This window comes from Lemur catta, chromosome 7, assembly GCF_020740605.2.
Source record: "Lemur catta isolate mLemCat1 chromosome 7, mLemCat1.pri, whole genome shotgun sequence".
NCBI classification, from domain to species: Eukaryota; Metazoa; Chordata; class Mammalia; order Primates; family Lemuridae; genus Lemur; species Lemur catta.
The window spans coordinates 96,436,621-96,498,554 of NC_059134.1; the positions used below are offsets into that span (position 1 = coordinate 96,436,621).

General features: G+C 49.3%; 2 protein-coding genes and 2 long non-coding RNA genes across 4 annotated transcripts; 2 read left to right on the forward strand and 2 right to left on the reverse strand.

Annotated features, from left to right (window-relative positions):
* The first annotated feature begins 10,447 nt into the window (after positions 1 to 10,447).
* On the forward strand, positions 10,448 to 14,761 carry LRRC55 (leucine rich repeat containing 55). Its single transcript, XM_045556799.1, has 2 exons — positions 10,448 to 11,231; positions 14,526 to 14,761. Exons 1-2 carry the CDS (start codon positions 10,532 to 10,534, stop codon positions 14,759 to 14,761), a joined length of 936 nt encoding a protein of 311 aa, XP_045412755.1. The 5' UTR covers positions 10,448 to 10,531.
* A 35,112-nt stretch (positions 14,762 to 49,873) lies between these two features.
* On the reverse strand, positions 49,874 to 53,007 carry LOC123641869. The gene is made up of 3 exons (XR_006736357.1): positions 52,728 to 53,007; positions 52,583 to 52,634; positions 49,874 to 51,280 (listed from the first exon to the last, which is right to left on the reverse strand). It is a non-coding gene; the product is annotated as an uncharacterized LOC123641869 (long non-coding RNA).
* Positions 53,008 to 53,295: 288 nt separating this feature from the next.
* Positions 53,296 to 54,025, forward strand: LOC123641871. Its single transcript, XR_006736358.1, has 2 exons — positions 53,296 to 53,610; positions 53,742 to 54,025. It is a non-coding gene; the product is annotated as an uncharacterized LOC123641871 (long non-coding RNA).
* Positions 54,026 to 54,409: 384 nt separating this feature from the next.
* On the reverse strand, positions 54,410 to 58,136 carry APLNR (apelin receptor). The gene has a single exon (XM_045558073.1). The coding sequence runs from the start codon at positions 57,698 to 57,700 to the stop codon at positions 56,558 to 56,560; it is 1,143 nt and encodes a 380-aa protein (XP_045414029.1). The 5' UTR covers positions 57,701 to 58,136; the 3' UTR covers positions 54,410 to 56,557.
* Positions 58,137 to 61,934: the final 3,798 nt, after the last annotated feature.

The window sequence follows — 61,934 nt, forward strand, 5'->3', positions numbered from 1 at the left end:
GGTCTTACTTCCCAAGTGCCTGGGAAGAAAGCTTGCAGCTTTTCCCAGTTCCTGCCTCTCATCTCTTCCTCTTTGAACACTGCAGCTCTCCTTTTCCAGAAAATCCCAGAGCAGGAGCTGGGCTCCCTCCCACCGTCCTCTTCCCAGAATCCTCAGGATGCCTGGGAGAAGACATCTGCCCTGAATGAATGGCTCAGAGGCATGATTCAGTGTCGGTGGCCGGTAATAGGAACAGCTCAGTGATCTGGCTGGGGAGTCGAGAGCCTGCTAAGCACATCTGGACGGCATCGGAATCACAAACGGGAGAGAGCAGGGGAAGAGCACAGCCCCAGCAGACACCCACGAAGGAAGGAATACGTAGGGAGCCAGACAGGAAGGGGTGATGCTCTTCGGAGTCAAAGAGCTTGCAAAGAACCCCACCTCACAGGGTGAAAGAGGGAGCACAGAACAGACGCACTCAGCTCGTGCACGGCTCTCTCGGGGAGGTCTTCCCGCACCACCCCTCGTGAGGACAGCCCTGCTTTTAGTTTTTGATTTTTATTTAGTTGTTTTTTTAATCATCAAATAAAAATTGTATATATTTACAGCACACAACATGATGCTTTGATATATGTATATGTCATGAAATGATTAAATTTAAATCAATCTAGTCAGCATAGCTATCATGTCACATACTTATTTTCATGGTGAGAACATTTAAGATCTCTCTGTGTCGGCAATTTTGAAGTACATATCATTGTTAACTATTGTCACTATGCTGTGTACTAGATCACCAGGATTATTCATCCTAACTGAAACGTTATACCCTTTCACCAACATCTCCCTACCTCCCCTACCACCTGCCCCCCTCTCCCCACCAGGCCCGGGTAAACACTCCACTCTCTGCTTCTCTGTGAGTTTGAATTTTTTAGATTCCACATATAAGTGAGATTATGCAGTATTTATCTTTCTGTTCCTGGCTTATTTCACTTAGCATAATGTCCTCCTGGCTCATCCATGTTGTCAAAAATGACAAGATTTCCTTTTTTTTTTTTTTTTTTTAGGCTGAATAATATTCTGTTGCATGTATTCATATACCACATTTTCTTTGTCTCTTCATCCACCAGTGGACACTTAGGTTGATTCTACATCTTGCTTATCGTGAATAGTGCTGCTATAAACGTGGGCGTACAGGTAAGTCTTCCACAAACTGATTTCCTTGCCTTTAGGATAACTGCTTTTTACCTCCCGGTAGCATCCTGTATTCTCCCTTTGAAGCACTTTGTATCCTTCCGATGATTTAAGATTTGTCTTCTCTGCCTCACTCCTCTCTGAGCAGGGACCTTGTCTCCAGGGTTAGCACCGTGCCTGACCCGTAGTAGGGGCTTAATAAATATTTGATGATGGACTTAGAAGAAGATCTCTCTTTCCAACTCCGCTTTAGGCTGCGTGAACAGAGTCGGCCTTCAAATTCATCTGGTCCCGCCTCTTGTTGGCTGGGAAATCTCAGGAAAATTATTTAGCCTCTACCCCTATACCCTGATTTGGTTTTCTTCACAGCATTTATCATCACCTGTTAAATATTCGTTTGTGTGTTTATCATCTATCTCCTCCAACCAAAAACCAAGCACCACGAGAGTAGGGACTTTTTGTTCACTGCTAAACAGAAGGGATAGTCAAAATATTTAGCCACCAGGCATCATGGACACTGACCAATCCGAATGGCTATTGGCCCCATCTGCTGTGCAGGTGTACGTGCTGGACAGGTATAGCAAACCTGGCTGTGCTCCAGTACCTAGGAAAGGGTCTGGTATGTAGCAGGTATTCAAAAATGTGTGCTATCCTTCTCTACAACAGTTGTGTGAAAAAAATGTGTTAAATAAGTGGATGAATTCGGTCACCCTCCCTGTACCCTCTGTACATTACAGCTACTCAGCATGTATCGGTTCCTTTCTGTCCCCGGGGTAGTCTTCTCTGCAGCTAAGGAAGAGTCCTTATCTCTCTCCCACTACAGTAAATCTTACCTCACTCAACAGAACCTCAAAGCGACAGCATCTTCTGCTTCTGTCTACTTCCTATCATGCTAGAAATTGAGTACAAGTTCTGGTCTTTTAGTTCATCCCTGTACAGCCACTTCTCTTTCTTCTGGCAGCCTCCAGAATCATCTCTTACCATTACCACTAGCGGTCAACAGTAGTGTCCCTGGACAGACACTTAACCAGCACAAGCCTGCCTCCGCCAGAGAGGTTCTGTAGGCTTCCGGCAAAGAGAACCCATCAGCAGGCACAGCTGGCCTGATGCTGGAGGGTGAATTCCCTCATTCACAGCTCCCGCAGCAAACGCTTGTGAAGTTATCATGTTCTAGACGCTGGGAAAAAAGGCACAAACACAGCACAGTGCCTGCCCACAGGCTGCTCACCATCTAGCAATGGAGACAGACAGGTAAACAAACGACTCCTGATAGAGGAAGAGGGGCAGAGAGTTGCAGGGATCAAGTGTAGCAACGGGAGTCCCACATGCCCCCCTCCACCCTCAGAGCCAGCAACAGAAAATATCCCTTCAGTCAATGACCCTTTCAGGAAGGGCCAGGCCCCGTTAAGGACTCACCTGCTAAGGCACGGTCCACCCGGGTAGTCCCCCTTTTGAGTAACATGAAGTCAACTGATTGGTAACCTAATCACGGGAGTGGTATCCCATCATATTCACAGATTCTACCCAAACTCAGGCAGGAAGTGGTAATCTCAAGGGCTATATCCGTGTCCTATTGCTGCCATCACAAATTACCACGAATTCAGTGGCCTAAAACAACAGACGTCCACTATCTCTCAGTTCTAGAGATGAGAAACCTCCTATGGGTCACCTGGGCTGAGTTCCTTCTGGAGGCTCTAGTAGAGTCTGTTTCCTGGTTTTCCCAGCTTCTAGAAGCCTCCTGCATTCCTTGACTCAGGTCCCTTCCTCCATCTTCAAATGAGCACCGTAACACCTTCAACCTCTGCTTCCACCGTTTCCCTGCCTTCTCTGACTCTCCTGCCTCCCTCTTCCACTTCTAGGGATCCTTATGATAACACTGCACCCACTGGATAATTCAGGATAACCTTCCCATCTCGGAATCCTTAACCCGATCACATCTACAAAGTCCTTTATACCATGTAAGGCAGGTTCCAGGGATTAGAATATGGACATCTTTGGGAACCACTATTCCATCCACCGCAAGGACCATTTTAGAATCTTACCTACCACAATGTTATATTTTCTGTATTCACATCAGAGCAATTTATGCGTTATATCAATTTGTAAGAATGTGTAGCATTTCTTAATGTATTTTGCACTTATTATTTCAAATCATTTATGTCTAAAATCTACTTTCCGTTGACTTTTTTTCCTTTCTCTCTGACTGTATCATTGTTTGCTTAGTAAAACCTTGTTGCCTTTTAATGTTATGTGTTTGACAAGAGCCATCTTGCCACTAATCACATTGGCCATTTCCTCAACACACAGAAAAATACCTGTTCTCCACAGCTAGGATAAACGCGCTATTCTGTTCTCTTCCTGATTTGTAGTTTGTCATTGTTTATTTCTTTCGTTGGACCATTTTTTTGCAATATAGAAAAATGAAGCATGCAGCTAATGTCTCAATAACACTTCTTATTCTGAGATTACTTTCAATATTGTTGTTTTGTTTCCCATGTTTCATATTCCATATTCTAATAGTGAGAATCACTTTCCAGAAGGTACAGTCTATCCTATGGTCATTTTTCAAAGCGCAAATACTGAGTATTGCCATGGAGTGATTTTCAGTTTGCAAATTTTTTTTTAATCTTTTAGCTAGTAAGTCCATCATCGTTACTTTTAAGCATTTCCAGTCATCATTGTCGTCGTCATCATCATCGGCGTCATCATCATCTTACTGACACGATCTGTGTGTGTTTGCCAGTTTTCCCCCCAGATGGCTTTCGCTACCAGTTCGCCAGATTTTGTTAACTACTTCATTGAGTTATGATAATAAAGAAAGCAAATTCATCTTTCTTATTTTTAAACTTTTCCAGCAACTGCAGAGATTAGCTTTCCATTTCTTCCTCTGTCTTCATTCTATTAAGGTTTCATAATTTTCCTTGAATAAATTTCTTATGTGGTAGATTAAATTAATTCTCATGTATTTAATGATTTTTCATCATGGTTACAACTAATTTAGCATGTGTTCAGGAAATCATAATAATGAAAATGATTTTTCAACTCGCTTCAGTTTCTACCACTTTTTGATTGATTTCTGTGTATTTTCCCAGTAGAGCAAAACCTTGACATTCATGGATCGAAACAATCACAGTTTCAGTAACTTGCAAGAGACCCCAAAATGTCATGGTATGTACATTTATCATTTTGCTGAGGTTTGAAATTGAATCACTCCCACTGCAAGAATGCTGAGCAGGAGAAAGTCATTTTGCAAAGGGGAATAGCCAACCACCCGGCACAGGTGTCTCGACATGGATTTATTATTATCTATATATGGAATACTTTCATAAAGTGATACAAGTTCTATTTCTTTTTGTAAAAAAAAAGTAAAATAAACTCTACAGAAGCCAACTGCTAATACTCGAGTGAAGACACTTAAGCAAGGGATAATCTATCATAAATTTTAGTTTAGTATTTCCCCAACCATGTTCTACTGAAAACTGTTCCCAATATTAACAGTTCTGACACAAAGGAGGAAGAGGAGGAAGAGGAGGAAGGGGAGGGGGAGGAGCAGAAGATAGTAAGATGGAGATCACAAATAAGTTCAGGAATTGCTGGCTATTATATATCCCTCACTCCCCAGTGCTGCCACTTGCAGACTGACCATGATCACTTGCATATTAAAGCCTCTGGGAAATCTGGCAATTAATAAATTCATTTTATTTTGTTTAACTCAGTGTTTCTCAAACTTATTCCAGAACTGTTTTCTCATGGCACATAGTGTTCCATGAGACACTAGTTTGGCAGTCACAGAATGATTAAAGGTAAAAAGTCATTTAAAATATTTCTGCCCCATTGAACTTCATTTTTACAGAAGATATTATATGCAATGATAATATTCTTGAATTGGGATTTTCCAATGATTTTACAACTTATTTTGCATAACAATGCATTCAAATCGTCTGCAAATGTAATATTTTCCTTTCTTCACTTTTCCTTTTCGTGTAATTCGTTTGTCTTTCTTTCTGCATAATATTTTCAGCAAGTTTGTACTCTGCTGCTTGTTTATTTTGTTTTACTTTATGTGCTCATTTAACAAACCCATTTTTAGTGTTTGGTGTATACTGTTCTGTTTATTAAGAAAGACTCATAGGCCGGGCACAGTGGCTCACGCCTATAATCCTAGCACTCTGGGAGGCCGAGGCGGGTGGATCGCTCCAGGTCAGGAGTTCGAGATCAGCCTGAGCAAGAGTGAGACCCCGTCTCTACTAAAAATAGAAAGAAGTTATCTGGCCAACTAAAAATATATATAGAAAAAATTAGCTGGGCATGGTGGCACATGCCTGTAGTCCCAGCTACTTGGGAGGCTGAGGCAGTGGGATCGCGTAAGCCCAGGAGTTTGAGGTTGCTGTGAGCTAGGCTGACGCCACGGCACTCACTCTAGCCAGGGCAACAGAGCGAGACTCTGTCTCAAAAAAAAAAAAAAAGAAAGAAAGAAGAAAGACTCATGGATCTGAAAAAATCCCCATGAGTTAGGTTCCTTACCCTTATTTTACAGGTCAGAAAACTGACATTTCAAATGATGATGAGACATTCTTCTTGCCTAGATCCTTTTTGTTAATGAAACTGCCACTAATATTTTCCTTTAATCATATTATTGAGTCTAATTGTAAATACAAACTTCATATAATGTAAAGAAAAAGAATCTCCGTTCTTTTTTATTTGTTTTTCAAGGTACCTTTAGTCAGTATTAAATTTTGAATTATGCTGAATACCTTCCTTAGCCTCTATTAAGATGATTACATTTTCTATCACTTTTCAGTTAATGTTATTATAATAAAGTATGATGTTAGCTTTGCTTTCCTGAGGCCAATAGTCGTCAGTTATAATGGATTACTTTTTTGTGTTGTTGTGTTTTCTGGGTTAAGATTAATATTTTATTTCTAAACTCATAAATGAGATTGGACAAACATTCCCTTCTTTAAGCCATGGGGTGAAAATTATATTTGCCTCAGTCAATTCAATACATAAAAATTTATGAAGTGGCTACCATGTTAGTCTGCACTAGACATTGTAGAACATGAAAGATTCAAAATAAGCATAATATAAGACAACATAGAAGGAGAGAAGACTTTCTATAACCATATAGGAAAAAGAATCACATTAGAGAAGACATTGTCAATGATTTTGAGAACTTTTTAAATGCCCACAATCTGTTTAACTTCACACTTTTTGTTTTCTACCATTCCATTTTGGTTCCTCCAAAGACCTAAGATGCTATTTAAATGCAAGAGATCCACTAAGTGAAAACACAGGGCCAACATCAACTCCATGAGGGAAGAGCCTACATCTATCTTCCTGGAGGCTGTAAGCCCACCATCTGGCCAAGTACCCCACACACGGTGAATGCTCGATAAATATTTATTAAAACAAAGAAATAATCCAGCTCTTTGACCAAATCATCTGATCAAGCCAGTTTTAAAAATGCAGGGCAGCTAGAGACTTGTTCAATAGGCCAACAAGAAAAAGAGGTGTTGCAAAAATTTCACCCTTATCTGAAGTCATTCTAAGAGTATGGAGGGAACAGGAGGGTTGAACAGATGGGGACAGGACAACAGACAGAGTCCCGAGATCCTGGAGAAAGAAGAAAGGAACACAGGCTTCCACTCCCCTAGATCCAGACCCAAGTGTCTGGAGAGCCCCAGGCACCCCCACCTGGCAAGGCAGTTGGCCCTTTGGATCCCAAAGGCTCTCAGATTCGAAGCCAAGGGGAAATTGATCCACTCCAGCCAAGCTTCCTAGCCCCGAGAGCTCATGTGGTGAGGACTTACGGGCAATCAAGGAACAGAAAAAAGGAGATACCTCCTATAATTGTCCCTAACAAGCCCTGAGCCAGTCACCTGGTACCTGGAGCACAAAATACATTCAGACCCAGGGAAACAGATGTCATACAGCAGTTGAATGGATTTATCACATCAAATGAGCAAACTTGGATATGGAATCAACCTAAGTGCCCATCAGTTGATGAGAAGAAAATGTACTCAGCAGACAGACAGACAGACAGACACACACACACACACACACACACACACACACACCATGGAGTACTACTCAGCCATGAAAAGGAATGAAATAATGTTATTTGTAGCAACTTGGATGGAACTGGAGAATACTATCCTAAGTGAAGTATCACAGGAATGGAGAAACAAACACCACATGTTCTCACTAATGAGTAGGAGCTAAACACTGGGTAAACACAGCCATATAGTGGTATAAAGGATGCTGGGGGCCAGGCAGTGGCTCACGCCTGTAATCCTAGCACTCTGGGAGGCCAAGGCAGGAGGATCACTCAAGGTCAGAAGTTCAAGACCAGCCTGAGCAAGAGTGAGACCCCGTCTCTACTAAAAATAGAAACAAATTAGCTGGACTACTAAAAATATACAGAAAAAATTAGCTGGGCATGGTGGGCACTCTAGCCCAGGCAACAGAGCGAGACTCTGTCTCCAAAAAAAAAAGAAAAAGGTGCTGGAGACTAAGAAGGGGAGAGGGGAAAGGAGGGGAAAGATAAAAACTTACCTATCTGGTATAATGTACACTATTCTGGTGATGGGCACACTAAAAGCCCTGGCTGCAGCATTATACAATTCATCCTTTTAACAAGAATACTTGTACCCCCTAAATTATTTTTTTAAAAATAATAAAAATAAAGTGTCTCTAATAAAAAAAAAGTGAGCAAACTTGTCACATGTACTCCTTTTTTTCTTTCCATCCTTATTCATGCCTTCAATGCCCCCCATTTTGCCCCCAGACCTCCGCCCCGCAACTAAGTCCCCTTCCCATTCCAAGCCCTCTCATTTTCCCCTTCTGGCTCTGATGCCCTTAACATCTCCCTCCTCCACCTACAATTCCAGATCCAAACCTCGACCCTACGCCAAGCTCCCTGCTGGGCCCTTTTTCTCTCTCTGCCTCTCTGCTCCTCTGCCCCTGGCTCTGTCCAGGCTGGCCTACCCTCCTCTCCCCCTCCTCCCTCTGCCCTATCCCCAGGATCCTGCTGGTGGCCATGAATTCTGCCGAGTGCATCCTTCCCTCTGCTCCCGTGGTGGTGGGGTCCATAGCCAGTTCTCCTGTTGCTCAGAGATGTGGAGGCAGTTGCTAAGAGACAGTGAAACGTCAGTACCTGGCCCTCGAGGAAAAAAAGGGGAGCGAAAAAGGCAGAGAGGAGGGAGAGGGATGAAGGGAGGGGGAGAGAGGGAGGGAAAGGGGAGGGAGGGGAAGACCTGGCTCTGGCGGAAGCCACATATCCCTGCAGCTTCAGCACCAGCTGAGTTTCAGAAAGAAGCATTCAATCGGATTCTGTGAACTTTCTTCCAAGCATCCTCTCTCTCTGATTCCCCTTTTGGGTAAAAGAAAGGGCGCAGGGACCACAGGACGGGAAAGCACAGAAGATGCTGGCCTGGGATCCAGGAGACATGGAGGAGAGGCCGGGGGAGGGGAAGAGCAGGGGAGGCAATCTGTTCTGAAGCCAGCAAGGAGCCAGCAGGGATTCCAGGACGAGGGAGGGAGACCCGCGTCTGCTGCAGATTGATGGCTGTGTCCTTGGAACCGAGTGAGTAGGCTCATGAGGGCCTGTGGGAGTGCAGGGGGCACCTGGGGGCTCAGGAAAATGAGTCTGAATGAAGGGGAGCTGGGGTGATTTCCCAGTGGGCGGGATTGAGGCTGGAAGTGGTGGGAAGAGAGGCAGTGGCAGACTGAAGGGTGAGGGGAGGACAAGTGAGGACAGCAGGTGGGCAGGAGACAGGAGAGGGACCACGGAGTGTGAGGGTGCACGGTGGGGAGGAGGCTCTGGGCGTGGCATTGCTCCTGTTCCTCTGCCTGACCAAGTCTGGGCGTGGGCTCAAGCTGGGGCAGCACAGGAGAGTGCAGTGTTTGTGGAAAGGGATGATGGGATTAGGGTGTGTGCTGGGGGTGAGAGAGGGTGGCACAGCCTGGGGAGGGGGCTCTGCAGGAGCGCGTGTGCAGAGGGAGCTGCAGAGAGAGCTGGGGAGGTAGCCAGGGCAGGACAAAATATGGGGGAGTCACAGAAGAATTGGGCTGTGTGTGTGTGTGAGAGAGAGAGAGAGAGAGAGAGACAGACAGGCAGACAGACATGAGTGCTGAGAGTGTTTGAAAGGGGTGTGCAAACGGCCAGAGTGTGGATGCAGGTTTTTCTTGGGGAGTTGTTCAAGGGGGTTCAGCTTTTTGGTGCTGATGGCGGGGCGGGGCTTTGTGGAGAAGAAGAAAATGCATCTAGCTCAGGACAGAAACCCGGAAGGAGGATGGCTGTAGCCTAGACAGGGGAGGATTAGTGGGTGACAATATTGTGAGGCTGAGTTCTGAGCCCAACCTGGCTGGCCGGCACCTGAGAGACAGCAAGCAGAGTGCTTTGTGGTTGGGGGCAAAGAAGGGAGAAGGGAGGGAGAGAGAGAGAGAGGTTGGATGGGGACCTGGGTGAGGGGGACCAGGGTATAGCACCCGATTCCTCTGCCTGAGTGTTTTCCTTGTTGACAGAGTGAGCAGCCTCCACCTGCTGAATGCAGAGCTGTGCTGAAGGAGGTGCTGGCTGGGAGAAGTAGCCAAAGCTCCTCCAGCTGCCCCCAGCCTGCACCTCAGGACTCATGGCTGTTTCCAGCCTCGGAGGCCCAGACGGCAGGTGTCACTTGGGATCTTCCTCTCCCTGGAGAACCAAGAGTCCCCCTGGAGATTCCAGCAGCCACTGAAGCTAACGACTCACGGGCTTTTGGGGGGCCCATGGAGAATCATTTCCTCCCGGGCTGCCCTCCCAAAACACCCATTCCTGGACCCCCTTGGACTCAAGCCCACTGGGCCACCACGAGAAATGGCCTCTGAGACCTTGAACGCTGGAGACCCAGGTGCAGCCCTGGCTTCCTAATCGGTCGCAGACTTGGGGCAGGGCTTGTGTTTGCTTAGAAGAAGTGCCAGGACCTTTAAAGGGCAACTTTCATCTCCTTCAGCACCTCCCTCCCACTCTAGACACAGCACCAGGAGGAAGCACCCAGCAGGCATGGACGAGAGGGACACAAAAGATCTGCAGGAACTCTTCCAGGGCCTGCCGGCAGTTGGTCCAGCCCCATCCTTGTCCCCTTCCTTTCCCAAGTTTTGATCATCATTTCACACCCTGGGGGACCTCAACTGGGTTTCTAGCCCCCTGGGCTGCAGAGGGGGACTTCCTGTGGATCTCAGGAAGCCCTTTGGTGCTTAGAGATTCCGGGCAAGGCTTGAGCCATGACACCACGTGCTCGGAAGCCCCACCCTCAAGAGCTCTGGCCCCTGATGTAGCTGCCTTCCTGTGTCACTGGCTCTTGATTCCATAAACACAGGCCCCATGGGCTCCCTTCAGCACTGCTGCTGCCAGCTGCCTAAGATGGGTGACACCTGGGCACAGCTTCCCTGGCCCGGGCCTCCCCACCCAGCCGTGCTGCTGATCTCCCTCCTCTTGGCGGCCGGGGTGATGCCGTTGGATGCTGGCACCAGCTGCCCCGTCCTCTGCACGTGCCGTAACCAGGTGGTGGACTGCAGCAGCCAGCGGCTGTTCTCTGTGCCCCCAGACCTGCCGATGGACACCCGTAACCTCAGCCTGGCCCACAACCGCATCGCGGCCGTGCCACCCGGCTACCTCACATGCTACATGGAGCTCCGGGTGCTGGATTTGCGCAACAACTCCTTGATGGAGCTGCCCCCGGGCCTCTTCCTCCATGCCAAGCGCTTGGCACACCTGGATCTGAGCTACAACAACCTCAGCCACGTGCCGGCCGACATGTTCCAGGAGGCCCACGGGCTCGTGCACATCGACCTGAGCCACAACCCGTGGCTGCGGAGGGTGCACCCCCAGGCCTTCCAGGGCCTCGTGCAGCTCCGAGACCTGGACCTCAGCTTCGGGGGCCTGGCCTTCCTCAGCCTCGAGGCCCTTGAGGGCCTGCCAGGGCTGGTGACCCTGCAGATCGGGGGCAACCCCTGGGTATGCGGCTGCACCATGGAGCCTCTGCTGAAGTGGCTGCGGAACCGGATCCAGCGCTGCACAGCGGGTAAGGGAGGGGCAGGAGGGGGCAGCCGGCAGTCAGGGGCAGGGGGAGCTAGCCTTGCCGAAAGCAAGGTCTCCAAAGAACTTGGGGGGACTTAGCAGCTTGCCTCTTTGTACACTAGCTTTTTCAGTCAACAAGTATTTGTCAAATCCTTACGATGCTTACTGGGCCCTGGGGGCCCCTTGGTTCATGAAACAGAAGTCCCTTGCCTCTGCGGTGCCTATAACTGAATGACGCAGACAGATAGTTAACAAGAATACGAATCGTACATGGAGTTCATGGCACTTTCACCATGACCTAAGAACTTGCCACACATTATTTAAGATCCCCTGTTTTTATTATCCCCATTTTGCAGGTGAGGAAACTGAGATTTAGAGCAATGCAAAGACTTGCCCAGAGTCACTCAGAAAGTGGCAGGGTCATGGATAAAACTCAGATTTATTTGCCTTCTAAGCCCTGTGCTACTCTGCCAGATGGCTTTGTAAGTGTTCTAAGTGTTGGGAAACTCTCGTATACATAGTAATAGCTAACACTACGTTAGTACTTACGCTATGCCAGGCACTGTTCTACATTCCATATTTTATCTTATCCTCACGAGAATCCTAATGAGGTCTCCACTCTACAGAAGGGGAAACTGAGGCACAAAGAGGTTCAGTAGCTTGCCCAAAGTCACACAGCTGCTAAGTGATAAAGTCAGGGCTCGAGCCCCGGCAGTCTGCCCATCCTCCGGCTGTGTCCTGGACAGTCAGCTACTAGCTGAGTTCCGGGCCGGCCAAAGGGGTTCAGCAGAGTCCTGCAAAGTTCGGGTACATGGTGAGGAGCTGAGAGGCGGATGGAGATGCAGCAACTTGACTGGCCAATCCCAACTGGAGGGTGGGTCAGGGCCTGAGGAGCCCACAGCACACAGGTCTGGGGGGCTCTGGCCCCGCCCAGTGGGGGTCCCAGTCTGGCTCAGAGGCAGGCGATGCTCAGCTGTGGCCCCTGTTCCTGGGTCTCGTGGGTGACAGCTCTGGACCTGGGCACCAGTGCCCAGCAGCACACAGCCAGGGGCTGCCGCCCAAGGGCTTTCCCAGAGCCCGGGCTCAGTGAATGCTGAGAAGGAGCAGTGCTGAGTGAGGCAGGAGGGAGTGGAGGGCTGAGTGCGGAGCCCAAGACCAGAATAGTTTGGGGGGAGCCGTGGGTCACGATTCCAGTGTTTCCACAGAGCTGTGGGAGGAAGCTCTCTGGGACCGAAATAGCTGGGGACTGAGATGGGGCGCTGGGGGAGCCTGAGGGGGAGGCTGCCTGGAGCGATCTCTCTGCCTGCCCAACCTCTGCGGGCCGCACCTTCCCTGTCTCCCGTGCACTCATGACGGAAAGGGCACTCCGGGTGCTGAGCTGCCGTCGCACCGGGACCTTTGAGGTCCCTGCTGCCTTGCAGGAGCCCAGACTCCCCGCGAGCAGGACAGGGGTCCAAGATCCTGTGAGTGCAACCTCACACATCGGTACAGGTGGGACACCTGTCCAAAGAGGGACAGTGGCTGTCCACAGGCCCACAGTGAGAGAGCAGGCAGGCCACAGCTGGAATCCGGGTCCCCTGCTCCTCCACAGACACACCTGACACCATGCACTCTCGCCAGGGTGTTTCCTGCTGCAGAGGAACCTGGCCAGAGCAGGCAGGACTAGGTCACGCTCTTCCCTTTGGGCCTTTTTCCTCCGCTTCCTCCCTTTTCCTTAGTGGGATTCTCACTATTACCCTTGCTTTTTGGAAAAATTCAAACAAAAAGGGACCTAAACAAGCCCTTGGGATGCAATATGGCTTCAAGACTGGTGCCGGGACTTCCCAGAAAGTTTTGTCAGCTCCAGTTCCACACTGGATCCCGTGCAGCCCCACCCATTGCCCCCTGGGGCTGCTCTGGGGGGGTCTGTGTGAGTGTCCCCACATCCCCAGTCCCCCATTTCTCTGCCACACCACTACCCCTTTCACATGCACAATAGACTTTGGAGCTCAGCGTCTTCCAGTTCCCGGACAGACGGGAGCTCACGAGGGTTGGCCCCAGACCCCATCCTGGCCTGAGCAGGGTCTGGGCTCCTGTGCTCACAGCCTGCAGGGACCTCTCAGCCTGGCACTGGGGGAAGGTTACACCCTCCCTCCCACACCGACTCCCATTCCTAAGGATAATGTTGCTCAGTCATTTCTCAAAAGGGTCAATCCAAACCCATCATTGGATTCTTTGCCCTCGAAAACCACAGAATGAATGCATGACATTTAAACACCCCATAATTTAGAAAACTTCTTCACATTGACTCTCTTAGACAATTGGATTATCCCCTTCTTATAGAGGCAGAACATGAAAGCCAGAAAGGCAGGAAAAAAAAAAAAAAAGACTTGCCCAACGTAAGGGCTTCATTAATATTTATCCACTGAGTGAAGCAAACACTCGGTGCTCAAAAGCCAGTGCCCAGCCCTGCATGGCAGAACTGCCACCTGCTGCTCTTCCTTCCAAGGCAGAGTGAGATAAGACCATTGGCAACCACCATGCATTTATGAAAGTGCCCCTGGAGAGATACTGGGGAGAGCAGGAACCCCAGGAGGGGGTCAGCCCCCTCCTACAGAAGCCTGAGTGCAGAACTGACCCCCAATGACCTGTCTAGAGAAGCCCAGGAACAATAATAATGAAAGCTCACACTTGCAGACTGCTTAATACGTACCAGGAACATCTAATTTACATATGTTAACTCACTGAATTCTCACTACAACCCTATGAGGTCGATACTATTACCATCCTCATTTGACAGATGAAGAAACCAAGACACAGAGGGGTTAAATAACGTATCCATAATCACACAACTAGTGACAGGTGAAGAGGGGTTGTGAGCGTAGGCCGATAGCTCCAGAACCCATGCTCTTAGCCCTATATTCTGTGATGCGAAGTGACAGGACTTGAGGTTTGAAAGAATCGCTCGGCTGACTGTGTTGAAATGGTTTAAGGCAGAAGCCAGAGACCAGTAGGGAGACGACTGTAAGGGCTCTCAGTGGGGTCCCAGGAAAGCCCCAGATCTACCACTGGTAGTAGCTGTAGGACTTCTGGCAAATTGCTAAACTCTTTAAGCAGTGATTTTCACATCTGTAAAAACAAGTATAAAAATCCTTGCCTTCAGGGCTGTTAAGAGAACTAAAGAAGGTAAGTAAAATTTTTGGCGCATGTAAGAAGCTCGGAGAATGTCTTTCTTCCTTTTCCCGGGGAGGGGTAGGGAGCTCCCTGACCCCTCCCCTCTCCCCCGGGCGCCTCACCCTCCCTGGCTTCTGTGTTGCAGACTCTCAGCTGGCTGAGTGCCGGGGTCCCCCCGAAGTCGAGGGTGCCCCGCTCTTCTCACTCACCGAGGAGAGCTTCAAGGCCTGCCACCTGACCCTGAGCCTGGACGATTACCTCTTCATCGCGTTCGTGGGCTTCGTGGTCTCCATCGCCTCCGTGGCCACCAACTTCCTCCTGGGCATCACAGCCAACTGCTGCCACCGTTGGAGCAAGGCCAGCGAAGAGGAAGAGATCTGACGCGGCTGCCTCCCGTCCCTCCGTGCCACCCACCGCCGGACCCCTCCCTGACCGCCCGCTCTGGCTGCACGGTGCCCTGGCTGCCTCGGTCATGGCCCCAGCAAGGTCCGGAAACTAACTTGGCGTGAACGTCTACTTTGAGCCAGGCACCGTGCATGTCAGACAGTGCTGGGAGTGCCAGAGGAGTCGACCTGTCCCGGCCCTCAAGGCACTCACCCCTGGCAGAGGAGAGAGATCCGAAAACTGTTCCCTTTAAGACTGTATGTCAGGACTCCGAGCACATAGCTGTGTGAGCCCGCAGCGGTGTCTAGAAAAGTCCAAGAGAACCGCAAGAGAGGAGAGATTTGTGAGCTGGGTCATCAAAAAATGTCTACTTTGACAAGTAGACAAAGAAGGGTGTCCACAAATAACAGAGGCAGAATATGCATTGTGTGTCAAGACCAGCGAACTGAAGTACACAGAGGGAGTGTGGCACGAACCAAAACTTGCCCTCTGACACCCAAACTGTCATCCGTCAACGCTGCCAGCCACTGCCTCCAGGGAGTAAGGACGCCTCCACGCCAGCCCCCGGGGCTCCTTCCACCAGCAGCTACTGGGTGAGACCACCTCCCCGTGGCTGCCCTCCCCCCCATACAGCATCACCAGCTGTGGCCTGCTGGTGAGGTCCCAGACAGCAGGCTGAGGACGGACACCTTCAGTGCCCAGTCTCCTGTCTTTCACCCAAGGCTTGGCTTTGGCAGAGAGAGCAGGACCTAGCAACTGGCACACCAAGAGTCCCGCCACCCTGGGACCCCCACCATGTGACTGTTCCTGCCACGGTGCTCACGCCAAAGGATCTCACCAGGAAAGTACACTGTGAGCCCCAGACCCACAGCCTGGCAGTGCCCAGGGCTGCAGGAGGACAAAGCCACCCCAGTCATGACTGTAGGAGGGTTTGCATTTTCTTCTAAGCAACTCCCCTGTTTAAGCATAAGAATGAGAGAGCTGTTCATTACTGAGCACTCGCCGGCGTCAGGCACTGTGAGAAGCTCTCTCCACAGACAATTCCCTTTAACACACGCAACAATCTTTCTAGGCGAACATTGTTCCCATTTTACAGATAAGGCCATTAAGGCTCGGAGAGGTTGAAGTCATGTGCCACTTAATGAACAAGATAAAGTCTGTGCTCTTTCTACTGCCTCACGCAAGTTGGGGAGCATCACGGTTCCCTCTCAAGTTCCATAAATTCCGATTCGAGTAGTGCTGTAGAAGTTCCTAGCAAGGGCCAGCACTCCTCTGGGCACTTTTATATCTATTGACTCATTTATTTCAATTCTCACAGCAACACTGCCTGGTGGTTTCTATTGTGCCCATTTTACAGATGAAGTAACTGTAGAGAGCTGAGTGACGTACCCAAGGTTGTCTGGATAAACCCCAGAAGGAAGGGGATAGGTGGCTCCATTCAGGGAAACTGTGTCTGATCAGTCAGTCAAAACTCAAGTGACTTTATGTGCAAAGCACAATTACCACCATCGTTGTCATCATCTTCATCTTCATCGTTGGTGTCATTGGCATCACAGTTATCTTCCCTATATTTGTTCCACATTGAATAGTTTGTGAAGCTCTTTTGCATCATTCAGCTTGACTTTTTACAACCCTGTGTGGGAGGCAAACCCAACATCAGTAATCCCGTCTTGCGGATGGGAAAACAGAAGCTCAAGATTGGGCGCTACCTGCCTGTGTGGCAAGGTCGGGACTCAACTCCAACGTGGTTTTCTTTCCAGTGCTTTCCCAGGTGCCTGGGGAAGAAAAAGCCTTGGAGGGCTGGGTAGCAGGGCACTAGAATTCAGCAGCCATGAACGTGCTGGGAGACCGGCTAAATATAGGGCAGTCAAACCTGGCCGCTGTACGGATTTAGCTATGCTCATGGCAGGTAGGGCAAACCATGGCCTCTGAAGCAGAGGCCACACAAGTAACATCTGAACAGGAGACACCTGCTTTACAGTGTGTAGATAAAGCATTACAACTGGTGGTCATCAGGCAGTCATGCAAAAAAAAAAAAAAAAGATTTGGGGGGAAGTAGTAGAGGAAGCAGTGTTGACTACTCCTACTCAGTCCCTGCTGTGTTGTGTTGCAAGAGATACCAAGGGAGCAAGAAAGCTATAGGTGAGAACCCCTGCAGCCTAGGGGAGAACATCAAGGTGCAGTCCAACACACTGGCAAGGCTGGCCAGGAGGAGGACTAAAGCAGGGGCTTTCTGCCATGCCCCAGCGCCAGCAGTGTTCTGGCAGGCCTGAAAAGCATGGAGGAGGATAACACGTCTGTCAGCTTCCAGGAAATCCCCCCTCGCTCCTGCTTCCCTGAGCTAGTCAACCAAAAAGTCTTCAGAAGCATGGCTAGAGCTGAGGTCTAGACTTGAACCTTGTGTCCTCTGAATCTTGCTTACAACATCTGGGCCAGAGCCCTGCCCCGTGACACCCAAAGCAGAACCGCGCCCTGCTCTCTTCTGCCACAGCCCGGGATGGTGGACTCAAGCCGTTCTCCACCAGCCAAGCTGACAGCTGAGCTACTTGGAGAGGAACTTTTAGAATTAATAGTCATGACAAAATAGGAAATAGGAACGCTTCCCATAGAGGAACACCATAGTCATCTATAATAATCTCCTAGGGACTATTGTTTACTGAAATATAGTTAATATATTTTAAGATACATACTTTTTATTGCATAGGACTAGAACCAGATGAGACACCAAATGCCCCTTGAGATCAAATGTCCTTTCTAGTGGGACAGTTGGGTCTCCATCAATGGCAAATCTTTCTGAGCAGGATACATGGCTTTTAATGGACGGATGTTTCTCCAGCTGCTAGAAGGTCCTGGGTTAACTAGAGCACAATGAGGAAAATATTCAACCTCCCCACTGCCAAGGAGTTCCCTGCTTTCCCACCACCTCCATCGCCTTGTTCAGGCTATCAGAAACAAACATCTAGAAGTAGTCTAGCAATCCTGGTTGGAATTGCTCCCTCATCCCTGGTGACCGCAAAGCCATTAGGGTGTTCTCACAGGCTGCATTTGGTTTGTGTTAGACTGGTTAACACATATGTGGTGCGGTATCTCTGCATCTATATGTCCATGTGTGAGGGTCCTTTTATGTCGGTTATCTGCCAACATGGGGAAGATCTCTCTGGAATGAGGGTTCAGTGCTCTGACACAGTGCACTCAGCCATTTGGCCATTATATCGTTTGATAGACTAAGCTGGGAACGCACCTTAGTTTGGGGTAGGGTTGGCCTCTCGGAGAATATAAAAAGAGAGAAATTGGTGGCAAAGGCATTCTGATGAGAACCTGACTTCTGCCTGCCTCCCTCTGTTCTCTCCTGCCCCTCAGAGACTTGTCCTGGCTGCAGAAGCTTCCTTTGCACTGGGCCTGAGGATATCAAAGTTTAGCTAATCAACAGGTCTATAACGGTCAAGATTTGGGCCAAGAAAATCCTTCTATAGAAAAGCCCCATATCTGAACCACACCACTCTGGGCCAGTTGCCCCTGGTCACCCTCAGACAAACCCTCGTCTCTATTTCTCCACTCCTACGGGGATTCCCAGGGAAACGTGCAGAAACAGGTACCCAGAGTTGCTACGGAGGTTCATGGCTCCTTTCAAGGAGCTAGATATATGGAACTTGAACAGATCAAGACAGGTGTTCCTCTTCAACTAGCAAGAAAGACCCGTAGTCCCCATGTTCCCCCACAGATGTCTTTGCTGACATCTTTTCCAGCGATAGAAGAATATAGGGGATACCTTCATCCATTCCTCAAAAGGACATCTTTACAAAGCTAGAGAAACTTGTCTGCTCTTCCCCACCCCAGGAGGAGGGAAAAGGGACATGAAGGAGGCACGTCGCAAGGTCCTTTGTAAGTCACTCTCATGTTTGCCACAGCCCTGGGTAGAGAGCTGGATCCACAGAAATCTCAGCTTTCCCTAGAGCTGTCCTGCAGAGTGCTCATGTCTGGAGACAGGAGGGCTAGAGAGGGGCCGGGGTGAAAGGGAAGATGCCAACCTTTGTATGGAGATGATTTTATAACCATGCACTTTTGTAACCATGAAAAATTTTTCATAAATGTACATGAATAATAAAGAGTGTATAGTTTAACAAATTCTCTAAAGAGTTGTGAAGAGGAGTGGGGGGGGGGCAGAGAAATAAAGAGAGACAGAAAGGAACTAGACGGAACCAAGAGAATGTGCGCCAAAATACACACACAAAAGGTCTACGGGGAGGGAGTGGATGGGAATAATTAGGAAATGTGCCAGCCACGGAGGGGCATGTGTGGGAGTAGAAGGAATGTCGCAGAAGCATATTTCTACCAGGCAAAAAAAGAATACGCGTGCGTCTGTATGCACATACCCCTGTGTGTAGGCATATTTTGGTGCCTGAAATTACACAAAGAAGAGAGCATATGTCTTATGTATGTTGATGTTTGCAGCTTGGGCCATCCATAAAACATGCCAAGGCAAGTGGGTGTGCCTGCCTAGTTAGCATCACTGAAGAGCGTGTGCCAGGGAGATGGTCAAAGCCGACAGCATGGGCAAAAGGACACTGACTCAGGCATGCTGGTAACCAAGCATAATGCTTGGTGTGCCGGATGGGTGAGGCCATCGTGGGTATAAGTTCAGTCTCTGTTCTCATAGGTTAGTAAAGAAGGGCAAGGATTCTAAGCCGCCTGGGTCTTGCAAGTGTTGCCATCGGAAGTGAGATGCTTGGGCCGTGTATACCTGGGGCACAGGGACAAAAAGACAAAGAAAGCGCACTTCTGTAAGCAAAATGGCAGCTGCTTTTATCCCAGCACTCTGAACAGGCAGTGGCTGTAAGCAGGAAGTTGTTCCTTCCGCCAACAGGGATTTTAACCTCCCTCTACTCCTCCCACTGCAATTGCCACAGAACACAGACAGATACAGCACTCACCGAGCAAAGCCACCAAGGGAACACAGACACTGACTCAGAACACTCAGACAGAACATCCCCAGCTATAATCAGTGTTTTCTGGAGTAGATTGAAGGGAGGCAAAACCCTTCTCTTCAAATTAAGTATTTCATAGAGACCATACTGAACAAGCACAAAATCAAAAATAAGGCTCCTGAAATAAGCAGACATCTCACAGAATACCAGACCTTACATATCTCATTCAATGCTGTCCCTGGTGCCAAGCATATACCTAGCAACTAATGATGATGATGATGATGGTGGTGATGATGGTGATGATTATATAACATTTATTGAGCACTTACTATGTGCCAGCTGCTGTGCTAAACACTATATCTGGATTAATTTACTTAATTTTCACAAAAACTATTATTGTCCCCACGTTATAGATGAGGGAACTGAGGCACAGACAGGTTAATGTGTGCCTAAGGTCACATAGCTAGTAAGTAGCAGATACTCAGTAATACTTGGTGACTGACAAACTTTAGGGAACAAGAACAACATGGAACATAAAAAAAGTCCAGTCTCAACTGGAAGTAAGCTTTTAGTAACAGAAGTCCTCTACAATTACTTGGTAAAAGAAAATTGGAGAGTAACACGTAAAACCAACACATGCCTCATACGTTTCAATGCAGTAGCTTTGATGACTGCATTGGTCAAGGTAAGCTAATTGTGATAATAGGTGATCCCAAAATCTAAACAGAATAAAGATTTGTCTACCTGGTTATTTGACACAATAAAGACTCACTTCCTACTCATGTCACATCTCAATGCATGTCAGAAGCTCTGCTCCACACAGTTACTCAGGGACCCAGGATCCTTCCATGGAGTGGCTCTACCATCCTGGAGACCACAGAGCCCTCCACTGAGTTTTCTGCAGTATGGAGGATCTCAAGCGAGATTTGGAGGGGCCAAAGTGAAAAGTGTTGTGCATCAATTCCAGCCATATTTCATTTGCCAAAACTCAGTCCCATGACTCCATTTAACACCAAGGGAGTCAACTAGCTCTGCACCTAGAAGGCAAAGGAAACAGTCTCTAACACCGTCTTCTCTACTAGTCACCAAATACCTGTTTCACTCTTCCTCCACCCTTATCTTACCCTGTCACCACATCCAGCTCAAAGCTCAAGATCACCAATGATCCAGGACTCTGCATCAGGTCTCCTGGTGGTCCAGTGGCCAATGAACTAAAAAAGAAAGTTATCTGCCTCCCACCCACCCCCTACTCTACACACAAGCAATATACAACGGTGGCACAGGGACAGAGTGACAGCAAAGGAAAACCCTTGTTTGGAAAGCACGAAAACACACACAGCTGTCATGGTCCATAGCAATTCTGAAATCCTGCTGGGAGAGCATTATGAAGGCCTTGCAAGTTCTTATATTAGACTCTGATGCTGCTTTCTGGGAAAAGCTCCTCTGGCATTGTTCTCTGTGGCCTCTGACCTTTCCCTTTTGGAGAGTCTCCCTTTTCCATTACCCACCATGGCCATATTGACAGTAGGTCTTGGGGAGTATGCACTCTTTGGGAGTTACCCAGCTTCTATAGCCAGCCTCCTATGGCTGCAAGAATGCTAGCCTGAAATTAGTTTTAGTTCTTGATAGTCAAAAGCTTTTTGCTTAAAGTTCATAGTTTCTGAGCAATTTACCTCCCTTAAAAACTTAATAGAGTTCGGTTCTATTTGCTTCCACGAAGTTCCACATTTCAGCACACATACAAGTGCTTCCCAAAAAGTGTTTTGAAGCCTGCCTTGATGCTTTGTTTTCTCTTCCTCCAGGCCTCTTTCCCTTCACTGAGTGGCAACCTTGCAATTATCCGAAACAACAGATGAGAAGGCCACATTCTTGTTCTTGTTTGTTTCCACTCGGCTAAGTTTCTTTAACTGAACATTTTTAGGGGGCTGTGTTGCTCAAAGCCTTTTCCAGTTTTCTCTCTTCTCATTTAGGTCTAGAAGCAGTCAGCTTTTCCAGTTTTCTAATGCCCCCAACTCTTCATTTGCTCTCTCTTCCTTTTCATTTCTACCTTCAAACTGCTTTAAAACTCATTAGGGCATTTCGAAACCCGATTTGGATTAATTGGGGCTGAGACCAAAAATGTATGAAACACATAAACTAGTTAGGTAACATGAACTTTGTAAAGGGAATGAACCTCCTCATGTGATGGGGGGGTCAGGAAACTGAGAAAAAATACTGTCAAGCTAAAGAGTTAGCCTACAGCACTCAGATTTCAGAAAGTCTACCAGAAATTGCCACTGCAAGGCTAGGTCTGCCAGACTGGTGGGAAAGAGCTGCTGCTTACACGTGGTAGGTAAGAGGCTACCTGAGGAGACAATGCTGGCTGTGTTTACTGCTGGCCACTACCCCTAACCACCTTGACATGGAAGGCAGAGGTCATAGAGAAATAAAGACACCACTATGACAGGGTTACAGGGAAAAGAACATTATCACATGTGTCTCCCCACCCTCCGCCTCCAACTTTACATTTAGTTCATGGAATCATTCTGGAGTACACTGCATAAAGTTCTAGAAAATATATACTAATGTGGCTGATTTTTATAAAACTGAAGATTCCATTCCTGTAGCCAAGCCAGTATTCAAAAGAATATATGTAAATTAAAAGGCAAGGCTATGGAAATGGTTACTATAGGAAGACTACCTGGCAAAGAGTTACAGTCCCACATAAAGAAGCAGTTTAGGCCAGGCGCGGTGGCTCACGCCTGTAATCCTAGCACTCTGGGAGGCCGAGGTGGGTGGATCATTTGAGCTCAGGAGTTCGAGACCAGCCTGAGCAAGAGCAAGATTCCATCTCTACTAAAAATAGAAAAAAGAAATTGTATAGACAACTAAAAATATATATAGAAAAAATTAGCCGGGCATGGTGGCGCATGCCTGCAGTCCCAGCTACTTGGGAGGCTGAGGCAGGAGGATTGCTTGAGTCCAGGAGTTTGAGGTTGCTGTGAGCGAGGCTGACACCACGGCACTCTAGCCTGGGCAACAGAGTGAGACTCTGTCTCAAAAAAAAAAAAAAAAAAAGAAGCAGTTTAGGCCTCCACTCATTCAAAAATATTGATCACACAGCTCCACGTGCTAGACACATACTTCAGGTGCTGGGTATATGGCAAAGAACAAGCTAAGCTTCCTTCCCCCTGGTGCCTTTCTGTACAGGAGTGGCGGTGAGAGGGTGAGGCATGGCAATAGATCAGACGATAAACAAGGAAAATAAATAATTCCAGGTAGTGTCAAGTGCTGCAAGGAAACTACAGCAGGAAGAGGGTTGGGCAGGGGGTGAGGTTAAAGAAGTGGCCCCAGACCAAGTAGGTCACTGTGAGTCCTGCTCAGACTTCACATTTGGTGTCAAAGCAACGGGAAACCGCTGGAGGGGTTTCAGCAGGGAATGACATGATCTGATGATATTTTTCCAAGAACATTCTAGATGCCATGTGGAAAATGTTCAAAAGGTGGGAAAGAATATAAGCTGGGATGGCAGGGAGGGGCCTTCTAAAGGGTTACCAGTGTTGACGGTGGGGGACAATCTGAGGATAAATTTTGAAGGTAGAGACATGGGACTTGCCGATGCATTAGATATGGGGAGAGAAGACAAAAGAAAAACCAAGGATAACTTCTATTTTTTTTTTTTTTTTTTTTTACTCTTCAGCTGCAGCTATGCTCAGCCAGACCCAGGCAGCGGAAAGACTGTCTTAATTCTATAAAGAAAAAAAAAGAATATGAACAGACAGTCAACAATCAGTAAGTCAGAAGCCCTGGTGAGTAAGTAGAGAGGGAGAGAGAGGAAATAGATATACAAACAGACTCATAATGTCAGGAAACAGCCCAAACCCAAGGGCCCAGAGACAGGGGTAGAAAAATCTGAACATGCAGCGTTGGTTTATAGTTGGCAACGTCATTCTGAGTGTCCCGGTGGATCTCAAACAGAGCACTGGGGCCTTGAGAACTGGAGCCCACGCGAAATAATCAGCAGCATTCTCAGTGGAGATAGATTTGTAGCCACAGTGATGTGCTGGAGCCGAGCTGCAGCCTAAAGTCGTCTCCCTGGAAGGGAAGTATCAGACTCCCTTGACTGTGAACAGGAAGCAAACCCAGGAAACAAATTATATTTGAGATGGGCCCAAATGTATTTGAAATTGGAGTATTACGTAGAATCGCATAAAGAAAAATGGGAACAAACAGCCTGTACTCATCTTAGCCAAGGAATGAAAGGTGATGGTGACGAGTGGGGCCTCTCAGGATGACGCTAAGACTGTGCGTATCCAAAACCACTGTAATCATTGTGCATTGACAACGTGCCACACACTGCACCAAGCGCCTTACTTTTTTTTTTTTTTTTTTGAGACAGAGTCTCACTCTGTTGCCCGGGCTAGAGTGCCATAGCTACAGGCTAGCTCACAGCAACCTCAAACTCCTGGGCTCAAGCGATCCTCCTGCCTCAGCCTCCCAAGTGACTGGGACCACAGTCACGCGCCACCATGCCTGGCTAATTTTTCTATTTTTAGTAGAGACAGCATCTCACTCTTGCTCAGCTGATCTCGAACTCCTGAGCTCAAGCAATCCTCCCGCCTCGGCCTCCCAGAGTGCTAGGATTACAGGCGTGAGCCACCACGCTTGGCCCCGAGTGCCTTACTTATAATATCTCACTGATGTTTCACCACCTTCCTGGGAGGTAGCCCTCACTGAGAAACACAGAGTTTGATTAAAAGCGTGGATTAGGGAGCCACACTGCCTGGCTTCAAATCCCAGCACTGCCATCTTGGGCAGCTGACATCATCGGTCTGTGTCTGAGTTTTCTCCACCAAGTTAATCTCTGAGGATACTGGCAGCTACTTCACAGGGCCTCTGAGAAGATTAAATGAGTTCATGGGTATGAAGTGCTTAGAACAGTGCCTGCCACAGAGTGATATTCGATTAGCAATAACAACAGTTATACTACCATCCCTCTTTTACAGGGAAAGAACTAGAAGCTGGGAGATGTTTAAGTAACTTATCTAATGTCATTGAGTGGAAATATGACATAGCCAGGGTCTTAATCCACATCTTTCCTCTAGACCCAGTGTGCTAAACCACAATCAGATACCAGATAGATCACACTGGCAAGCACTGAAGGCTGTCTCCAAACCTGGGAGCGAGTGAACCATGCCTCCGGTAGTCACGTCCTTGAGCCGTCCACTCCCACGTTGAATCTGGGCTGGCTCTGTGACTTGATTTAACCAAAAAAAGATAGCAGAAGTGATGTGGTGCCAGTTCCAGACCTGATCCTTAAAAGGGCCTGGTAGCTTCTGCTTTCTAGCCCTGAGCTACCATGGATTAAGTCTGATCCTAGAGAATGACAGAGAGCCCACACAGAGAGACCATGTGGAGAGAAAGAGGCCCAGCCCTTCCAGCACACCAGCTGAGCCATCTTTCCCAGCCAACCCCTGAAGGCACTAGACATATTAACGGATACATCTTGGACATTCCAGCCCCAGCCACCTTCTGACTGCATCCCCCATGGGAGACCCCAAGCAAGACCAGGAAAACAACTGTCCACCTAGGCTACAGTGGTGACAATTCATTGTTTTCAGCCTATGTGTTTGGGGCTATTTGTTATGCAACAATGCATAACTGAAACACTAACCTATAAGAAAAGACTTACCGGGGACAAAAATGTGTCAGCAACATAATGCTGAAACCCAGAGTGACCATCCCATCCCAGAAGCAAGCTGCTTAGAAAGTAACCACCCATGCTCTGGAGTTTAACCAGCCAAGTTCAAGTCCAGCCACTACCTCTTACCAGCTAAATAAGTCACTCAGTATCTCAATATCCACAGGGATACTACCTATCTCGTAGCATTGTATGAGTAATTCAGTGATATAATCCCTATTAATGAGCTTATGATAGTGCCTAGCACATTGCAAGAAATCAACCAAAAATTAGCAACTTTTTGTGTTAGTAAGAAGAATACACTTATTCTAGATGCAATTGAATTGGCCAATGAGAAAAAATAGGTAAAATCCCTAGTTCTTCCTTCTAATTTTCCAAGAACAATGCCCCTGGAAATTAGTATCACTTTCCTTTGCTTTAGGAAATTCCAGTGCACAATATTGTAAAGATGTGATTATTAAAAGATTTGACAAGGACAATAAAAATTAATAAAGAGGAGAAGATCACAACCCATCTCTTACTGGTCTTACTGGTGACATCACAAGTTACTACTGCAAAAGAGCATTGCTATAGAGAAACGTATGTATCACAGCGGGCATTTTTTCCCCAAAAGGAAAAGTCATTTTCACTTCAGACACAAAGTAGTGGTGACTTCTTCCATGCAAAGAGGTTTAAAACTCCCACCGTAGTGGAAGAATATTGAGCTCCCAGAAATAATGCAGCAGCCGAGGGAAGCCCGGCCGCAGACACGGAGCGTGAATGACGGACAGGAGCACAGCAGCGCTGCCCTCACCATTCTGATGAGCAGATAAGGGAGAAGATAAGCTTTCCTTAGAAATAAAAGTAGTTTCTAAAGATTACTTAAAGCTAATGTTGAATCAAGCATAAAGCCCTTCAAGGAAAAAAGAGACATTCCAACAGAGATCTCAGGGGACAAGAGCAACATGGAACACCCAGGAGCCAGTGCAGCCTGCACATAACAGAACACTCGTCTGCAGAGACGAGAACTATCACTAGACCTTTGCATAGGGGAGCCAAGCACTGGTCTTTAGACCTGCTACATACCCTGTGTTGCTTCCTCAAAGGTGTATGGTCCATTGGAAAGCATTCCTCATTTCGGTAGAGACCCTCCCCTTCTACCATTCATGCGTGACACATGGGTTCCTGGATTGCATAAGCTCTACCTCATTGTTACAGTCTTGGGATTCTGCTGCCCAGAGCTGGCAAAACCAAGGATGCAGCCCACTCTCTAAATTCCTCCTCAAAGAACTTATTTATTTCTGTCTGAAAGTGCTACGAGTTACTCAAGGAGGCTGATGATTATAGAAAGCAGCTGGAGTAACATGGAAGAAGCCCTAGGCTGGAATTCAAGAGATGTACTCCCTCAATGAACATGTGCTGAGGCCCCTGGCATGAGGCAAGGCAAGGTGTAGGTACCTGAAGGATCACTGAAGACCAAAGAGACCAGAGATCCCTGCTTCACAGTTCATCCACAGTGCCTGGCACAGGGCTGGGTGGATAGCAGGTCTCCAACAAATGTTTGTTAAGACAAATTAATCTTACCCCTAGTTAACAAATCAACAACTCTCTGAAGTTCATATTACATCTCTTACTTAAAAAAATTTTTTTTTAATGGGTTAGAGCAGCACTTCTCAAACTTTTAACGTGCATAACAATTCCATGGGAACCTTGTTAAGGTGCAGATTCTGAATCAGTAGGCTGGGAAGGCCTGGAAGTTGCATTTCTAGCAAGCCTCCAGCATCTGGTCTGTGGACCACACTTTGAGTAGCAAAGGGTCGGATGATCTCTTGGGGTGATTCTGGATACGACTGAGGGGTCCTCCAAGTCTACTTTTGTTGAGTATGGAAAACAATAGAGACTGTAACTATGGAAGGGGGCTGGGCGTTGTGCCTGGGATGGATCCAGGAGGTTGGTAGAGGCTTCTCTGGGGGCCAGCAGGAAAAGCCCGCTCTTTGTCACAACGCACAAACAAAGCTTTCGGTGTCTGTAAAAAGAATCAGTAGTAATTTTGCTGGCTCGGAAGGCTCTGCCTCTTAATGATTCTTCCTGTTTTTCTCAGCCCAATCCAAGAGAATGAGAAAACAGCTCTGGTGAAGGTCAGGAGAGGTCAGAGAAGTCCCTGAAGAGGGCTGCATTCAGCCCACACTGTGGGGAGGGAAGGCAGGTAGAGACCCACCACTCACCTCAGCCTAGTTCTGGCCCTACTCCTTGACTAATCCAGCCCAATACCAGTGTGTTGGTACTCTGCCCCGAGCCAGTTCCACTCAACTCATTGCAACCATTGTGTGTGCCAGTGTGCTGGATGTCCCAGATGATGCCCGGATGAAACAGGGTCAGGGCTCTCTAGTTGCTCATGGTCTAATAGGGAAGGAATCGTGCAGTCACAGGAAGGCATGTTACAGGGACTGCAAACTGGTACAACCTCTATGGCAAGTAGTACAGAGATACCTCAATGAACTAAAAGTAGAACTATGATTTGATCCAGCAATCCCACTACTGGGTATTTACCCAAAAGAACAAAAGACATTCTATAACAAAGACATCTGCACTTAAATGTTTATAGCTGCACAATTCACAATTGCAAAAATGTGGAAACTACCCAAGTGCCCATCCATCCATGAGTGGATTAATAAAATGTGCTATATGTATACCATGGAGTTCTACTCAACCACAAAAAAAACAAGGGTGATCTAGCACCTCTCATATTATCCTGGATGGAACTGGAGCTCATTCTCCTAAGTGACGTATCACAAGAACGGAAAAACAAGCACCACATGTACTCATCATCAAATTGGTACTAATTGATCAACACTTAAGTGCACACATAGCAGTAACATTCATTGGGTGTTGGGCCGGTGGCGGGGAGGAGGGGATGGGTATATTCACACCTAATGGGTGCAGTGTACACTGTCTGGGGGATGGACATGCTTGTAGCTCTGATTTGGGCCATGCAAAGGCAATATATGTAACCTAAATGTTTGTACCCCCGTAATATGCTGAAATTTAAAAAAAAAAAAGAAGGTATGTTACAGTGCAGAATGGCAGAATGCAAGCGAGGACATAAGAAAGAGATCCACAAGTACAAGAAAAATTTAGAGAAGGGAGAGATCAAATTCCCTGAAAGGCATCAGGGAAAGCTTCGTGGAGAAGGGGATATCTGAAACTTGAAGATGGGCATGGGCTCCTTGAAACAGAGGCACTCTAGGTGGGGGAGGGGGAAGTGGGAGAGAAGGCATGGGGGGAAGGAAGAGTGGACGTCCACAGAGGACCCCAGCATGACTGGAACAAAGAATACTTTTGGCAGAATGGTCTGCAGTGGAGGGGCCGGGATATCCAGTGGGGATTTTCATCTTCAGGGTCTTAGGCCTCCCTTTCCCACATTTAGAGTCTGATAGAAGTGCCCCACCCCCACCCCACAACACACACACCTCCCTGGCTGGTCTTCAGGATCATACCTGCAAAAATGGTGTCAGGATTATCCACAGCAATGTATTCATTCAAGAATTTTTTACTGAACCTGTAATACGTGTGAGGCACTGGAAACACAGCAGGCAAGTTCCTGGGAACTGGACAAACTAGAAGTACAGTGAGATGACAGAAAGAACGTAGGAACAGGGAAGTCCTGGGTGCAAATACTAGCTGTGTGTCCTGGGACCTGAATTCCACCTCCCCGATGGAGAAAATTGTGCTCATTCCGCAGGGTTGTTGTAGAAATGAACCTAGGAGGAAAGAACTTCACACTGCGCTGGGCACACTGTAGCCATTCATTACTCATTTGTTCTTTATTCAGCCCTACAGAGAAGGGACTGGAATATCTAATCTCCAGGGTCCCTTTCCCCTCTGGCATGCGGCTTGGGCAGTTCTAAGACTCCATGGCACCTGTAACTGTGCCCACTGACCGGGATCCTGGCACGTCCCAGAGAGTGAGGCTCCGTCCCTTCTTGGACAAGAAGCTTCGCCCAGGGTGGCCTGAGATGAGGCCAGCGGGATCCGCCAGCTATTAATCAGACAGCCGCCCTCGCTGCTTGAGGCGCCAGCAGGCCAGGCAGCGTTCTGGCTGCTCGGCCTCCCCAGACCAGCTTCCATACCACTCTTCCGACCCGTTGCCATGACAGTGAACCCCAAGGGGCAACCAGGAGTGTCCAAAGCCAAAGAGGAAGGTTCCATTGATCGGAATCAATCTGACTCAGTCTAGGTTGATTTCAGGGTCCTGGAGCAAGAAATAACAACACTTCAAATTTTCTGAACACTTTTTTTCTTTACTTTTTTTTTATTTTTTTTATTTTATTTCAGCTCATCATGGGTACATAAGTTCAGGTTATATACAATGTCCATGTCCTGCCCATCCCCGCGAGTCAGAGCCTCAAGCGTGTCCATTCACCAGACAGTTTCAATGCTAGGCAATATGTTAAGTGCTTTCCTTCAAGTATCTCATTTCAGACTCACTATGACACTGTGACATAGGGATCCTCATTCCCCCTTAACAAAACAAGAAACTGAGGTTCAGAGAGGTGAACACCTATGTCAATGTCACACAGGCCGTCAGTGGGAGAGCCAGGACACAGCTGCACCTCCCCAAGCTCACCCCAGGGGTGTATGATTCCAAAGACTGGGCTTTTCCACGTGCCACAGTCTTCCCAACCCCCTGAGCCTCCACGAAAGCTGGTGTCATTTTCCCCCTTCCCTGGATGTTCCTGCGGGCTCCAGGGGGCAGCTCCAGAGAGCGAGGTCTCTACAGGATCCCCCAGGGACAAGGTCAGGTCACCCTGACAGTGGGCTACTCAGACAGCTGCTGAAAAAACATGTTCTGGAATTTCCTCACTCAATCCCAATTTCAAATATTCTGCCTGTTTTTCTCAAAAAATGAAAATTGCAAGATCTTGGCCTGCACACAAACACATCTCCCAAATGACCTCTTACATCTGGAAGCAGCACGGTATTTGATAACATCTGTTGGATCCTGTCACAACATTTGCTTGTACAGAGCACAGTCCCTGCGTTTAGGCACAAGGTAGTGTCTGGTAAGCTCCGGCTTTAGCTGCAGGGCTCTGCTCGACTGGAAGGGGGACCTTCAGGCCACCAAAGGAAATCAGCCCTTTCCCTAAACTCAGCTGCTGGGGAACTTGCCGAAAGAACAGCTTAGCATTTCTTCTCTGCCTTCTCACCCACCCCTCCGGTGACTGCTGATGTATTGAGCCCAAGCACTGGGAACCCATGACATGGGAACATCCATCTGGCTTCTGTGGTCCCAGACATCTGGATTCCCTAACCCCAGGCAGCCAGCTCAGAGAGAAGCCAGCGGGCATAAGGATGCTGGGAAAGCATTTGGAGGGACCTCTGCCAAGTTATCTCCCTCCTGAACAAACACATGTCCCACTCTCTAGGGGTCAACAGAGCCATGTTTATGTATGCTTAGGCCATTCAACTGATTAATTAATTAACTCTTTGGGTGGCCTTTGGACGCTAAAGCCTTGGGGGCTTCAGTTTCCTTATCTATAATATGTAAGAATTGGAGAATTTGATTTCTAAGGGTACCTCCTGCCCTGACACTTTATGACTCCAGGATTCTACTGTAAAAGAACAGGATGAACATGGACACGATTTGGCTCTAATACCGGCCCTGCCCTGCCAGTGTGGGAAAGTCTCTCCCTATTTCTGAGCCTCAGTTTCCTTGTATAGTTAGGTGAGGGGGTGACTAGGTCATCTCTCAGTCCTCCACAGCTCTGTCACCCCAGAAACCAGAAGACACCCTTGACACATCCTCTGCCTGATCACCCACATTCGCTCGATAACCAAATCCTGTCACTTTCAAAACTGACCCCATCTCAGCATCTCCACCATCATGGGCCAATTTAGGCCACCCTGATCTCCCACCCAGACCCCTGCAGTAGCCTCCTGACTGGCCCAAACACCCACTCCCTTCTCCCCTGTCCATTCTCCAGGGTGATGTTGCTTTTCAAAACATACATCTGATCATATTAGCCCCCTGCTGGTATGCGTCCCCATCACTTTAAGGGCAAAGAAGAAAACCCTTGGTGCAGCCTGCAGGACTCACAGGGCTAACCCCACATCACACCACCCACACACCAGCCACCTGGCATTCGTTCACCTCTTTCGTGGACAAGGCTCTTAGCCCCAGTCTTTGCTCTTTGTCTAGAATGCTGATCTAGCTCCATCCCTCTCTGTCTCACCCCATTCTTTAACTAGTCCATTTCTTCCTTTCAAGCCTCTCTGCTCGGGAATCCTCCCGGGAGCGCACCAAGCTAGCTCAGGTTCCCTGGTTAGACTCTCCCATAAGACCATTGCCTTTCCTGCAGAGCATTCCTATCAGTTTCTAAGCGGTGTGCAGCGATGACATTGCTTTCTCTCATTCCTACTCACCCCCATAATCTACATTCAATAAATATTCCTGAGATGGGCAGAGCTGGAGCTGGATGTTCTGCCCTTAGGAAGCCTCCGAGGAGAGGATGGCATCTCTTCCAACAAACCCTGGCAGAGACCAGGGCTAATCTAAGTCTGATCTCAGTCGTTGAGGCTCCCAGGGAGACATCCTGCTGACTGCTGGAAAACTCTGCCCAAGGCAAGCTTGTGACATAAAGTCAGCTGTGGGCTGTGCTCAGAGTTCATTCCGGCAGAAGGTGCTCAGAAGTCCACCCTAGAGACCTCGCGAGCTGGCTGCCCTCCCAGCAAGCGGGCAGCACAGAGGAATGGCTCCAGAGCACCAGACTGGAAGGGGAGCCAGAGTTCGTGCCATGGAAAGTCAAGATGACTAGATGGATTCTTCTCTGCAAGTGTCTAACGTGCCCTTTCCCCTACCCTCTCACCAACTGACTTGCACTGATTGCAAAAGTGTGAATATAGCCTCCTCCTCCATGAAGTCTTCCTGCACCTCCTTTTCTGGACTAAGGGCCCTATGTCTGGCCATCCTTTTAGCGTTCTCTACACTGAGAGAATTTATTTCCACATCTGTCTCCCCCACCAACCTGAAGGCTGCCTGAGGGAAGTGACCTAGAGTTTTCATTTCTTATCACCACCCCCCAGTGCCTAGAACACAACCATCACTTGGGGAAACCCTGTCAGTTTATAGATGAGGAAATTAAGTCCCAGGAGGAAGAATTACATGTCCCCCAAGGTCACACAACACGTCACTCACTGGCAGAGCCAAGAGCATAACTTAAGTCTCCTACTTCAAGTTGACATCCTTCTCCATTGCTCGTCTACCTATGACTCTATGGACCAGGGCCTCCAATGACTCTCTGGCGATGGCTAATCATCCTTTATAAGGAGGTTCCCCAGAGTAAGATCCCTGGACTCTCCCATGGGGAGAGCAGCTGTGGTCTGTTGTAGCCCCTGCCCACCAGCTGGAGAGGTTGACCCTACTCAGTACCGCCATTAATGAAGAATCCAGCCTCGGTTCCAGCAGGAGGCAAGTGCACGGGAGCATCCCTCCCTTCTCTGCACATGGAAAATCCCACTTCCAGGATATGGAGAGTTATAGTCCTTGCCACACTCCTTACCCCCAATAAATGCTTCCTGAGAGTCAACCAGCATTTACTAAGCATGCTATCTCATTTGATCACAACCCCAGACCATAGCTTTTGAGGGCAGGGAAATATCTTAAGTTTGGATCATAAAATATGGTATTTGGCCAGGGTCTGCACCCTGCTCTCCTGAGTCCCACACAGATCTCTCCGCTCCATGTCACCGGACTCTGGCCCTGGCAAGAAGCTCCCGGGGTCTCTTCCAAGCTTGGGAACAGAGCGGGTGCCTGAGAAGGTTTGTCCACTCATGGGAAGGAGCATGTCAAGATTCAGACCACAAATGGGATCACCTCACTTCCCTGCTTGAAAGGCTTCAGTGGTTCGCACTACCCTTCAGACGAGGTCCATCCTTCGTGGCCTCCATGTCCCTCGTGCCTGGCTTGCTCTCCAGCCGCAGCCCCGCACTCAGCACTCCCTGGGCACGATCTGACCTTGCCATCCCACTACTCAGGGCTGCCCCCACCTCTTCAGCTGGCCAAATCTTGCTCATCCTTCAGCTGAATGCCGGTCTCCTCCACCACCCCCAACACAACCTCTGAAGCACCCTGGACCTCAGGATTTCCATGCAGCTCACTGTGTTTGCTCGTCACCCCTCCACACCCCTCCACCGCCATGAGCTGCCCTGCAGCTGGGACAGTCTCTCTCTCCACCACCATGGTATTTCCACAGGCAAGCTCTGTCGTCAGCACTCAGACGATGGTCAACAAATAGTATGGGACTTTTTTGATTGACAGGTGGGGACCCACTCCCCTCCACATGTCCTGCTCCTTGACTCAGTGGAACCACAGAGGCCGCTGAGCTGGACGCAGCAGGCAGCAGGTGCCGTGCTAGAGCGGGAGCAGCTCGTGGAGAAGGCGCTAACACTGCCCCACAGGAGGGTCTGTCCAGGAGAGCCGGTTCTCCAGTCTCCGTATCAGTCCAGGATGCATGTGGACGGGGAAGTCTTCATCTCCCTCTGAACACCGGCTGCGATTTCCTGCGCCTCCTCAGGGCTAAGGGCCCAGCGGGCAGACGGTGGGGCTGCCACACGCTCCCACCCCAGCACATATCCTGTCGCTGCCCCTTCTGGCAGGATGTTATTGCAGAGCGCAGGGCTGTTATTGTCAGGAGATGGGCTTTCCTGAGCTCATTAAAGGGCCTCTGTCCTTTCTCCAGGACCAACCCCCCTTTTCCTCCATCCTGCCATCCTGCCGAGAGAAATGGGCTTTGGGGCAACTCCAGGTGGCGCACGACAGATCCCCTTCCTCCCTCTGCTTCTCTACCTGGCTGGCTGCTTCTGATCACAGATGGCAACGGTTCCCATCTGGGTGCCTTTGTGCATCTGGGCATTGATGGCCACTGGCTAACTCAACCCTCATAGCACTTACGTAAGATAAATGTTATTATTAGTCTCCATTTTACAGTAGAGCAAGCTGGGGCTCAGAGAGGTTAAATCATGTGCCCAAGGTCACACAGCAAGAAGGAAACAGAACAGCAATTCCAATACACAAATCCCCTTTCACCACCTCCCTGCTGCCATGAGCTAGTTTTCCTTCTGTGTAAGTGGAGCACTGCAGTGAACCAAGGGGAAAAGCCCTTCCCAGGAGCCAGCGTTTCCCTAAAGGGAATCCAGAGGTCACAGGATCTTCCCTCATCCCTGGGAAAGAACTGAAACAAAAACGGAACAGTGACATAACTCCCATCTCGTGTTTGCTCAGACCTTAACCAAATCCAAGCGCTTCTACCCCTGAAGGAGAGAGGCAGTGGGCCCTTTATCCTTCACAGGACTAGGCAGAAGAAGGGTAAAGATAATCAAAAACTGGAAATAATAACAAGTTGAATTTCTCTTGGGTGATGTTTTATTGAACAGAGCAGAAATGTAGCAGCCAAACCACCATGGTTTCTTAGAAGGCCAGCTTGGTTACTACCAGCGGGGTAATCCTGGTGTATCACCCCTTCTAGGGACCTCGTTTTCCTAATCTGTGAGTCAGGGGTTTCTAACCCCACCACGCAGGGTGTATCATGCAAATCTGGTGACTCCACGTGCATGAAAGTGCCTTATAAAATGAAACACACAATCTCTGCCTCATAGGTTTGCTGAAAAGATTAAACACATTGATATGTATATAAAGCACTTAGCCTAGTGCCTCGCATTCAAGCCCTCAGTAACTAAATGGCCGCTGCTACTTTGTTACAAAGTATCATTGCTGTCATCTCTATTATTGCTTGTATTGTTCAGCTGACGTTGTGTTTGCTGTCGCTTGGCAGACCGGGTGAGGAGGCAGACTGGGCCGACCTGGTCACAACCAGCAGCCACTAGAGCCACACCCATGAAGGAGCAGAACCAACACCTCCCACCACAGAGTAAAACAGAGAGACAGACGAAAGATGCTCTTGGAATAAAGATGGGGTGGGAAGAACAGATCTGCCCGCAGTGGCATTCTTTTTGTTACCACCAGAGCTAAGTTTTCTGAATCACTTGTCTGATGCCTGTGAAGCCGTGGAAAGCCCTTTACCCACATTATCTCAGTCGGTCACTACCGCATCCCCACAAGGAAGGGACTGTTGTGATTCCCACTTTACACAGAGGAGATCAACTTGGAGAGGTTTAGTGACTTGCCCAAGCTCACACCTTAGTGGTCTGATTTGAACCCCAAAACGACTCCACAGCCTACTTTCTTAAATACTCAGACCAGGTCCACCAAGTGGCTTGTGACAAGGACTTCACCTTTCTTCAATTTCCATTTTCCTTACCTGCGACATAAGTACACATAAAACTCGCCTTGTAGGACTGCTGTGGCTGTTAGAGCCTGTGGCCACAGCCCCAGCACAATGCCTGGCCAAGCAGGTGCCTGGTTCTTCCTGCCTCCAGGCACGTCAATTCTTCCCAAGTTTGCTTGGCCATAAGAATTATTTGCCATGCTTAATAAAAACAGATTCCTGAGACCTACCCCAGACCTGCCAAATCAGAATCTTTAGGGAAGGTTCATAGGAATCTGTATTTTTTTAGTTACTTCACATGCTCCTTATTCTTATAATGAGATAAGTTTGGGACTCGGTGGACCAGTGCTGGCTACATATTAGAATCACATGGGGGGGACTTTTGAAAAATCCCAATGCTAGACCCCAACCTAGACCCATTGACTTAGATTCTGGAGGGTGAGCCCAGCCAGGCATCGGGACTTTCATAAGCTTCCAGGTGATGCCAACGCACAGCCAGGGTGGAGAACCACTGCTCTTAGGCCAGTGCTATCCAAAAGAACTTTGCACAATGGTGGAAATGAATGCCCTGTATCTGCACTAGACCTGAAAGTGCATCCTGCCCCTCTGGATAACACGCAGGGACTGACAGATGAAAATAAAAGGGGCCCTCCCCACTTCATAAAAGGGTCGGGGGGCTCTCTGAGACATTTCCTTGGAAATGAAAATGCTTTCATAGGCTCCAAAACAACAGTTGGTCCCAGTGGTCTCTCCATTTGGTAAATTTCCCACCTGGCCCCTTTCTTGGCTCAACTAAAAAAGGAAAACACCTATCTCCAGACTTCCAACAAGAGCCTTGAAGTTGCAGGAAAAGCCAGGGGGCAGGCTGAGGAGGCTAGCTTCTATTTTAAAGATGTTTTCCTCTTTGGAATAAGCTCCATCCTCCAGACAGGGCAAAGGTTGTGACTGACATTGTGTTGCTGGACATTAAATGGCCCCTGAGGTCATTCAGCAGCTGGTGGGCATGTCCTGACAGGCGGCTCTTAATCAGACTCACCCCTGTCCCTGGAAACCTTGAGGCCCTGGGGGAGGACCCCAGAGAGGCCAGCTGTGGGTGATTGCCAGTTGACTTTCCCCTCCCCCTCCACGTTCCGTGCCCCTCGATGTCACCCGACCTGTGATGCCCTATGATGATGGATGTTTGTGAGTTCAGTGGACAGACAGGCAGGCAGGAGCGCAGGGAACAGACCACCCGGGCAACAACACAGGAAGCTCTGTGGGGTTTCTTTTCCCTGGTGCAAGCTCACTCCTGATGACAAGCTGTGATTTCCAACCAAATGTTTTCTTACAGTCACCACACCTATTGGTTTTCTCTCCTCTGGAGCACTCAGCAGGGCTTTCAAGGGGTCATCTTACTTTAGCTCCATTAGGGTGATGGGACCTCACGACCTGGGTCCAGGGTCAGGGAGGTAATACGGAGCTGCAGAGGAAGTCCTGGGTCAGGACAAGGCCAGCCTCTGAGCCTAGTACTTCACTCCTAACAGGGGGATAGTAACACCCACTTGACGAGGTGGTTGTGAAAACAAAGCCAGATGATAATAATGATTAATAAAGGAAAGTGGCTGGCAGGCAGCAGGTTCCCAAGTACAATTCACCCTTGAACAGCATGGGTTTGAAATCATGAGTCCACTAACACATGGACGTTTTTCAATAAAAGTTACATCGAGTGTGCCTGCCTCTCCTTCCACCCCCTCCCCCTCTGCCACCTCTGACAGCAAGAACAACCCCTCCTCCCCCTCGGCCTACTCAAAATGAAGACAGCCAGGATGAAGTGGATCTAATGATCCATTTCTACTTAATAAATATTAAATATATTTTCTTTCCTTATGATTTTCTTAATACCATTTTCTTTTCTCTAGCTTGCTTTATTGGAATACAGCATGTGATACACATAACATACAAAATACGCGTTAATTGCCTATGTATGTCATCAGTAAGGCTTCTGATCAACAGCAGGCTATTGGTAGTTAAGTTTTGGGAGGAGTCAAAAGTTATATGTGGATTTTTGACTGTGCAGGGAGTCAGCATCTCTAACGCTTGCATTATTCAAGGGTCAACTATAGCTTAAAGTCTGAGCTTCCCTAACCCTATTTCCTAGGATTTCTTAATCCTCACTTTGCCCTTCCCCTAAATTTCCTCTTAACAGTTGCAGTTTCCTAGGCCATGGTCTCTGACCCCTGTGGATTTGTTACCCCAATATAATCCCCCTGATACTCCAACAATTCCCAAGTCCCAGTGAGCCACACACTATGAACTGGAGTCCCCACCTGGACTCAGCCAACCCTCCCAGCACCATTTTCTGTACCAATTTTTAGTCCAACTCAACGAACATTTGACGTGTGTTTCTGGTTTGGTGGCTGAGCACTGGCGTGTGGGGTAGGACAGAGAGAAGGCCATAAAACCAGTAAGCCACGTCCCCTGCACTCAGAGAACTCCTAACAGTGACAACAACTCACATCACCAGGATATCTTCCAGGTTTCAGAGCATTGCTCTGATTACTAGCTCTTCTGATCTTCAAAACAACCCAAGGAAGAGAATATGGAGATTATTGTTATAATTCCCATTTTCCAGATGAGGAAATCTAGGTTCAGAGTGTTGAAATGTCTTGCTCAAGTTCACAAGTGTTAGATGCAGAGCCAAGCCTCCAAGTCAGATTATGCAGAGCACTCATAATAGGAACTGAATTATTGATGAGCATTATTGTTTATCCAAATTCCACACCCTTTCCAACAGGAGGCAAAGAGCTTGCATTTTAAAAACAAACAGGCTGTGATTAAATACAGACACAGGTGTTCAAAGGAATCAGATACGGATGTGCACTTGCAACCCAAGGGACTACATTCATCTTTTGAAGACCTTGGTAATGAACGTGGGCTGGGAAAACTTCATGAGACTTGAGCTGACAGTTGGAAAATGACAGGACTTGTTTGGGGAGAGAGAAGAATCGGGGCCTTGCAGGAAGGGATCCTGGAGTTAGCAGCACATTTTACCAATTTATACAGCTCAGCTACGGGGCCAAGCACTGCAGATGCAGAAATAAATAAGACAAGGTGCCAGCGGGGAGGAAACCACAGCACAAGGCCGACACTGCTCTGCGGGAGGAAATCCAGCAAAGTGGACGACGCTGGTGGAGTCAGATACTGAAAGAGCCTTGAATGGCAGTCCAGGGAGGAGTTTGCAGTTCATCCTGCAGGCAGTGGGGTGGGGAGAGGGCTCTTCCTCCAGGCCGTTTGTGCAAGTCTTGGAATCATACGCAGGCCCCACCACACAGCCTCACAGTCCCCCTTCAGCTTTCTCCCCAAGGCCCTGAGGCTCCATTATTCCGTAACCAATTCAGAGAGCCACAAGACAGGGCCAATAAATCTTGTCTGTGGTGACACCCCTGCCCCCTCCCCCAAGCCTTTGTTCCTCCCCTTTGTCTGGAGCTAGATCGTCCCACCCACCCACCCAGCGGCTGGGGCTTCCAGGCTCTCTCCCTCCCCCACTCCTCCCTCTCAACCCCCCCTTCTTGTGGGCTTTATGGTTTCCATGGAAACCAGAGGGGCTTCACAGCTGGGGGTCTCACAAAAATCACTGTTTGTGCCACCATTTGGGACAGAGGGGACAGTGTGAAAGTGAGAAAATAGCTTATAAATGCCTTGCCCTTCATGCTCTCATCTGGTTTAGGGGAAGGAGGGACTGAGCTTTCTGATTTCCACTTCAAAGGGGCTTTGCTGGGTTAAGTCCAAACCCTGCCTGGCAGCCCTAAAGGAACACACACACTCACACACACACACACACACATACCCTCTCATCCACCCCCACACAGCCACACACATACACTCACAATCACCCCCACGTACACAATCACATACTCACAAATACACTCTCGCACATACACACAAACACACATACACATTCACATACAGACACACTCTCACACATACACACAAACGCTCACTCACACAAGCACACATTCTCCGGCCCCACCTTCCCCAGCTGGGCTTAGTCCACTAAGAAAACAAAGCTCCCAAAAGATGGCCCTGCACTTAGAACAACCTCTGTCCATTCCCAGGAGGTAAAATAAAAGGCCTTCTGATGCCCTCCCAGAGCTGCCACACCCTCAGGAACCCCCAGCCCCCAGCACCTTGCACCTCAAGCCCCCCTGGCCTAAAGACTCACGGATTGAAAACTTGCTTCTTGCCTGTTAACTGCCTGCTGACAGGAGAATTGCAGGTGCTGTAGGCTGGAAGCCCCACACCCTCTGCAGGCTTTCCCATGTGACCCCAGCAGAAGCCATCAATCCTGCTCAGAAGGACAAAGGACAGTGGGCAAGTGATAAATGACAACAGGGGAAAAACACTTCATTTCCCACTTTGATGGGTCCCAGCTTAGAGATCCAGACCCCTAGGAGTTGACTCAGGTTGGGAAGGGGTTCTCCAAGTACCGGTAATATTTCAAACAGTTCTGTGGCTGCTGGACAAGCCAGAACAGCACAGGTGAAAGAAAGTACCAGCCTCCATCTCTGGAATGGGTAACAGCATTCCAGATTGTTCTCATCAACCATTTTACAAGACTGTCTGGAATTCCGGTGGACGGTCTGTTATTTCAACTTAATGTTTTAGTAAATGAGGTCATCAGTTCTCACCCAGCAAGTCTGCTTGGGAGACCACATATTTCTGAGCATAAGGGGGTCCTTGGTGTGTAAACACAGAGGCTCATTGGCCCAAGCCCCTACCCATGAAAAGTAATTTTGAACCAGTCAATTTTGAGTGCCTAATGTGTATTCTCTGAACCAAGACCCAAGTAAAACTGTAAAATAAAAAAAAATTTTTTTCATCGTCATGTAAAAAAAAAATTTACTAAGCAATTTGATTGCTATACACCATGTTGTGCAGATGACAAGGAGGTAAGTAAACCACAGTAATCTGCTACCAACAGCAGAATATTGTCATGGAGAAATCCTCAGGCCCTGGATCCCATCCACCCACGTTCAAATCCCAACTATCCTTTGTTGGCTATCATTTCATGTCTGGCAGGTCATTTCTTCCTCCTGAGCCTCAGTTTTCTCATCTGTAAAGTGAGGCTGATCACAACAGCCTCCCAGAATTTAATGAAGTAAAGCCCATGAAATACTCGTGCTCAGGAAGCGTCTAGCTTAGAAAGTGCTCAATTGACTCCGCTGCTGCTGTTGTTATTATTATCAGCAATGCCATCCAAGCCTAGGATAATTAGATCACAAAATAGCACCGCAGAGCAGTGTGGGGCGGTGAAGAGTCCAGTTGGCCCTGGGAACCTCACTTGCCCTCTTTGAGTCTTTGTTACATAAAGCAAAATGGGAAGATGAGACACAGTGATCCTTCGTCACTCAATGACTTCAAGATGTACTCAAGAATTAAGGGTCACAAACAAACAACACAAACAAAAATTACCAAAGAACCCGTAAGGCTCACAGTTCAGCTGGGGCCCTCCCATTGACTGCCAATTTTTTTCCGGAAAGAGTCCAATTGCTCCTCCCCTTAGGGAAGCAGAAGTTCCTGAAGACCAGAGGGAAAGGTCAGAGATCTCCACCGGCCTGGCCAAGAGCCACCAGGGCTGCTTCCTTCCAGGAGCCTTCAGGGAGCTGCTGCCCACCCCAGGGAAACCCAAATAAAGTCACCTCTCCACCCAAGAGCATTTTGCCCTTTAAGGAAAGGTTGGGTTTGGAGCCCGGAACATATTTATGGTTTGATGAAGAATTCATCCTACTTTTTACGGACACAGGCAGCATCAAAGGGACACATTTGGCTCCATCTGCTACCACATTCGTGGGCATTCATGAGCCTGGATCCTGAATAAATTATGAAGCCACTGAACTTGGCTTCTGATAAGCCCTTTTTTGTTCTTTCTTCCCTTCCTCTCCCCCTAATCCCACCCAAGTCTTCTCTGCCGTGGCCAGGTACCCTTACAATCTAACCCCATTTGGTTTTTTCAAAGACAAGGCTCAGGGTAATTATGCAAAATCTAACATGGCTTAATACATTTCCACCCCAGGAAAGAAAAGTTTAAAGAAGAGGCCTAATAAGCATTTGTGTTGCCCAGAATTTTACAGACATCTCACTTTATTCTCATAACAACCTGTAAGTAGGTATAATTACCATGCCTACCTGGCCCACAACTAACTGCAGCTCACAAGTGTTCTGTAACTCACTCAAGGCCTCAGCCGCTGATGTGGACAGACCCAATATTTCAGCTGAGATCTGTATGAATCCAAAGCTGCATGCATCTCACCACACCACACCACAATAGAACAAAAGACAGAAGGATTTCTGGCAATGCTGAGTGATGGAAGGAGTCTTCAAGGAGAGACCAAAGTTTGAGGAATCTCTGTCATAACCTTTAAGTCAGCTCCCAAAACTTTCTTCTCATGAAGGAGCAGCTCTGGGTCTGTGTAGGATGATGATGGCAGGCAGGGCACACTCGCTCTAAGACACTTCCGACCATGGTTAACCACATTTAGGCTTCTCATCCAGAAAGGAGAATGCACTTGACTTCACAGAGATTGGAGTGGGCGAGGTGCGGGCAAGGCGAGAGATTTTGAGATGCTAGGTAAATTTCTGTCATCCCATTAGATAGATGAATGGATAGACAGTCAGAGAGACAGATGATGGATAGATAGATATAGTATGAATATAGATACTTTTTGTGTCACAAGTATCATGTCAGTTAGAAATAATCCAGTGGGACTCAGGAGTGTGGCATGGTGGAACCAGCACAGATTTTACAATCAGGCAAACCTGGCTTTGAATCCTGGCACAGCCATGTGCTGATTACATGACCTCAAGCAAATTGCCTAATATTTTCTGAGCTTCAGTTTCACCTTCAGCAAAATGGATATGATAATATCTCCCTTTACAGAGTCATTCAAAGGATTTAGTATTATTTATGTAAAACACCTAACAGTGCATTGAGAGTGGTAAATGTTCAACAACCATACATATCCCCAGACCGAATGGAGGCCAAAAAACAGCCCACCCATTCCATCCTTATCTCTCAAAGCAGAGATATGGAGAACTCCAAAGTCCAGGGCAATTCCAAATAAAAGACAGATACTTCCACCAGCCAAAGCAGATGCTCCAGCCTTCCTGGAACAGCCCTCCGACCTAAAGCCCTCCCTTGACCACCCATGCTTACAGGAGAACATTCAGACCCTTCTGGTGGCTCAAGGAGCCCTTAACTCCCCCTCCAGCCTCAGGTCCTGCCAGTCCCCTCTCCCACTCACACACCTCCAACCAGACACTCTGCACACCACTTGCCAAGCACAGTGTTCAATGGCTTTGATCACGCTGCTCCCACTGTCTGAAATGTCTTCCTCATCCTCTGCCTACAGAACCCCCTGCCATCATTAGGAGTCCATCCTGAGTCCAGCATGCAGAATTAACCACTCCCTTCTCTGTGGTCCCACCACACTTCACATGCAGTGGAGAAGAGGTAGGGGGTGGAGGTTGGCGGCACAACTTGCTAAGTGCCTATGAGGTGCCAGGCCCTGGCTACTCCACAGACTATGCTACTTACTCCTTCGAACCACCACATGAGCTGAGTCTTACTGTCCCCACTTTGCAGGTGAGAAAACTAGTTCACAAGGCCCCGGATATGATCCCAGGGTCAAAGGGCTACAAGGCACTTTTCCCCTCCTCCCCAAAACTCACTGACACGCAGACATGGCCTGTCTGTCTCCCACACTAGATTAAGTTTTCTACAGAGTCCGTATTTTTGTCATCTCTGAAACCTCCCAGCCCCCTTGGCTCAGGCTTAAACCCAGCCCCTGACACCTAGTAGCCCTCAATAAATGTCATATGAATCCTTCTCAGCATGTACAGGGAGCCATTGGGTCATCGCTCTGTGTGTTCTAGAGACTAGAGGGTAGAGACTCCAGATCATTGAGGAATAGCATTTCCAGATAGAATGCCTCAGCTTTCTTCACGGATGTGGGCTCACTGGCTTTGGCCTTGACAACCTCCCATTTTCAGGGGCTTGAAGAAACAACTTCCTGTTTCTTTTTTAACTACATTTGTTTTCAAGGAAACTCTGCATTTTTCTTATAAGAAGCCTAATTGTGCCCTGATCTCTGAGCTGGCGATCACGCTTTGTGAAGATAGGCCCCATGGACCAAGAAGGACCATGGCTCAGTCACAACGGTGCACCGCAGGGCAGCTTTCCCAAATTCCAGGCACAAGGGTCTAAGACACATGGCCAGCCTTTGCCACATCTGTGGCACCCACCCTTTTTTTAGGCAGCTCACTATGTTTAGGGATCTTCCTACCATCTAATTACCACCTTCCAAGTCAGAAGCTGGAATTCCCTTTCCCAGATTCCTCTGCCACTAGTGTCAGCACGCGATCCCGGGTCTACCATCCATTGTGCACGAGAATTCACTTTCAGAGAGAACTGTCTGGGAATCCAAGAGCTGCTGCCTGTTTTCTAGCTGAGGAGGGAGAGTAGCAGAGAATATTCAAGGTCTCAGAGGCAGCAGCAGTAGAGATTCTAGGGGTCCAATCCCAGGCAAAACTTCATGGTGCAAGCAGAGACCTCCCTACTAAGGCTGGATATTTGAAGATAACTCCTTCCTGAAGCCCAGTTCTCCAGAGATTCTATGAGCTCCCTAATATCTTTAATAAATTCATTTTCTGCATAAGTAGCTGGGCGAGGTTCTGTTGTTTGCATCTAAGATACCCAAAGAATGCAAATCTCATGCTTGTCAGCCTAGCAAAACCAAACCTGGCCAGACTAACATACCTCACAGCAATATCGGACCACCCCCCTACACACACACACAAACACACACACACATGCAGCTAGACTGGGTCTCATGGGCTGGGAACACACTCAGTAGAAAATAAATATGTGCTGAAATAAACTGAAGAGAGGCCACGAGAGTCCTTGTTCCCAAGTTGCACCTTGAGGTCCGAGACCCACCAGTAAGGAAGGAAAAGGACGGCTCCCACCCCAGATACCAAATCAGTCTCTGCAGTGCAGTGGGCTGTCTTTGTGACTCAGAGCTGGCTCTGAAGATCATTTCTGTGAAGGATTTTCCAGAATTGGTTGGAACAATGGCAGGATCATTAGAAAGAAGTCTGTCACCTCCCACAGAAGCGACTTTGAAGGACATATTTTTGAATTTGCGATTTTGGCGTGTTTGCTAAAACATCACTTCCATTACTCGGTGTCACAGAAAGTGCTGAGAGTCAGGAGAGCAGGTTAGCTCCAACTCTGCCACCAACTTCCAATGTGTTTTTCTCTCCTCTCCGGGCCTCAGTTTCCCTGTCTATAAAATCAGAAGGTTGATCTTCACTCCCCATTTCCTCTTTAAGTTTCTTTCTCCTACAAAAACCTGATGCCTTTGACTCCTAGGCCATTCAAACAGGGTGCCTGGGCGTGGGCGTGGCTGTACAGGTTGTGCACGTGGGTTGTCTCCTGCCCAGGGATGCCCACCTGAGAGGTGAGTAAAATCCAGCCCACATCCCCCCGCAAGCTGGGCATTCCGGAGGGACCTGCTTCTGCCAGGGGAAAGATATTTTTTCCTAATTTGCACAAAGGTATCATGTGGGTTTCATTTCTTTGCCCTCCTCTTCCTGAGGCCATTCTACCCCTCTTAATCACCTCCCTCCTTCGCTGCCGACCTTACCTCCTGGTCACCATCACGTTCACTGCTCTCTTCCTACAAATGTCGATATCTGTATGTGCAACTCAACCAGCAACTTGGTCTCATTCTTTGATGTCCTCCACCCCAACGATCCTTTTCCTCACTCCACTGCAGCCACCCACTCAGCAGCCACCCCTAGACCATGACCTTGTCAGAAATCCCCATTTTTTAAATGCTTCCCTTTGACCTCCACTTCCGATCCTTCCGGCTCACTTGTTCCAGCCCCTCCACTCCCACGTTTATTGCCCTATATCTTGACCTCTACCCCATTGATCCCGCCACACGTCCACCCTCCAGAAGCCACCTCCTGTCTTTGCTTCCTTCCTCACATCAATTAGATTCCATCATCCTTCTTTATAATTACTCCAGCAAACAACCCCAGTGCCCTGGCGTCTCTCTCCTCTGTCGCAGCCACCTTGCAAAACTCCAGCATCTGCCAAGCACCTTCCCTGCACCTGTGCTATGGAAGCTAAGTGCTGCCAGGGACAATCACACAACCCGCCTAAGTGATTTCACTTTAAATTCATGGGCCCAAATCTCAAGTGGAGAATCGCCCCTGGAGGCTTCCCTAGGAACTTTGCTTTTTCATTGCCCAGGATAAAACTTGATTCCTTCAAAACTTTCTAGACTTCTTTCCCTACCTCATGCTCAGCAGATGACCTCACCTTACCATTCACTTAGAAATTGGTAGTTACAAAGTCGGCACTCCCTTGTCATCCCACCACCAAAGTCTACCAACCCATCTGCTTCTTAACCCACTCACTCCTGTGTCCTTCCTAATGCACGGAGGGATTGTTCTCTCTTCCTAACAAAGGCTGATCCTTCCACGTGTGCTGTGGCTCCCACCCTCTCTGTCCTGCTCGAAGGCTGTTCTCCTCCAATTGCCTCTTCTCCATGGAAGCATTATCCTCTTCGTAGCCTGCTCCTGCTCCCAACCCTCACTCACAGTTTCAGTCTTTCTTGGAGCATCACTAGCACACACACGTGCCCTCGCATCTCCAGTTTGTTAAAGGCTTCCCCTTCCTCCCACATCCTTCTCTAGCTATTGCCCATTTCTCTGCTTATCTTCCCAGCAAAACTTTCTCCAATCCTCCTGTCCACTCTTCAACGCCCTGCAGTCTGTCTTCTGCCAACAAAACCCATTGTAACTATCCCAGCCCCTGTCACCGAGGACCTCTGCGTCACCGAATCCAGTGGATGGTTTTCTGGTTTCCTCTTGTCTGACCTCTCAGTGGCATTCTTCATAGACCGACTCTCTGATGCTCAGATTCCTACCCCTAGTCCAGACCTGTCTTCGGAATGCGCGTCACACTGCTTTCTTGACGTCTTCGCTCGGATGTCTCATTAACCTCTCAGGTATGATGTGGTGGGAACAGAACTCTTCCCCCCCCCCCCCTCTCACGCACACACATACCCCTAAGCTACTCTTCCTCCAACCTTTCCTATCTCACTAATTGGCACCACCCTCCTCCAAGTTACTCAAGTCAGAAACTTTGGATAATTCTCTCTCTCTCACCCCCTCACCCGCCCACTCACCCCCACCCAGGTCATCAGAAGTCCTATTCACTCGACATCAAAAATAATAGCTCAAACCTGCCTCTCCTCTCAGTTTCTATGGACACCACCCTAACATGACGCACCTTCTTTCCTCACCTTGGCCTCTGAAGTCGCCTCCAAACTGGTCTCTCTGGGTTCCCCCCACTCACCTTCGGTTCATTCTCTATGCAGCAGCCTGAGGGATAATCTTAAATGCAAACCGGATCATGTCACTCTTCTGATGGCCTCTCATTGCACGTAGAATAAAGTCACACTTCTTCCACGGCCTTCAGAGTCCTACGTGACCTTGTCCCTGCCTGTCTTTCTGTGTCTCGGGCCACCCTCTCCCTGGCCTCCCGTGCACCAGCCTTCCAGTTGCGCTGACAATGGTTCTGAGAACCCACTGCGATCTTTCCTGCTGTGCAGTCTCACATTTGCTGCTCCCTGTGTCTGGGACTGTCCCAGCCAGAAACAGGGCAGACTCACTCTCCTACTCCATCAGGTGTCAATAGAAAGGTTGCCTTCCAAGACAGCCCTCACTCAGCACCTTGTCTGAAGTTGTCCTTAGTATTATTTTCTATCTTACATGTTATTTCCTTCACAGTATTTTCCACAACTGGCCACTTAATGTTTGTTTGGGTACCAGAGTATTGTCTATCTCCCCCCACTAAGATGCTAAGTTACACAGGGGAAGGACCAGGCCTAGCTCATCCTCCGTTGTAATCCCAGTGCCCGGCTGAGAGACTGCCACACAGTAAATGCTCATAAATGTTTGTTGAATGAATGAATGAACGAATGAATGAGTCATCACAATTTGTCCCCAGACTAATCCTCCCTCCTTTATTCCACACTCTGTTATACACACATCCTACACACAAGCTACCCAGACTCGTCCTCACCGTCTTGCCCTTGCACACACTGTCTCCTCAGTCTAGGGGCTCCTACCACCCCCATTCCATAGTCAAGTTGCTAAAATCCTAGTGATCCTTCATGGCCCGTCTTCAACTCTAATGCCTACAATTCCACCATTAGTAGCTCACAATTGCATTTGCCACTTCAATTGCCCAGAGTGCAGCATTGAGAGGGATTTGGGGGTCCAGAGCCATAATCCAATGAGAAAGGCCACCCATGACAATAGGAAAGGGATGTCTGTCCTGGTCTTGTCAATGTCCTCATGGTACAGACAGAGAAACTGAGGTTCAAGCAAGTGGCAAGACTTTCCAGGGTTCACCCTAAGTTGGAGACAGTGCTAAGAACAGAACTTGCATCTCTGGATCACCAGTGTGGAATTATATCAGGCTGCCTTTTCTACATCCCCGGACAGAGAAGCTGAGGCTCACACAGACTCAAAAGACTACTAAGATCATGAATTTTAAATTTAAAAAATGTACATGCGGTATATTATTTTTGATCTTTCTTTTCCAACAAACTTCTAACCAGATTAATTTTATATGCAAACTTCTGTCAAATTTTTCTAGTTTTGTTTTGTTGTTACCACCAAGTTAAAAATATTTTAAATACAAGAAGAATTACCAGCCACCACATTCCCAGAGTTGAGCATTCCCTGCTTCCTTGTGCCATCTTCTTAAATGCCAAGATGCTCCAAGCCTGCTGTCAGGGAAAGGAGTTGCTCTAGTCACTTTTCTTTGTAACAGAAGAGGCAAAAAGGGAGGAATGGGAGAAAATTAAAATAAATTGATTATTTCTTATGTGCCAGAGACCCTTGCAAATGTTACCCCATGTAACCTTAAAAACAGTCCTGTGGGAAAACTACTTTTGTTATTCCATTTGGCAGATGAGAAAATGCCCATTTATGAGCATTGTACCCCCAGATCTTTGCTCTTCTGAATGTGGTCCTTGGACCAACACCATCTGCCATTGCTGGAGATCTTTCTGAAACAAGATGCGAAGAACACTCCCTGGATCTATGGAACCAGAGTATACATTTTAACAGCATCCTCTGGTGATTCTTCTGCACACAAAACTCTGGAAAGCAATGGTCTCGCTGACACAGCCAACTGAGAGCGAATTAGGATTTAAATTAGATCTGTCTAACTGTACGCTTTCCGGAATGGACAGCCAAGACACCTTCAAGCATCACAGTTTTGAAGAAGACAAGTTAAGTCGTCACTAACACAAGTTGTACACATCAACACCACATTTGATTGCCTGTGTACTCCAATAAGCATCCCCTCCACAGCCACTGAGAATACAGAAAGGAGGCAACTTGGTGACATGAAAAGCAAACAGGCCTGGAAATCAAGAGAACCAAGCCAAGCAACTCCGCCACTGCTTAGCAATATCCCAGTGTCCCAGGGCCTCACCTTCTTCACTAGTGAAGTGGGAGAGGTAGTAGGAACAATCCTCCCAGGTCAATTATACCATGTGGCTCACGCTGGCATGTTGGGCTGCCCGCACTCCTGATGCAGTCAGAGTAGAAACCACTTCCTTCTCCAGCCTGCCATGTCTACCTACAGTCAATCCCTTTGGCAATTGCTGTGTTGTTTTTCCAAACATAAAAACAGCTTGTTATTAGCACAGCCAATGACCACCCCCATCCAGGGGCCCTGAAATCCACCCACCCCCAGTACAAAGCTAGCAGCAGCTGGATCCTGAGGATACTCAGGGGCTTCTTCCAGACTTCCGGAAAACAACTAACAGCCATAATGGTGGGTCCCTTCTCCCAAGGGCAAAGGTTGCATCCGTTCTCTTCAATGCTGGCATGTTGGGATGACAGTTCTCAGACTCTGGGTCACTGCTGTCCCTGCTACCAAAGTCCTTTCTCTGCCCAAGAGAACAGGCTCAGTCCACCTAGAGGAAAGCCTGAGCCCCTCTTACCATCAGAGGCTGCTACATCCCCCTGGTACAGGAAGACCTCTTGACCTTATGGACATATTCCAGACCCAGAAGAAGGACTGCCAAATCCTCTTGCATGCCCTTAAACCTGGCCCAGATTTTCTCAGGGACAGGAAGAGACGTTTTCCCTGAGTATTTTTACAAAGGGGGAAGTCCAAAATTTTATTTTATTTTATTTTCAATCAGTGCATCTCCACCATCACGAGAGTCCTTCCTCCATGAACAGTGGATGCCCAGAAACTGTTTGACACAGTGCCGGCTCCAGTTGGCTCAGCGAGGACTTCCCCAGGAAGCCAACCAGCCCTGCACGCCACCATCCAGCCAGAGACTTGAAGACATCGTTTCTTACATGAACGCTGAACGGGTCACTGCAAAGCCATACTTCGAGAAATTCTACTCAGAAGAATATCAGAATTCCCCCCAGAATGTGGTCCAGCTTGTCCTTTGTTCTGGCTCTGTGTTCCTAAGGGGCAGCTCTTAGAGGGTTATACTACTTCGTTTAATTGGGTCAGTGGTTAGTAATCTTAGTACTTCTCAATCCCAGGGCCTCTCTTCTGAGAACAGTCTTTACATCATCTTTCTGGGCTCTTCAAAAAGCCATGGACTTGTTTGCTGTAAACACAGACCAGTTTTTCTCACCTTTCTTCCTGTACTTTCTTTATCCAGTTGTTCAATTATTTAAGCAAACATCCTTTGAGCACCTGCCACATTCCAGGCACGGGGAATACAAAGATGCATAAACACAGCCGGTACTCTAGAGGAGCTGTCCATGGAGCAGGAGAGAACACAGCGCTGTAACAGAGCTGCCAATTGGAATCAGGGCTCTTCTAGAGACCTGCTTCCACTGCTCAGGGGACACAGGGCTGGGAAGTGCCTGAGTGCTGGCTGGGTGGGGCAGTTCAAGCAGGCTTGGGGAATCCATTTCTGATTATCCACCATCCAAGTAAGAAGCAGCTTCAAGTAGACAAGAGACATGCCACACAAATAATGAAATACAGAACAATATTGGGTGAGATGCCCGTTGAGCACAGATATTCCTTTGACTCATGTCCCTAGGTTTCCAGTTATTCAGGCAAGAAAATGTGCCCTAGGTTGGCTTTGGAGGCGGGAGACGGCAAACATCCAAGCCCTGGTGGAGCTGAGGGTGAATCTGTGCTTTCAGCCGGTGCATCAGCACTGTCTTGGGATCCCTCTGTGGTGCAGGCCGGAAGATGAGCATTTGCCTCCACGACCCCCTGTACTTTCCCTGCAACGAAGCTTATTGCACTTCGTTATTGATGGTTAAACTCCAAAAGAGTAGGAATTACTTGCATATTATGCATTGCTCTCTTCTCACCTAGCATGTGCCTGCTATTTGGAAATAAAAAAGATATTTATGTAAAAAGTACATGGAACAAAATACCGGATCAGACTTCAGTTGTGTAAGGTATCAGCGCGGTTCATTCATTGTGACAACGGTGTCAATGTAAGGTGCTCATAATGAAGGAAACTGGCCGTGGAAAATATGAAGAGACTCTGTACTGTAGCAGCAATCTTTCTGTAAATCTAAAATTCTTCTGAAATAAAAGATTTAGTAACAAAGATTTGGATGGCATCAGCACCTTTGTGCCCGCCCCCCTGCAGCTAGGGGGTCATCGTTGATCTCCCTCCGCTGGCTCTGTGGATCCTCTTGGTGAGAGACCTTCTCTCCTTTCTCAGCCTGGGGTAGTGGATACGCTCTTGCCTGGCAGCAGGAAGCCTGAATTCTCCCCCCACCTCTGCCGCCATCCATTGTGTGACCGTGTGTAACTCATTCCCCCTTCCCCATGGGCCTCAGTTCACCCATCCAATCAATGAGAAAGTAAGACTAGAAGGCTCTTCAAATTGCTCCATGAAGGCCCGGATGGTGTCTGGTTCACAGCAGTTTCCCCAGCTGCTAGGACAGTCCCAGGCACATGGTAGACACTGAATAAAAGTTTGCTGAATGAATAAATAAATGGACATTGCTCTAATATTCTAACACTCTAACTATAAACTGAAACTTCTAGAGTCAGCCCAGTGTCCCAGAGTGTCCTCTCTTGTGCACTTGATTTTAAGCTCCCTGAGTCACAGCTTTGTGTCTGTCTCCAGTATTGCTCATGGTGACTTTATAAGCATCTGGCCAATGGTTGAGAGGAGCTGCACCTGCCGGATCAGGCCCTGCAAGCTTCCACCTCCCTGGAGTGCGGACAGAGTGGAACCCGCTGACACGGTGGGTGTGCCACATCTAGAGCCTGTCAGTCACGCTGGGTGACATCCTGGCTTCTGGGAGCTTGGGGTCTTCCCAAAGGATCCATCTGCCCCTTCTTAGCATCCCTCTCCAAGCCAGGACTCCCAGCTCCTAGTTAGGAAACCCTGGCAGATAACTTGGAGGAAGACAGCTCAAGCCCAGGAGAGGAGAAGCTGGAAGTCACAGAGAACAAAAGCCCCACCCCCTCAATTGTCTAGAGACCAGATTTCAGGCCCAGCCCCCAATCTTCCCGCCATCCACGCCATCCACACAATGAGACCTGGGCAAGTTTTCCTCTGTGCCTCTGGCTGGCCCACCTCCCAGAGTCAGGCGAGAGCAGATAACAACCAGGATCAGTGGTCTTTCCAGTTTCTCAGCGGGGCTATGCTCTCTGGGCACTTCCTCTGCCCAGAACATCCTCCCCACTAACGCTCACGCGCCACGCTTCAGAGCGCAGGCTCCTGGCAGGCGGCAGGCTGCAGGGTGTCCCCAACTCCCACCCAGACTCATGCCACTGACTGCGCGACAGGCCCTGGGAACACCCCGCACACCCCCTATCAGAACTCGCCACCCTCGGCTGGGATCGCTCGTGTGACTGTGTCTCACTCACCACTTGGTCCCACGTCCAGCACGGTGCTTGGCACATAAGTAGTAAATAAGGTCTGTGGCACAGACAAATGAGTGAATAATTGAAGAATGTGTGAGCAAGGGAGTCACTAAGTGCTCTATAATCTTATAATATTTGAATGGCTTACCTCAAACTTCCCAGAAGAAGTGGTGAGTTCTTTTTAAAGCAGCTGTAAAAATAATAAAAATAATAGCAATAGCCCCAATCGCTTGTTGCTACAGTTGTAAATTCCTGAAGAGCTTTCCCTGGTATGTTGCAAAAGAGGGAAAACAGGAGCAGAGTCCCTGTCCTCAGTCTCCCTTCCAGCCCCCGTTCCTTCTTCCCGCCTATGTCCTCACTCTCCATGTCCCTCTGTCTCTAGGTCTGTCTCCCCCGTCTCTCTGTCTCTGTCTCTGTTTCCTCTCCTCACTCTGTCTCTTCATTACTGTCTCTCTCTTTTGCTGTCTCTCCCTTTGACAGTCTCCGTCTCTCTGTCTCTTTGTCTCTGTTCCTTTCTCTACAATCTCTCAGTCTCTGTCTCTATGTCTCTCTCTCACTATCTCTCTCTCTCTCTCTCTCTCTCTCTCTCTCTCTCTCTCTCTCTCATGTATTTTCCACCATCCTCTCCAATCCCTCTCCCACCCCGTCCCCCCTCACGGAGCACTCTCCTTGTGTGTCAACAGATGAGATCTCACATTCCTTGCCAGACACCTGTGGTCAAGAGCGTGGGCTCTGGGCTTTGGAGTGGGACAGATTTGTCTGGTTCCAAGCCCGGCTCCTCCGCCTTCTGGTTCTCTGATCTTGGTCAAGGGGCCTGACTAATTTCTCTGGGCCTCAGCGTCCTTATCAGCAAAATGAGGGGAAAATACCCGTCTCAGAGGCTGGCTGCAAGGATTAAATGAGATGATGTTTGGGAAATGCTTAGCACAGGGATAAAACGCCACAGATGTGAGCTCTCTCATTCTGCTATGCTGATTGCCCTCGTGTCACCTGCAAACAGTACTGATACCCGGGGGTCTTCACGGAAGATGGTGAGTACCTCTGCACTAAACGTTGCCCCTGAGGCTCTTGCCCTTTCCTCCCCCAAACAGATGAGCACCCAGAGCCCAGCTGTCTCTGGTTCTGACTCTCTCGTCTTCTGCACCCACTTTAATTTGGGCAGAATCCACCTGGATGGAGATTCTCCAAGCCTGGCCTTCCCCAGAAATCACCTGAGGAACTCTGAGTAATTGTGAACATCTGGGGTGAGTCCAGGAGATTCTGATCCCACAAGTCTGGGGAGACAACAAGAAATGGAAATTTCTAGAGCATCCAGAGGGGCTCTGATTGGAGAACAGGGATTCAAACTTCTGGGCTCAAGTGGTGGATTCTCAGAGATACTAACAGAATAAATCAATGAATGAAGGAGTCGATCAGAGATGGTAAATGAATAAAGGGATAAATGAATGAAGTGAGTGAATGACAGGTCTACCTCCAGGGGAAGAAGTGCCGGTGTTTTCCCGCAGACCTGTTCTCTGGACTCCAAAACATGTGCCCACGTGTTCTGTGGCTTTTCAGAGCACGACACGTAGCCGCTCCTGTTCCTTTATTTCCTTTTCCTCTCTGCGCCTAACTCCCATCCCTCCCTTTCCCTTCCCTGGGGCCTATTTTCAGCATTTTCCCGCCCCCCTTGGTTTGCAGGTTCCCCTTCACACCCTCCTTCCAGCTCCCACGTACCCCACGGCCCCCCACTCGCCCTGCTCTCCCCACCTCCTAGTGAAACGTTTGCAAACTGAGGAATCTTTCCTTATCCCAAGACACTTTTGTGAGAAGAGGCCTTGGACACGACAGTCACACACAACAGTTTTATTTGATGAACCACAGTGACTGACAGGGCTGGAAAATAGCGCAGACTCCCCGCAGAAGGGGCTGGGGGGTGAGGAGGGTCCCAGCTGGCAGTGTCCTCTGCCTTCTGTCCCGGACCACCGATGAGTTCCAGGCAGGAGGTCTCTGCAGGTCACACAGAGACCCTCTTCCCTTCTAGAAGCCTCCTCCAACCTTGACTGGAGGCTTGGAGGACAGCCCTGAGCGGACGAAGTGACTGGGGAAGATGCTGGCCTCAGACGGAGACTGGGCTGAGAGCTGCCCTTTCCCCTCTCCTCCTCCCCCTGCCCCAGAGCTGGCTCCATCCCAGGAAGACAAAGATGTCTATTTACATCAAGCTGGGCTCTTCCTGACTCCATCACTCACGCCTAGTCCTTCATCTCCAGAGTCCTCCAAAAACAAAACCCGGAATACACACCCCCGCCCCAGCTCACAAAGGCCCCCCTGTGGATGTCATCCTCAAGGTCTCTCTGGCGGTGTGGACGTCACGCTGTCAGCCCCTCCATGGCTGCTCCAGTCTCTGTTCCCAGCCCCCCAACCCAGCAGAAGCCAAAAGGTCCAATCCTGAGGGTGAGGAGAGAAAAAACCCACCCGGCGCCTTTCACCCCATGGCAAGCAGGTGGTCTCCATAGGAAGAGGGTCATTGACCGCGGAACAACAGACGGTGATGAGAAAACGCCCACAAGCTCTAAGCAAAGTGGGGAGGCGTGGGAAAGGGGCCTAGGGGCTCCTTAGCCAGCCTCTTCCCTCGTGGAGCTAGAGGAGGAACAGGGACCCAGCTCGGTAGGACGGCCCCAAGCGTGGGTGCCAGCTGCTTTGGGGAGCGATCTCCCTGCAGGGAGCCCCGTGCAAACACAGACGTCTCTCTTAAGGCACGGACCAGCCGTCGGAGCCCCCAAATCCAGTGGGGGTGGATTCTGTATTGCTTCAGCGCATCCCGTCTCCCCGCAAGGGTGACGCGTGCAGAGCAGACACGGTGCAGACAGGAGAGGGAGGGGTTCATCCACGTGACCTGGCCCCCTGCTCGTCCATCTGGATACACTTACATACACACAGACAAGAAGCAAGCATCGCCCCCCAACCACAGCGACTCCCGGCACTGAGCACCACCAGTGCCTAAGAAAACAGCAGGGATGGTGGGGTGGGACAGGAGACAGGAAAGACCTACCTACAGCTCGTGGTTCTGCAGGGGCTCGGAGGGACTGTGTGGGCAGGGGAGCCAAGCCGCCTCCAGACTAAGTGCAGACACCTTCCTGTCCCCTTTTTCTCTCATGTCCCTTCCCAGCTTCCCATTCGCATAATAAAACCCAGGAGCCCCGTTGCCTTCCAATTCTCACAGCAAGTAGGGGAAGAATGAAATGATTTGAGGATGAGGAAATTTGGAGACAGCACATCTAGATGGCATCACAGAGGGGCTGCAGGAAGGGGCACTGTCTTCGGGGATCATGCCAGCCCCAGTGCTTGAAATGACAGGGAACTGATCCAATTTTAGGGAAAGTTCTGGAGCTCCGGGCCCCAGGGACTAGAGCGCTAATTCTCTGCTGACGCCAGCCCACCCCCGCGCCAGCCCTTCTCTGCCTCCTGCTCAGAAAACAGGATGAAGAACAGGGTTAGTCTCTGCAAGCCTCAGGATCTTTAACCCTCAGGGGCCCCTCAGAATAGGGGGGCAGAGAGGGAGGGGGGCCCGGAGCCAGAAGGTTGGATCAGGAGCAACAGTGGCGGGGAGACAGGGAAACTAAAAGGGAAGGAGAGAGAAAAGAGGGCTGGAGATCTAAGAAAGCGGTGGAGGGGAACAAACTTTTATTGAGTCAGAACTCACACCTCAACATTTTAGGGTCAATATGACTTTCCCCTATTTTATACCAACGGAGAAACCGAGGCTCAGCGAGGTTAAGAGACTTGTGCAAGCTCGGTTCTGCGGGGCTCAGTCTCTTTCTACTAAACCACAATCCTCTGAGAAAGAATAAAGGACTAAAAGGAGGACGGGGCTGGCGGGAGGCGGGGGCAGGGAAGGGTGACGTGCAGGGCAGAAGGTGCAGCCGCACTACCTGATCTCCAGAGCAAGGGCCGAGGCCGGGGGTGCCCGGGGCACCAGGCTTCTCCCCGACGCCAGCGCTAGTCGACCACCAGGGTCTCCTGGCTGTAGGGGATGGACTTCTCGTGCGCCTGCTCCCCGCCCTTCCCCACGTTGGGGCCGGGCCCCTGGCTGTGCCCCGAGGAGTAGCTGGCCGACTTCTCCCCGCTGCTGCTGCGGGAGGAGCCCCCGCACCTGGTCTGGCCCCAGCAGAGCACGGAGGTGCAGGCCTGGCGGAAGCGGGGGTCGAAGAAGGCGTAGAGGAAGGGGTTGAGGCAGCTGTTGACGTAGCTGATGCAGGTGCAGTAGGGGAAGACGTTCAGGAGGAAGAGGTCGAAGTCGCAGGGCCAGTGCAGCAGGCTGCCCAGCATGTAGAGCGTCTTCACCAGGTGGTAGGGCAGCCAGCACAGCGCGAAGGTCACCACCAGCACCACGATGATGCTGAGCAGCCGCCGCCGCTTGCGCAGGCCCTCGGCGCGCTCCTTGCGGAAGTGGCCGGCGATGGTCTGGGCGATGAAGAAGTAGCAGGTCAGCATGACGGTGAAGGGCACCACGAAGCCCACGGCGGTGGACGAGACCCCCAGGCCCACCTCCCAGGCCCACTCCGAGCTCGAGGTCGCCACCATGGAGTAGTCCATGTAGCACTGCACCTTGGTGCTGTTCTCCAGGTCCCCGGTGGAGCGGAACACCATGACCGGCATGGCCAGGAGGGCGGCCAGCACCCACAGCACCGCCGTGGCCACCGCCCCGCTGACCCGCAGCCTCAGCCGAGCGCTGGCCACCGGCCTCACGATGGCCAGGTAGCGGTCGAAGCTGAGGCCGGTGAGGCAGAAGACGCTGGCGTACATGTTGACAAAGATGAGATAGCTGCTGAGCTTGCACGAGAAGGTCCCGAAGGGCCAGTCGTAGTCCCGGTAGGTGTAGGTGGCCCACAGGGGCAGGGTCACCACGAAGGTCAGGTCGGCCACCGCCAGGCTGGCGATGAAGATGTCAGCCGAGCGCCTCTTCTCCCGGCTGCTCCGAAACACAGTCCAGAGCACCAGACCGTTGCCCGTGGTACCCAGGAGGAAGACCAAGATGTAGATGGCAGGGATGAGGGCCCCCGAGGACTTCCAGTCCGTGTACTCACACTCAGACTGGTTGTCCGCCCCATAGTAGTTGTCGAAATCGCCACCTTCCTCCATGCTGGGGACTGGAGAGAAGACGGGCAGGGGGCCCCGAGGGTACCAGCTTCGTGGCTCTGTCACCAGGTCAGCAAGCACCTTGAGCTTCTGGCTTGAGCCTCGGAGGGTGAGAAGGGCTGACGGTGCCCAGAGCCCTTCCCAGCACACAGGAGGGGCTGCCTCTCGGTTCTCCGGTCCCGAGGATGCCGCTGTCCTGCAGACTCTGCTCCTGCCTTGCCCCAGTCTCAGCTAAGACACTTCCTTGCACCCTCCTGAGTCCCTGTCTCCTCCTTGGCTAGTCACTCCCTCCTCCCACCTCCAGACCAGCCCCTCTCTGGTGAGTCTTAAGATCTTTAAGTCACAGCCCACTTTTTTTTTTTTTTCTTGTCACCGGGCAAGTGGACCAAATTGACCCCTGCCGTGCTGGGCAGAACGTTATCTGAGGTTTGCAAGCCTGCTCTCCTCTCGCCCCACCTCCTGTCCCTGGCTGCCACCCACCTTCACCCCAACCTCCATCCCTCGGCTTCCTCTGGCCACCACATCATGCCTACCCTTTGGGACCCCCCCTCCCCAGCCCTCCCCACCCTCCTGCTCTCACCCCCTCTCGTCCCATCTAAACGGGACACCTTATGCAGACTGAAATCCAGCCTGAGCTGGAGCCAGGGCTGGTAGGGAGCAAGAAGGGTGTGAGATTTCACAGGGTGGTCTGAGCATCCGGCAGACCCTCCTGGCCCCTCCGCCCCTGCACTCCCAGCCCCCACCCAGAGCAGGCTGCACACTGGGACACTCTCCCCACTCTCCCTCTCCCTTTATCTTCCTCTCCCCGTTGGCTGCGAACCTCCCTCTGACACAAGTAGAGGGCCATTTCTCTAGAATTCATAAGCCGTTGGCAGATTGCAATTTGCAGGTGGCATAGCAAGTTTTAAAAGGCTGAAGACAGTCACGGGATAAAAGAAACCCAGGACAAAATGATCTCTAACCAAGTCATTAAATCTACCGGGAGACTGAAGCCCGACAAGGTAAATGTCTTGCCCATCACCGTAGGGTGAATTTGGTTATGGTTGGTTGTTTGCTTTTTTTCTTCTCCAAGCATGCATGTAACACGGTGCCTGGCATGTCGTAGGTGATCACTAAATGGCTGTTGAGTGAGTAAGTGCAAGGATGAATTAGGGAGTGAGTGAGATGAAAAGTCCATGTATAGAGGAATGAGTGTATGAACTACGCAGTGGTGAGAACGCGGACACACTGCCGTCCTCAGGTCCTCACTGTCCTCCATGGACCAGGAGGTCCCTGTGAGACCACACGGGCCAGGAAGTTGAGATAGAGGAAGAGGCTGCTGTGGGCACAGTCCCATAGAAGCTCCCTTTGATCCATCTGCTCACTCCTCCAGGACCTCTAGGCAGGAAGAAGAGAAGGATGCACAAGATAAAACAAACAAACAAAAGAAATGTGCACCCTTTCCACCACCCCCAGTGGTGGGGAGGCCACCTAAAGTTGGGCAAGAGTGAGTGGGGGCAAAGGCAGAGACGAGTCCCGGCCACATCCAGGCAAAGGGGGTCCCACGCTGGAATCCACCATCTGGAGGGAGAGTTGGTCAGAAAATCTTCTGCAGGGATCTTAAAGCAGGGGCCCCAAACCCAAATGCCTGCAAAATCCAGGCCAAGAGTGTATATGAATATAACAGCCAGTGTGAGACCGGGAGAAGCAGATTTTGTGTCAACTGGGGTGAACACATTGCGTCCAAAGGACGTGCGCTCAGCTCCGGTCCCTGCCTGCCCTGCAGAAATGTGGGCCCAGCATTACCATGCTGTGGGCTTTCTCCAAGATAATTTTAAATTCTGGATTTTTATTTTTAAAAATTTCAGATTTATAAATTTGGGAAATTAACTTTGCTTTCAAGACAAACAAACAAAAAAAAAAAACATAAGACAAGTAAAACATGTCCTCGGCCCCGAGTGGGTGCTCTTTGAACAGGAGCTTGCCAAGAATAGAATGTGGGAGAAGAGAGGGGATAGGCCAGAAGGAAGGAACATAAAATATAAGCTGGAGACAGCCTTGGGATGCAGCCGGGAGATGCAGGGGAGAAGGCTGGAGAGACAGATTAGAAAGATCCTAAGAGCCTTTGGTGACCTTTCCCTAAAGACAACGTGGAACGTGTCCGTGTTTCTCATGAGGATTACATATCGCCACTCACTACATGCCGGGCTTTCTTCTACACATTTTACACATTTTACATATATTTATGTTCTCTTTTAATCATCAAACAACGTGAGGAGGTAGGTACAGATCAGCAAACCAAAGCACAGGGAGGTGAAGTAACCTGGCTAAGATCGCCCAGCTAATCATCGTCAGAGCCAGAATTTGAACCCAAGCTGTCTTGAGCCCATGGACTAAACCGCTATACCCCCAAAGATAAAACCCCAATACTTTTTAAATTGGGAAGTTTGTCATCTGTTAGGAATTATAGAAACCTAGAACGGTGTTAGGATACCTGTAATTTACTTTAACATGAGCACTCTTGGGTGAGATTAAAAGTAGATTGACGATTTGGAGACACTCCTCACTCTTGATTAGATAGGATGTAAGAATCCTGCCAGGCAGTAGCAGGGTGGCTAACTTAGGGTTAGCACCATGGACTTGATCCAGAAACTGCCCTGGGTCTGGCCATGGCCAAAGATAATTCCTGGTTGCCTGGTGCCAGCTGGAAACTCAGCAGGACCCTGCCTCTGGAATCTCAGCAGTCTTTGAAACGGTGGTCAGGACACTCAGCAGGACCCAGATCTGGGGCTTCATCGGCCCCACAGTATCAGGGTAGGAACTGCCTGGGGCCTGCTTGCCCCTGCATGTCTGTCTAATAGAAGTTCTGTGCAGGTGGCAGAACAGCTTTCGTTATGAGCAGATGGAAATGGTTAACCTTCAGCCATGTCAGACTTCTTCAGTGTAGGCTCCCTTTACCTACCAAAAGGACATAAGTGTTGTGCAGGGACCAGTCTGGCCCAGGGAAGGTCAAAGTAGATGGCTCTGTCATGAGTAAGCATTACTGCTTGGGACACTCCGGGATGAAGACCAGGTTTGAGATCCCCTAGTGAGCCCAGTTCTTCCCTGGTTCTCCCAGAAAGACGCAGGTGCCCCATGCCCTTTGTGGCTAGAAACACAGAGGAAGGGGAGCAAGTGAGCTTGGAATGTCCCTAAATTTGGGTCCCCATCTCCCTCCCACCAGCTGTCCCCACTTGGATCCAGACAGGAGCCTGGAGACCCTGTGGGAGACGGTACGGATCCCTGTCTGTAATCCTCTGCCCCACAGGGGCATTAATCTCGCCAGAGGAACCAGACTCACTGAAAGAGGATGGAATTGGGGGTCTGGGCTGGGAGGCCACTGGGAGGGCCAGGGTGGGTGGAGTGTTGATAAGGTCAGACCTCCAGCCAAGAGCCAGCTGGAGCCAGATGGCCTGAGTGCCCCCCAGCAATGCAGCCCAAAATGAGCAGAATCGCAGTCTTCACTCCTCACCCCCCCATCTGATCTGTACAGAGAAGATGAAAGATGAGTAACAACAGCAGCCGAAGGCTGACCTCATGCGACTGAAGGCCCAGAAGTTACCCAGGTACCAGACATAGAAGGGACCTGGGACAGATACCTGCTTTTCACTTCTGTACCCCTCACCTGGGCACCTGGCAAATGTCTGTTGAATCAAAGCAACAGAAATGCCCTCTGGAGAAGGAAGACAAAGACTTGGGTCTTTCCCCTAGGGCTGCGCTAGGGCATTAACAAGGGCACCTTTTTTCTAAATTGATCCAGAATGATCTACACTGAGCCATCTGGCAAACTGGCAGCTGAGGCAGGTCTGTTGGCCGGGGTTCCCGGAGCTGGCCTGCCCTGGAGAGGCCTGAGCAGGTTTCCTGGCAAACTTCTCTCTCTCCTGGGTGATTTCTTCAGAGTATTGTGGTGAGACTCAGATGAATGGCTCCTGGCAGAAAAGCACCCCAGACCTGACACAGCATCCTTTGAGGAGAGCCCAGACTGCTGGGAGACCTCTGGAGTCAGTGGTTCAATAGCCCTCACCCACCCCACCCCCAGGTTTATTCCTGGCCGAGGAAGCAAAAACTGGCTTGGCCCTGTGCCCGTGGATGAGTGTGGCTGTGTGCATGTCCTGAGTGCAAGTTTTGTGCATGTCGTGAGGCCACTCGGGCGTGAAGCTTGAACATGTTTCTGAGCAAACTGAACTGGTGTGTGCACAGGGATATGAGTGTGCGTTGG

Bases quoted from the DNA above. Each gene is read 5' to 3' on its own strand.
- APLNR (XM_045558073.1), bottom strand. From the start codon at position 57,700: ATGGAGGAAGGTGGCGATTTCGACAACTACTATGGGGCGGACAACCAG.
- LRRC55 (XM_045556799.1), top strand. From the start codon at position 10,532: ATGGGCTCCCTTCAGCACTGCTGCTGCCAGCTGCCTAAGATGGGTGAC. The intron at 11,232-14,525 runs GTAAGGGAGGGG...TCTGTGTTGCAG, and splicing joins GATCCAGCGCTGCACAGCGG to ACTCTCAGCTGGCTGAGTGC.